Consider the following 69,434-nt stretch of genomic DNA (forward strand, 5'->3'; position numbering starts at 1 on the left):
CCGGTACGTCCGGAAGGCGACCATCCTCATGCACTTTGAAGCAGGCTCTGGTTCGCAAGGAGAACAAAGCTGCGCCTCATGCACTTTGAAGCGGCTAGAGACACCGGGCCAGATCGGTTGTTGCACCTCATGCACTTTGAAGCGAGGCTAGACGCACCGGGCCGTGAATGTTGATGACTCGAGTCGTAATAAATAATAAATTGGGCGATTGCCAGTGTGCCAGTATGGGCCAGTGGGCCGGGAAATACACGTGACATGTCGACGACATTTGCATGCATGAACATGCATGGACTGGCATGTGAGTGTGTGAGCCTCGGTGCATGAGCATGTGATTGGCGTACGTGTGATAAAATGTGCCACGTACGTGCCGTGATTATTATATATTGAACTGCCTAACCTACAGGGTCGGAGGATTAATTGATTATTATTGCACTATGGTTTCATTTATTTATTTTCCGGTCAGGAGATTGCATGCTAGCCTAGCCTAGGTTTAGGGGTTGAACTCACTGAGATTCGTCTCACGGTTGTGTAAACCGAAACTTTTCAGACCCCCAGCCGTAGGATGCCGAGGAGAGCGCCTCTTTTTGGTATACCGCAATTCATCCAGCGGTCATCTAGTGTGCACCCTTGTGGGGATGGACCCGCAGCCATGGTCGAGGAAGCCGAGGAGCCCGAAGTGATATACGCCGACCCCTTTTACCGAGTGGCCGCTGATCGGTGTGTTTTCTTGGTCGTTGTATAAATGAATTTTAGAAAAAGTTTCCTATGGTAACACTAGTATACATATTTTCAGAGGTGCTGTTTACTTAATGTACTACCTTGGTCTCATGTGTTTTATTGTCAGGGTGTATATATATATATTTATATACGTGCTTCTGCATGTGTTTGATCTCTGATTGGGCGCTGGGTCGGCGATGCTTCCTGGGAGCGTCGCACCACAATCGACCGTGACGGGATGTTGCGTTCCAATGGGGTACGGGGCGTGACACAAGGTTTGTTGGGCTTGCTGGAGAACTAACCACGATCGAATGGTATAGTCACAATCGTTCGAATTTACTATTGGAGGGCTCCACCACTCCGCAACCATCAAATTATATAAGATCATTGCCAAAGCAAAAGAGTTCCTAAAAAAAGTAAATTTGATTATAGTCGAGCTTATTAAGAGGAGTCGCCCATAATTTGGGAAAACTTGGACAAAGTACTTTTTTTATGTTATCGGTTCAATCCAACCCTTCACGACATGTGTGGATGACCGCTTATAAACTCGTGGGCTCTCCTCCAAAGTGGGATTGTCGCAAAAGCCCAAAGGTCCTACGAGTATAAAGTTTACTTGTGCAGACCATATGGTGTTTATTCTTTAAAAGGGAAAATGACACGAATGGTCCTTGAATTTTGACTTAATATGCAATGTGGTCTATCGACTTTAACTTGTTCAATGCAGTCCCTTAATTGCGATTTAATATGCAATATGATCCATAAACTTTCAACTTGTTCAATTTAGTTCCTAGGTTTTTGGTGCATGTTCAATTTAATCTCTGAATCATATGAAAATGTTCAATGTTGTCCCTGAACTTAAATTAAAGAAATGATAGTATTGAATATTTTCATATGGTTTAGGGACTTAGTTGAATATGTGCCAATACTTCAGGGACCGCATTAAACAAATTAAAAGTTTAGGGACCACATTGCACATTACGCTAGAGTTTAGGGACCATACTGAACAAATTAAAAATTCAGAGACCACATTGCACATTGAGCTACAGTTCATGGACCATTTGTGTCATTATCCCTTCTTTATACAAGGGTCGAACTTAACGAGGTATTTTTAAGCTCAAAGTTGGATCTCAACAACTTTTTATTAGGACTCTACCTAACTTAGGTTAGCCCTAACCTCTCATTGATCTAAAAAGATTGGGCTTGGCATAATTCATTTGTACTCATATCGTAATTCTATAATCACACGCTTTAATGTTGCAACTCAAAACGCTGTGTTGAACCACCTCGACAATGTTTTATCACATTTTGACGAATCTATAAGAGTGGCGTACGAGTCACACCATAGATTGTCGGCGTTGTTCTTTGGAGAATTTCTTATTTGGATCCAAGCCCATGGATCCAAAATGATCGTGGTTGTTGATCATGTGGGGGCGTTTCAATCATTAGCCACGGTAAACTCGATCCATGTAGATCCGATCCGGGTCCAGACAAGTATTTTTCCCCATCTTTTCCTTCTTTTTTTTGGTCAGAATTTTTCCTATCCTCTGCGGCCACTCTTTTGTAGGCAAAGGGAAGGCTTTCATTTTCCCAAAAGAGGAGGAAGAACGTCAGCATCGTGGCACGAATGTCATTTCGGAGAAAGGAGGAGCGCAATGTGGTCATTTGATGAAACCCTAGGTTTGCAAATTGACGGAGGATAAATTTATCACAAATATATTAATTTGAGGTTTTTTGTGATAAAAAAATTTAGGTTTGGAGTAGATTTGTTACATGTTTATCAGTTTGAGGTTTTTTATGGTCAAAAATTAATTTTTTGTAAATTTATTACGGATATATCAGTTTAAGGTTTTTCGTGGTATTAACCCTTTAATTTATAATTTGATTTTCAAAATAACGTGGAAGATTATTATATAGTTTTCAATGTGACTCACTTATCTAAACACTCAGTAACAGTTCATCTCGTTATTTAGTAAAACCAATTTTTATGAATAAATTTTGATAAATTTAATATTGCTCAACTTTTGAAAGTGGAAATTTTAGGATTGGAGGTTTTCGAGCTCGACTATGATTCATCTGATCACGAGATTTACAAGGTTTGTTGGGCTCGCTCGAGCACTAACCACGATCGAATGGTATAGTCACAACCGTCCGAATTTACTATTGGAGAGCTCCACCACTCCACAACCATCAAATTACATAAGATCATTGCAAAAGCAAAAGAGTTTTTTAAAAAAAAAGTAAATTTGATTATAGCCGAGCTTATTAAGAAGAGTTGCCCATAATTTGGGAAAACTTGGACGAAGTACTTTTTCTTATGTTATCGGTTCAATCCAACCCTTCACGACATGTGTGGATGACGAGAAAATATTGGGTGGTCCGGGACCTCCACGGAGGTGTGGTCCCTGACCACTCAGGAAGCGCCACGTGGAGCTGCCACCTCCGAAACGCCGTGTTGAACCACCTCGATAATGTTTTATCACATTTTGGCGAATCTATAAGAGTGGCGTACGGGGCCACACCATAGGTTGTCGGCTTTGTTCTTTGGAGAATTTCTTATTTGGATCTGAGCCCATGGATCCAAAATGATCGTACTCGCCATAGGTTGTCGGTCTTGTTCTTTGGAGAATTTCTTATTTGGATCCGAGCCCATGGATCCAAAATGATCCTAATCATTGATCATGTGGGGGCGACGCAATCATCGGCTACGGTAAAATCGATCCATGTAGGTCCAATTCGGGTCCAGACAAGTATTTTTCCCTATCTTTTCCTTTTTTTTTGGGTCAGGATTTTTCCTATCCTCTGCGGCCCCTCTTTTGCAGGCAAAGGGAAGGCTTTCATTTTCGCAAAAGAGGAGGAAGAACGTCAGCTTCGTGGCACGAGTGTCATTTCGGAGAAAGGAGGAGGGCAATGTGGTCATTTGATGAAACCCTAGGGTGATCTCCCTCGAATATACATCCGCCATTTTCAACGCTCGGGAGCTCTTCCCTCTACTCAGCTGCAGAGTGTGCAGTTCCGTTCATCGCGCTCCCGGCGACCTTCTCAGGTCAGTCTCTCTCTCGCTGCTTCGTCCCTTTTTGAGCTTCAGCTCTAGCGAAGCGATTCCGTCCCGCGTTTCCGATTGCTCGGCGTGAAGGAAGATCGAGTCGGATGGTGGCGAGATCGCGCGTTCGGCGTCCGGCGTCCGGTGCGTGTCCGGTGGCATTTCCGATTGCGAGTTCGCGCTCGAGGTCGCCTCGAACGAGGGCGAGTCTCGTGTGTATTTTGTTGATATGGATGTCTCGGTGGCGTGATCGTTCCAGGAATTCGGGGCGTAGCTCGACATGTATCGCTTTTTCTCCGGGCCTTTAGGACCGGGTATTGCGGAGCTATCTTCGCGACTCTGGATCGTTTGCGGTTTTTAAGTTGTTGTAGGATTCGTTTTGAAGTTGCGATTTGCTTCTGAGAAGGTTTGTGTTGTGAGGTGATGCGAGTGGGGCTCTTGGAGGCTGTCGTCATTGATATGGAAGCGCGATGCTCGCTTAGTTTTAGATCATTAGGTGGTATGGGTAGTCTGCTTGCTATCTATTTGATCGCATCTGAAATGTTGAAAAGTTCGATGAATGAATAATTTTGTAATGGCGTCAAAAGTCGTTTGTTGTGGGAGATAGTCGAGTGAGTGCAAATTTTTCGCTTCTGGTCAATCTTTTCTGCATTGCCGTTGCATGTCGTCGTTCTGTTCACGGCAAAAAGTACTTCACATTGCAGGATGATTATTTCACGCAGATTTTGGAATCGATAGCTTTTATCGACTTGCTATCAAATTTTAGATGTTGGAGAAATTTGACCAGATATAAACTCCATTGAAACTGCGCTGATGAGTGCTGATGGCATCCTCCTTATCGTTTTCGTGTTCATCATCGTTTGCGGTGGACATTGTCATCATCCGTGTTGAAAGGCATTGCAGAGCATGTTTAATGAAATTCATGGCTATATATGTACATCAATCTCCTCATCTGATGTCATTTTGTACGCAGGTCAGCTTTTGAGTTGCAATCATGGCGGATGGATCGCAGCGTCCATCTATATTTCAGAAAATACATTGGCAGTCTTACCTCATATCGAGGCTTTCTCCAAACGTGTGCCCAAGGAGCTATGGGGCAGAGAATCTGACTGGCAGATATACCTATGGAAGGTCACAAAGTTCTTTGCATCCAGCATTTCAAGGCACTGGTCTGGAACTTGTGTCACCCCTTTCTCCTGTTCTTGTTCAAGCTCCCTCCGAGAAAGGTGTAAAAGGTTTTCTAGCTGACTTTCTCATGGGAGGAGTCTCTGCTGCCGTATCCAAGACAGCTGCTGCTCCAATTGAACGTGTTAAATTGTTGATCCAAAATCAGGATGAGATGATCAAGACTGGAAGGCTATCTGAACCGTATAAGGGAATTACCGATTGCTTTGCCAGAACTATTAAGGATGAAGGTGTGATTGCTCTCTGGAGAGGCAACACAGCCAACGTCATCAGATACTTCCCAACCCAGGTGATTTTCCTTGCGCGATAAACTCGGTAGTCATAAGTAGCTCCCAATTTAGCTAATCCTTCACGCTTTGTTCTAAATCTTGGGTTTCTGGACGTTGATGAGATAATTGATGGCCTTTTGTATTGAAGGGAACTAGATTTACTCTTCAACTGTTGAATTTTGTCAGATTTTTCGGTTGGCACTTTTGATTATTCCTAGAAATTTGTTCCTATTATAGTGTTATTTTACCGTTCATAGTTGTGGGAAATTACTGAGATGTTTGCTTAATGTTTCTACCAGGCCTTGAACTTTGCATTCAAGGATTACTTTAAGAGGTTGTTCAACTTTAAGAAAGACCGTGATGGATACTGGAAATGGTTTGCTGGTAACTTGGCTTCCGGCGGTGCTGCTGGTGCTTCATCTCTTCTGTTTGTCTACTCCCTAGACTACGCCCGAACACGTTTGGCTAATGATGCAAAGGCTGCTAAGAAGGGCGGTGAGAGGCAGTTTAATGGTTTGATTGATGTTTACAAGAAGACCCTTAAATCTGATGGCATTGCTGGCCTTTATCGTGGGTTCAATATCTCGTGTGTTGGCATCATTGTGTATAGAGGGCTGTACTTCGGAATGTACGATTCTCTGAAGCCTGTGGTTCTGGTTGGAGGGTTGCAGGTATATAAACTAACTATGTGCATTGGATCATCTTGGACTCTCCTAAATATAAATGATGAAGAAAATGTTTCCTTGAATATCTTTCTCCTCTCCCCTGTACTTAATTCGTCATTTTCTTTAGTAAAAACATTAAGAGGACAGAAGCTGCTACACATATTCATTACTGTGTGTTTCCGGTTGATCCTGACTTGTTTTTGGCATTGGAATCTTCATTTGCTTTGCTCTGATTTGTAATTGAGCCTGCTTCTGAGTACTGCTCTTTCCCCCTGAAAATTGTTGAGAATGAATTCGGTTACTTGTCCTATTAATCTGATGACCTTGCCATTCGGATTAGTTTTGACCTGTCAGATTGACCCTTCTTTAACAACGGCAAGTATGGGGTGAACTGAGCCATGGAATGATGTTTGCTGCTTTGGATATCGCTTCTTTTAACCTGTGCCTGCTTGAGTTTTTGCAGGATAGTTTCCTAGCTAGTTTCTTGCTTGGATGGGGAATCACAATTGGCGCTGGACTTGCTTCCTACCCGATTGATACTGTACGTAGACGGATGATGATGACCTCTGGAGAGGCTGTGAAGTATAAGAGTTCCTTGGACGCATTCAACCAGATTGTCCAGAAAGAAGGTACCAAATCACTCTTCAAGGGTGCCGGTGCGAATATTCTCCGTGCCGTTGCAGGCGCTGGTGTGCTGGCTGGATATGATAAGCTGCAGCTTATTTTGTTCGGCAAGAAATACGGATCTGGCGGTGGCTAATAGGAGCATGGTAAGGGAGATGATGACGAATATGAAAGCATTAAGTAGGCTATCCTTGGAATCTTGAAATAATTCGGACAAGGAGACTGCTTTCATCAATTTCTTTCTTTTTTGTGGATTGAAATTCGGAAGTGAGTGCCTCAAAGACTTGATGCTGCATGTTTTTCCTTTGCGCCTTTGTGAATCGTCTTGTAAGAGTAAGATTTTGTATCCACTTGAACCTTTTCGGCGCTTGTAGCTCGTAGAAGGGCTTGTCAGGCGGAAATCCTGTTCTCCATGGGAGATTGTGTTCTGTGAATATTTTGGAAGCAATTACAGCGTGGTCTCGAATTTCAGTTGCGGTCTTCCTATTTGTCTGAGCAGTAGAGAAAATTGCCACTGAGAATGATCAGCTTATGTCAAGCCATTTGGATAGGTAAGCATCGCATTTGGCATGCCCGTTTCAAGTTTGAGGCGAGTGTTGTCTTAAATTTTCTCGAAAATGGACTCCTCAATCTTTTCTCACCGATCGATTTGAGGGGAGTCGCCATTTCTATAGAATCCCAACATGATCGAACTACTCTTTCTCTAGTTCTGCACAAAAAGAAAATTTGGAAAGAAACTCTGTTTCCCGGTTAATTCTTGACCGTATCTTCTTCTTATGAACAGTGAGAAAGTTGCTGTTATCATTCCAAAGAAATTACGTCGATACTGTCTCAACTTCTTTGTAGTTCTGAAGTGGCTCCATGTATAACGCTTACTGGAATTCCAAGACCGCCTATTGAGATATTCGTTTCATGGGGCTTTTTTCTTACTCGCTTCATAACCAAGAAAGCTCTCTAGTCAAGAATCTTAAGACAGATCTGTGCTCGGTTTATGTTCAAGAGCGGGTTCGATAACCTTTAAGATCTTTCATCAAATTATTCCCACATCACTTCAATTTCAAGAAACTCCGAGGGAGATGGGGAAACTGTCTCTCTCCTGCTCCACTTCGAACAACAAACGAAAACTACAAGGTTAGGAGCTGTGTCCCAATCGAGCCGTCGTCCTCCTCCGCCGCCGCGAGAAGAATGTCTTTGCTCTCATCCGAAACAGTGGTTTTGCAGGATAAATTTTCCATACGCGTCTCGTGCCACTACCGGGCGGCGCTACAATTTTTCGTCGCGGTGGGCGAAAACGTCCTTTTTCCGCCAGTATCTTCTGTCGTCCCCCCTGTCGTTTTAAAGGGTCGTTGCAACAGTTCCTCCGAGGTCAAGTATGAAAGAATTAGGGTCAATGGGACATGAATTACTTGTTTAAACGGAGGATTGCACATTTTCAACTGAAAAGGGCACGTTTCTCTGTATAAAACAAAACCCACCTGGTTATGCATTGCATATAGCAGCTCGACTACACGAATGGCTTCACATTCATTTTCGTTGATTCTTCTCCATGCTTTTCTCTTGCTGTTGCTTCACCTAGCCTTGCCATACTACAATGCGGCCGCGAAACATGGCCACTACCCCGGCCGACACTATCGGCACCAGTCTCACCATCCCCACGTGTCCAACCCCAGGCTCCACCAAGCCTACATTGCCCTTCAAGCGTGGAAACACGTGATCTACTCAGACCCGCATAACTTCACCACCAACTGGTCTGGTCTGTCTGTCTGCAGCTACACGGGTGTTTATTGTGCGGCAGCACTCGATGATCCCAAAATCCGGGTGGTGGCCGGTATCGATCTAAACCGGGCTGACATAGCTGGGTTACTCCCGGAAGAATTAGGCCTTCTGACCGACCTCGCTCTCCTCCATTTGAACAGCAACCGGTTCTGCGGAATACTGCCGCAAACTCTAGCGAATCTCGCACTTTTGTATGAACTTGATCTCAGCAACAACAGGTTTGTGGGACCTTTTCCTTCGGTCGTTCTCTCCATGCCTTCTCTTCATTATCTCGACATTCGCTACAACGAATTTGAGGGGTCATTGCCTCCAGAACTCTTCAAGAAAAGCCTAGATGCGTTGTTCGTCAATAACAACTGGTTTACAAATTCCTTACCTGCAACTTTGGGCCAGACTTCGTCTTCAGTTCTCGTGCTGGCGAATAACAACTTCAGTGGTTGCTTGCCACCCAGCATAGCTAACTCTGCTGATACTCTGGAGGAGTTGCTTCTGATCAACGTTAGTTTGTCGGGGTGTTTGCCTCCCGAAGTCGGGTTTCTGTATAAACTGCGAGTGTTGGATGTGGGCTTGAATAACATCGAAGGTCCTATACCCTACAGCATCGCGGGACTGGCGCATCTGGAGCAGCTAAACCTAGGACACAACATGATGATGGGCATCGTGCCTTCGGGCGTGTGCATCTTGCCGAGCCTGGCGAACTTCACTTTCTCTTACAACTACTTCTGCGAAGAGGAAGGGATATGCATGAACTTGACGTCGAAGCACATAGCCTACGACGAGAGCCATAACTGCTTGCCTGAGAAGCCGTTCCAGCGGAGCAAGAAGGAATGTCAAGCCGCCCTCGAGCACCCGGTGGACTGTTTCCAGCATCCGTGCACGGGCGGTTCCCGCGGTCTGCCTGCTTTCGCTCCTGCGGGAGTCCCGGCAGCAGCTCCTCTGCCTTCATCACCCTCTCCATCTCCATCTCTTTCTCCTTCTCCTTCTCCTTCTCCTTCAAGTCACTCCTAGTTTACTTTCAGACTTGGGGTTAGACATATATGGCACTGTATATGCTCTGGATGTTATGTATGTATGTATTACATCACTTTCACAAGTTCATGAAAAATCCAATTTGTGTATATGTCGCGCCTGAGAAACTGATTAATAAAAAGAAAAAAAATGATTAATAAAATGTTGTCTCCTGAGATGACTCATATGAGATTAGGCATATGTTTAATTATATTTAAAACCAGTCCAAATACTTTATTCGGTGACATTCTTTAATTAACAATAAATTTCATTTTGCTATTCTCAATTACCGCGGCTAAATTGGAATTTTGCTTTGTGGAATTAGTCGGTGATCATGTTTGAAGTTAGGGTTAATACCGTCAAAAACCCTAAACTAATACACTTGTGACAAATTTACCTCAAACTATTTTTTTTTACCACAAAAAACCCAAAACTGGTACGCCTATGATAATTTTACCCGAACTATTTTTTTGACCACCAAAAACCCCACACTGGTACACCTGTGACAATTTTACCCCCGAACTAATTTTTTGACCACCAAAAACCCCAAACTAGTACACCTGTGACAAATTTACCCTCCGTTAGTTTTTGTTAAATTTTACTTTCAAATTGCTAAGTTTAGTAACACGTGGTAATTGACACGTGTACCGGTTTTGGGTTTTACCCCTCTATTTGTCACAAGTTTATCAATTTGTGATTTTTCGTGATATTAATTCAATTAGCGAATACTAACGGAGAGTAAATTTATCACAAATGTATCAATTTGGGATTTTTAGTAATCAAAAAATTTGTTCAGGGATAAAATTGTCACAAGTGTACCGGTGTGAGATTTTTGGTGATCAAAAAAATAGTTCGGAGTAAATTTATCACAAGTGTATCAGTTTGAAATTTTTTGTGGTCAAAAAACTAGTTCAGGATAAAATTATCATAAATATACCAGTTTTAAGTTTTTCGTGATATTAACCCTTTAAGTTATCTCATGATAAAATATGTAATGTTTTTCATTCCTTTACAAAGTTACTTAGCTTCAACAATCTCGTTCTAGTTAAGATGCATCTGAATCTAAAGGCAAATCAAATCAACCAGGCAAGAGCTGATTTTCAAGTAATTTGCCCAACTAATAATAACTTTTAAATTCTATTTGTTTCGCGAAAAATAAATAATTTAAAAAATACTTTCATTAAAAATGATTGCTTATATCACTTGTAATAATTAGTCAATAAAAAATATTTCATTATCAACAACAATTTATATCTAAGTATTTTCACGAATGATGAAATTTATTCCATTCAATCATACGAATAACATGAGGTTGAATGAAAATCGAGTACGTGATGATGATGCAGACACATGATATGATATTGAGAACTTTCCGCTTTGGTTGTGATTTCTGTACTTATTGAAATATACATTGTAAGGAGAGCAAAAAAAGAAGAAAGAATCGTGTCAGCTATTTGACTCTCTATAGTCTCTCTCTGATTTAGCATCTACTGCAGTTCGGAGCCGATTACATCATTCATATTACCACCTTCTCCAAAGATGGGCTACAAACAAAATGAGTTGCACCCGAAACCTGAAATCACAAAATACAAATATGCGATTTCAGTAAGAGATCATACAATCAAGAATCTTGGAAGATAAAGTTGAATGAAAGTTCCATCATCAAATTCAGAGATTTGTTTTGACGATGAAAGGCATTTCACTGAAAGATGTCTTCCCTAATACAGCACTTTTTAATTGAAAACCAGTGAGTATTTGCAAAATGTTGATTTAATTAACTTGCACAGAAGTGCAGAGAAAAGCGAGAAACCGAGAGAGAGTTTGTGAATTCCAAACTGAGAACTTCATCTAATTTTCGAAAATTCCTACTGCTATCTTTAGAATTTAGATCAGCCGATAATTGTCATTATTTAGATGGCACCAAATTACTGCGACTTACAAGTTGGCGATTGTGTTTGACGTTACATAATGTACAAGCCGAACAGTCCTCAGGCTGGCGGTAGTGGGCGTCGGCAGGTTGGGCATTCCATCTTTATGTCCATCCATCTTTGCAAGCAACCAGAATGAAAGAAATGGTCGCACGGAGTCACCTGCAAGAGAAATTTCAAACTGTCGTTAGCAAGAAGATGACACACAAAAGAAGATAAAACGACCCAAAGTTGCAGAAGTAAACCATGCAATCATTTGATCGCTGAGTTAGATCGATAGAAGTCATGCAAATGACACAGTCTGTACTGTGACTTGAATCCTGATCGAACCGCCTGTAGTAGCTATATTTCTCTGGCAAAATCTGCAAATTTGCACAAGGATGAGATCTCCATAATAGATGTGTAGTAGATGTGGAGCAGTTTCAGATAAAACAAATTCACGCTGATAGAATGAGGAGTTGACAATGACAACCTCCGTGCACCCGCAGTCGCACACAAGCAGGCATTCATAATTGAGGTTCATGAAATACTCTTCAGAAAACAAAATATCCTTGATGAAATCAATTTCTCTCCTTTACGGGTGTCGCTGAAAACTTCTAGAAAGTTCAGAGACAGTGCAAGCTAAATCCAGAAAGCACGTTGTTCCCATGAATCACCATAATAATAAAGTAATCAGACCCAATTGCTGAACAAATGCTTCAAATGCTCAGAGCGCAAATTCCAAATTTGAACAGTTAATTTTCGAGTGAAAGAATTTTAACGCGAGGCAAATAAGTAATCAGTTCTTCAGTTGGAAAAGTACAGCCTCAGTTCAGTGGAAATTTTGTTCATCAGGGCAATGCATGCCACATGGGAAATTCATTTTTCCCTTCAGCAACCCTATAATATTTCCCCAATGAAACATACAAATGCAAGACGAAATGCAGATCCTTCGAGACTCTCAGCAGTTATCAGAAACATCAAACAAGAGATTATGAGAAAATAAACTAGTAGGGTAGCCGCAGATGAAATTCATAAAGACATCCTACCTGACGAGGAATGAACCATCGTGACCCAAAATAATGCTGAAGAAGTAGAATAGATGCTTGGAGTCCAAGAAATACACCCAAGCATATGCACCAGCTTTTGTCAGGCTCAATCCGCATAAAGTTGTATGGGCAGCCAAAAATGTACAATGGGACTGCTAGACGAGTGACAGTCATGCCTAGGATATAATGAGGATGCAATGGTTTTCTTGAATCTCGGAGGACATTTGTAATTATTTGTGGTACCCAGAACGAGTAAATAAGGAGGAGGATGGGACGGATATAATTATGAAACTCGTACATGAGCAGAATGCCTCCCAGAAGGATCCCATCTGGAAAATCCCATAATTCATCAGTATAAAGGACACCACTAATCAAATCTATAAAAAATTGTAACGCACAAAAGTCAGTTGCAAAATTGTCACAGAAGTGAATTCGCTACTCGCTGCAAAATTGTCGGCGAAGTAAATTTGATACTCGCGCTACAAATAGGGTCCTCTTCCTTCATAATGAGATTTGACCTATTGACTCGGAACAGCAAATGGAAGGTGGAATAATAAAAACTGGTGCATCAGAAAGTGAACAATTCTCAGTCATTAATAGCATGTCGCAATGTGGAACAGATGCATTAAAGGTTCTTTAAATGTGGCTACTGTCATATCAGTTAACAAGCATTCCTTTTTGGACACACAGTTGCTCATCCAAACTATTCTTTCTAGTGACGAATAATACTACACCCTGACCTGAAAAAATCCTCAAATCACATTCATACCTTCAAAACCTTGAGTGGTACAAAAAGCATATCAGAAGTTTGTATTGATAGCAGTACTTACAGAAACGACTATACAACACCGAGAGCTCGCGCCTCATAGTTTCCCAACCCTCTCCGTTGTTCATAGGTCGACTTGCTTTCCATATGGCAAGAAGATACCTCATCTCGAAAATTGAGAAAACTACGAATTTGAAAAATGCCGCAGTTGCAAAAGCATTGAACAAGGACTCTGCATTTCCAAAAGAACATTTTAGGCCATGATCAAGCAAGAGTTAGTCATCATCCTATGTGTCCCTGATTTACTAAAACAGAACAAAAAACTGTACAGAGGAAGGTAACAGCTCAACGGAGAACTCATACTTCAATCTAAGTTTTCACAGAGCAGTCAGAAGAAGAGCTGCTTATTGGGGAGCACTGGGGAGTTAAACGTGTACTTGCTCTCATGAATCATGGACGACACCCAACTACTGGTGCAACGTCATTGCCTAAGAAAAAGCAAAACTGAGAAGCTACATGAATTGATGTCTTAACTTACCTACAAGAATCCCTGCCGTAAGATGTAAGAGGCAAAGATAAGCATCCATAATAGCTTGTTGCCCAATCATTATTATTGAGACCTTGGCAGCTCCCTAGTAGATATAGATAAATCAGTGCACTTAGTACAAAAATAAAGTGAAAGATGATGACAAATTTCTCTCAAAAAATGTGACTCCTCACCGATTGAGTATTGCCATGTTCCATTTGTCGAATTAGGAGGAGAACTTGAAGGAAAGACACCTGAGGCAAGTATGTTAAGGGAAGCACACGAAAGCTTCTAACAAATCATGATAAGGGGTACTGATCATACGAAAAGGATACAAATGTGACCATCAAGGTGTAATTCACTGCTTTGTTATAGTAAACCTCAATGTTTACAGAAGTAGCATTCAGTAGTAAGGGTGCAAAACAATCCCCATCATCATCCACTGAAGGACTCTCCATTAGACCTTCCATTTGATAATGATCATGTTCACCATCTACAGAAGGTGTGAAGAAATCAATGAGCACAAGGACGATGAAAATCGTAATACTCCCGATACATAGAAGCCTCAGAACATATCTATATCTCTTCTTCATAAGACTTCACCAGAAAGAAAGCAGAGGCAGACAAGAAATCATAAAATCTTCCAAGCTCACTGACCCTTTGTGAGCATTCATGGAGATATTGCATGGAGTAAGGAGATATGGTAAAATTAAAAATAATAGGACTCTTAAGTGTATCAAAATGGATCTCTCATAATCACTTCACTAGCAAGTGCCATCAACTGCCAACTAGAATCGAACATTGTTTATGTGTGGAATGAGTAGAACCACCACAAAAATTTGCATTTAAGCATTGATCATTTAATATCCCGAATAAAAGTTTGCAAGAGAGATGGTAATGAAATTGCACGTTTATGCTTCTTGATTATGTCTGTTTGTGGATGTTTCATAAAAAGTCTGCAAGAAATGTACTTTGAAATCCATTTTCGTAGATAAAAATATTAAGCTGAGAGAGCTCGCATACCATCTTGTTTGGAAGAAGCATGTGAGATTTGAGCTGCAAATTCGATGTTACAACGTTTCTCCACATCATAGATTGGAGCTGCATGTAATAGTATTCCCTCAAGAAATCGGAAAATCAAATAAAAAGAAATTCCATGAAAAGGTAAAAGGATAATGCTTATTACAATTCTTCCTTCTCCATATCTTTTTTCGTGGAGATTCTTGAAAAACCTGGGATGAGAAGACTCCAAGCTGCATCAGAATCAAAAGTTGCTGCTGTCAAACCCTCTTAAATAAGATGACAAAATGAGTAGAAGAATATAATTTGATAAGCATCATCAAAATATTAAAATTAGAGAAAGAGAGGATATTGGAACAACCAAAAGAATTGCTGCTCATGTTGGAAATGAGAATTTGAAGAGCTTTTGACTCGCATAACTTATCAGTTATCACCAGCGCAGACATACTAACAGTTCCCCATATTTAGAATCTAGTACCAGCAAAGACTCATCCCATTGATTCACATAACTTATCAGTTATCACCAGTGCAGACATACTCAGAGTTCCCAATATTTAGAATCTAGTACAAGCAACGACGCTCATCCCACTTGGTTCTGTTAGCAAGAAACAAAGAGTCAAACCTCAACTCAAGCATTTCCTTAAGACAAAGCAGCAATCAAATGGTCAGTGTATATTGTGAGGAACTATAGGTACTCGGAAATTTAATATGCATCTTGGCTGTTTTCGATCTTGGAGGAGGTAACTTTCTAATTGGGATGAAGATCATATTTATTCATTGCCTGCCAAGCACGGATCATCTCTCTCAAATCTTTCTACAGCCTGTTTGACTTTTACTTTGGAAGATAGAGAAAACGTCTAGCTTCCTCCGAAAGTTATTTGAAGGTTCAGGAAGCCACCAAAAGTTTCTGTTTTTCCGCAGGAAGCAGCATTAGGGTAAAATCTTGATTATTAGATGTTGCTTGCGTCAAGGGGCTAAGGAGACAATGGTTCATCTGTTGTTCCATTGCTCCTCTTGGTCAGGACATTTTTAGAACTTGGCAAGAGCATTTTTGAGCATTGAATGTATTAGACCCGAAGCTTAAGCTATTAGGTAGAGAAGAATAACATGTATACGACGTCTAGAAAAACCCCTTAGCAAAATGACGTGAGATATCTCAACACCTCTCACATGCAAACTGAATGAAGCACGGCACATGGGATTGACATGGGCAATAAGACTGTACAATCTAGCCAACATATATTGTTCCAATGGATTAGCAGACTACAGAACAATATGATGGATTGACAAGATATACAAATCCCTCTGCACATGATGTAACTGAAATCTAATTGAAAATCAGATATCAAATACATATTTTAACTACCCAAGCTAGATCAATGCCCCATAAAAAGAACCAAGCTAGATCTTGCATTTATTTATCTTTTATGTCCAGGAAGAGATAAGGTTCAGTATTCTAAACAATACAAAGCCGCGTCCCAGAAAAACAAAGCTGGAACCCAAACATACAACAAGTAACTTACACGAAAAACTGTCAAATTGTAAAGTCTAATAGAGAAACAGCTCATTTTGATAATTATAAAAATTAGAGGCAACATGAAGGGAAAAATTTACCAAATGATAAGGATTTGATAATATGTAATCATCATCCTGGCCAAACTCGCCCTCTTTTCCACTGCAAGATGGTAATACATAGAAGAAGTCAGAACTTAAAGTGATGAGATTGGATGCATGAGGAAAAAAGAAGAAGTAACTGATGAGCCTACTCTGCAAATGAAGTAACAAGTGCATACAAATGATTAACCAACATTTAACAAACAGGCAGGTAGGAAAAAATAAAAGCAAATTTCAGTTTTACAAAATTTTGATGAAAGAATAGGACAACTCTCAGGATATATATGATGAATGACCTGAATTTAATTTCAAACAAATGAAAAAGACCTCATTGAGGTCTAATCCAACCATGTGATCAGACAAATCATCTGCTACAGAATGAATTCATGACAGAATAATCTGGTTCAAAGATGTTCTTTAGTACAACAGTAAACACAGATGGATGAACATATATTCCAACAAGAAAGTCGACAACTTACAAAAAGCTGTGAGAGAATCTTAAGATGCAACAGTGACATAATGCACAAATTATACCTATTAGCTACCATTCGAAGCTGTCTAAATGGCCATATATATACACCTTCTATCCTGATTCGAGCGCCACCAACAGTCCGTTCCTTGTCAAAAACATCCTGAAAGATGATGACTCCCTAACACCACCAAAAGCAGTTAAAAGTATTATAAGCCAACAATCAAGAGGAAAAACAATCTGTTACTACTACACAGTATCTGCAAAAGTATCGAACAAATGCATACTTCCTGATGTCACAATGTAGCCAGAAAGTTGTGGAATGTCTAATATATACTCATGTTAATGTCTACTCCCCATTACCTGAATATAATGTACACCAGCTATTTTTGTTTGGGTACTAAGTAATTCAACAATAGAGTTGCCACTAGATCTCTTGAAATCTGGAAACCTCGAAGAGCTATTTGTGGAATCTAGAAATCTCCAGGTACCTGCAATAGTCATGTTTCCAGACACATTCATGCGCCCAATTAGATGAAGAGAAAAAACTATGAAACCAAAGGCTCAACACAGATCAATTAAAAGCAGAGGCAACAGGTCAGAGCACCAAACTTTCGTATTTGGAAATTCGGAATTACAAACTCTCCTAAAACTCCGAGTAAGGTAAAAAAAAAATCCATATTTTTTAGAAAATAATACAATGACAACAAGGTTGATCTAGCAAGAAAATAATTACAAACCTTTGTAAGTTCCGCTTATATTCCATTCACCGAGTGGACCCAATTCATTTTCATCTTTCCTAACAAACAAGCCCTGCAGGAAACTAAACAAGTCAGTATAGTCACCTTCCTGTACTTCCTAATTATGTATATGAAAACACAGGAAACATGTCATGCCATCAACTAGTTTTAACAGGATGTGGATTATTACAAAGCATCTGAACAGCATCAAGCAAAAAAAAAATGCTGTCAAGGGAATAGGCTCTATTATCAATTTGTTGTGCAAAGGCAACTTAACAACAAGAGCTACGACAACCAAGCCTTTTGTCTATAGGATGTTCTATGCGCTTTATTCAGGCTCTCCAAGAAGCCACTGGAATTATAGCATGGTCTCTGCTTTAAAATACTTGGAAAAGATTTTCAAGTTCACTGGTGTACAAGAGTGGATCAGGGAAGAGTGATGGGGATTTGGTATCAATGCATCATGTCTAACCTCTTTTTTGTGAGACAACTTCCTCAATTCTGTTTAGCTGCTCAAGGATGAGATGATTTAGCTACTTCGAACAATCTCTAGGGCAAATGAGGGTAGAGATTCCGATGTAAGGGAAGGTCAATGGCTATGAGCTGCACTCAACGCCAAACATTTTTTAGCTTAAAGATCCAGAAGTAGCTACATCTTTATTGAGGGCAATACGTCTTAAGGTGAAAAGTATTATGGAATGGAACTTTCGGGAAGAAATCCTTCAGAATTGACTAGTTTTACCAACCAAAGCAGGGAATTCAGTGTGAAAGTGTAATCTGAAAACATTTTAATGACGGATGACAGTTGATGATGCAGAGGGAGAACAAAGGGGTGCGTCAAAACAGAATCAAATGAATCAAGACTCCTCTGACACTGCAATTGTTCTGCCAAGCACCCTGGTGGACTAAGGGGTTCGATAGATAACATAGCTTCCAAAATTCAAAGCTTACTTTTTACCTTGGTTGCTCAGTTTCTTGATTTGTTCAGAGGGAGAGACTTTATTTTTGGTAACGAGAATTATTTTTGCACTGAAGTGCACCTGACCATCCAATCTAACACGTCACCTTAGCCCACTGATGGTAGAGACCCATGTACATGAACTGTACCTACTACTTACTATCCGTTCCCTCGTTATGGAAATTTGATAGGACAGCAAAACTGAGAACCTAAATGAATATAGTAAGCTCATTCTAGGATAATAGCCCCCAATCCCTGGCATCTCGTTCTCTCTTCAAATGTAAGATCAGATTCAAATTCAGCAGTATGTGAGACTTTACTAATACCTGACTGGACAACCTCCTCTCCACCTACACATTGTAATCCATCTTGAGAAAAGTTTGTTCGCCATGAGCTCACCCACAAAGCCTCATTAAAGAATCTTAAGCGCCCCCGCTATAAAGTCGCTCAACAATCACACTTGCAAACAAAATGCAAGATCAAAAACACTCCTCTCAACACACTGAAAACTCACTAAAATGCCACACGAACTCAATCAACAGTAAAGCCACAAGCACGAACCACCCATCAACCAATCAACCCAAACAATTCTTGATCATGACATCAAAACGCGAAGAGACTCCAACCTCAGTCTCAGCTAAACTGACGGATTCAATCACGCACTGGACATCCAAATCGACAAGGACCCGTCAACTAACCTCGTCGGCCCAAGACCGGCTCATCTCCCTCAACGGCCGCAAAGCCGCCACCGGGCGATAGAAGAGAATCCCCAGCCATAGTCCCAACTTTATCGCCTCGGAGCGCAAGAACCGCAGCTCCCTCCTCGCGGCGACCATGTCAGCAAAAGAACAAGAACAAGAACAACAAGACGACGAATTTTTCAATCGCGGGTCAACTGCGGTCGAACTCGAGCTCCGAATCGCGGCCTCGTTGACTGCTGCGATCACCCACCTCGTCGCGAGAAAACGATGCGAAGGCCATGGACCGAGAGGAGGGAAGAGGAGTTTAGGGAGAGGAGGGGTGGAGGGAGTGTTGCTTCGAGTGGAGTCAAACCACGAAACCCAACAGCCACCCGCACCAACAACAACTCCCCTCTCGACGACAACGCGTCAACACCCAATTCGGATGCCGATGGCGAGAGCTCAACGGCTTAATCCCCCAATGAAAAAGCTCCCGAATTTTAATACTATTCAAGAAACGAACAGCAACAGCGACGAGGGAGAGGGAGACGGAGCCGAAGCGAGGAAGCAACCCGCGACAGCGACCTCCACCAGAAGGGGATGATTCCGACCAGAAACCGAAGGAATCGAAGTGGGCAGGATCGAAATCGCGACACGCGACGAGGAATGGCTACTGGGTCGGATTCAGTCGCGGCTGCTCATCGCGCTGGACTGTTGGTAACGATGGAGGTCGGAGAGATCCGAAAAAGAAAAAAGGTGAAATTTTTTGGAGGTCCGAGGAGAGAGAGAGTAACGAGGCGGGACAAGGTCACGCGACGAAGGGCCCCGTGGGGCACACGCCCCGCTGGATGTCGACACGTGTCGTCACGACACGTGCGTGGAGCTCGCGCGGTTAGAATCTTGCGATTAATCCTAAGATTTCTTAACCCCGGCGATAAATCACGCGTTGAATCATCGTAATTCTCGCGGCCAAGGTGAAAAGTTGGAAATTTTCTTGGAATTTTCATGAACGTACGTCTCGAATTTGGCTCCCGTTTATTTTGCAAAAACTAAGCAATTTAAAAAATATTTTTTTTAAAAATAATAATTTATGAAAATATTTTTCATTCATTTATTTCTGTAAAAAATATAAACGATCAGTTTTTGAAAAATGTTATACAAATCAGTCATTTTTCGTAAAATAAATTGAGCTCTGCTGTGGAAGGAAATTTACGAATGCAAAGGTGATCAAACTTACGTTTAATTAGAACAAGTTATGATGATTGAGGAAAATTATTGACATATGGACTGGAAAGTTCTATACGTTGAAAATGAAATTTATGGTCAGTTAGATTTTTTACTAACAACAACACAAAAGGAATTTCCTATTAATTTATGTAGAATACCATTTTTTGTGGAATACTAAGAATTATAGCACCTAAAGATCTTACCACCACCAAAGAGAAATTACACCCTCTAAATAAAAAGTTAATAAAATGATGTTTTACTGATAAATTATGATTAATGAGGATAATTATTTATGCCGAAGAAATGCCATGAACCATTCGGTAAATTACTAACAATAGGAAAAGAAACCTACTATAAACATAGGTTGATTACTATTTTTTTTTGGAATATTACGAACTATAGAACTAATGGAACTTATGATGACCAAAAGAAAATTACGTCGCGTAAAGAAAAGTTATGAAATGATATGTGACGGATTAACCAGAACAAAAGCTCAAAAATAAAAATACATGACTAAACTACAAAATGCTCCAAAAAAATATTATTTGTTATATTCTCATTGAAATGTTAAGAAAATTCAGGTACGAGACTACTGGCGTAAACTAAATCCAACGTAGCTTTGTCCTTAGGCTTTTCCGTACGTGCATTCTTATCAAATTTGAAGGGTCGGTCTCTTACTTTATTTGCATAATTAGCATAATAATCCAAACATTAGTAAAGTAAATGGCATCTAATCCTAAAGCAGTTAGCACAAATAAATAAATCAATAATTGCGTCGAACCTCCCATATTTAATATATTAACATAAAGAACGTGGAAAGACATGTCCATTGAATTAGGCAATGACTTAAATTATTTATTATTTGTGTATCAAATTTCTTATATGACAGCTCAAATGGCCTAGGCAAATAATTCATACTAAATTAAAATAATACCATTCGACTCTGGCATGAAGTCCTCATCTTTGTTGCATGGATTTTTGCGAGCATCAAAATACAATTTTACTGATGGAAGTATAGAGTTACGTTGAAATAGAAATTAAATTCTGTTTTTGAGCATTTGAGTTTTTTTTTTCAACTTGCCTTATTTAAAATTTAAAAATAATAACATAATTATCGAGATTATTTGGTATTTTCCGTAGGGAAGTGATGGTTCCTCCATATAATCATGGTTTTACAAAGATAATTCCTAGCACTTTATATAATTGGTGAGATTAAACATTGAATTCAGCATTACAGTAAGTTTTTGAGTAAAGTTTTGAAGGAGTTTCAATATTATATCGAATTCAATAAGTCTCGAAGAAATTTTCACAATAAATTATACTTCACGAATAGTTAATAATAAAGTATGAATACAAGAGGGGAAAATTACTAATAAAGTCTTATACCTATTGCACTTGTGCCAATGTAATCCTAAACCTTTTCAATTATGTCAATTCAATCATAAACCTTTTGATAATTTGCCAATATAGTTATTCTGGCCAATTTTGATATGAAAGCCTTGACATGGCGGTTTAATCAGCGTCAGTTGTCTCATGTGGCGTGGCCAAATCGAGCGAGGATCGCCCTCATTGGCCAAAGGCGACTAGGCGGGCCTTTCTTTGGCGAGGGTTGCCGCACTGCAATAAAGGAAAAAAAAAGAAAAAAGAAAAGAAAAAAAGAAAAAAAAAATTAAATTTCAATACTTTTTAAAAAAATTGTAAAAATTGTTAATGTTAGTGTCGGTGCGTAAGACGGCCGGCATCCACATCAGTGATTTCTGGCCAAAATTGATCAGATAAACTATATTGGTAAATTGTCAAAAGATTAAAAACTAAATTGGCATAAGTGCAGTAAATTTAATATTTTTTTGGTAATTTTCCCAATACAAGAGCTATTCGTAATCACAAAGAATCAATGGCACATACTTTAAAAATAATCTTATATTATTAGTGATTTCAAAAAAGTTATATAAAAGATAAATATGTACCTAGGTGTTATTTCGACAAGAAAGATGAGATAAATAAACATTGGATTGTTATCTAATCAGCTTAGCTACATTTGGTAATTCTAACTAAGACTTCGCACCATTAAGGTGTTGCTTTGTCAAGAAATATCAGATAAATGGGTATTTGTTTGGCCTAATTGATAGAAAAATTATAAGCAATTACGATGAACTTTGTAAAGTGATCGAGACAAAATACCGTTCAACATTTAGCATATCCAATAATCAACTTGAGGTGTGTGTGTATATAGTCTTGAACCCGTTTTCCATGCACGGGCATCTTAGTAGTTGATGTACATGAATTTGCCAATTGCACCACCACCGTGGCACGATAATCATGATCAAATGACTACATAAATTGGATTAAACAATAGTGTTTCACCCACATCACTCTTTAACACCACCCTAGGGTATGACTGGAAAGAAGGTGGGAGTGTGTTGGGAAGCTTTCCTTCCAAGCCTTTCAAACACCTCACGCAATTGCCATGAAACACTTAGCTTCGCCTAGTTCATCGAGAAGATGTGACCCCCGGCTTTAGTTACGTTTAGGGAATTTAGTACCACCCTTCGATAATGTTAATGACAACATTAAAATTCCTCGATTTCGATTGTACCGTTGAAGGGTTCCCGAAACGGCTGGTTGGAAAAAATTGAGAATGTGGGTGCAATGAATTTCTTTAATTTATTGAGTCAAAAAAGGTCCGGAGAACAAAGGCTATAATGAAAACCCTAATAATGCGATTTCATTAGTGTTTTTTTTTTCAAAAAAACAATGAACTTTTTGTGGGGTGGCCGTTGAGTCATTGGCGAGCGCCCACGTGTCGAAATAAATAATTTTTTTTGTGGTCAAAGCGTCGAAATAATTAGGGGGGGAGGGGACAAAAAAAAATTAAAGGAGAAGAAGAGATAACGCATGCTATAGTTAATAAGGCGAGTAGAGGCCAAAGGTCTACCAAACGAGGATCCTCCTCCTCTTCTCTCCACGGCATTATCTTCGCATTTTTCTTGCATGCCTTTCGCTCTCAACGGTAACCTCACGAAAGATGGTATGAATCCTCCTCCTCTCTCAGCGCTCTCTCTCTATATATACATGTGTGCATCTCCTTCTCCTGCCATACCCCATCTTCACCAGTCACCAACTTGTTCATACTCTCTCTCTCTCTCTCTCTCTCTCTCTCTCTCTTTCTGTGTGTGTGTGTGAGCTAGCTTTGATCACCAGTCTGTAATGGAGTCTGCAAGATTAGTCGCGTTGTTGTTCGCGGCGGTGATGCTGTGGTTCGCAACTTGTTCTGAAGCCTGGCTGTTCCATGTGGGTGGCAAAGATGGCTGGGTGCAAAACCCTTCCGAGGGATACAATCACTGGGCTGAGAGGAACCGGTTCCAAGTCAACGACACTCTCTGTAATCTCTCACTTTCTCTCTCTATGTTAAGGGCTACATGTAATGTCATACGTTTTCTTGAATTTAGATGATGTTTGTCTGCTTGTTTTTGTAGTTTTCAAGTACGAAAAAGGGAACGACTCCGTCCTGCTGGTGACCAAGGACGCCTACAATTCCTGCGACACCAGCAATCCTCTCGTCTCCCTCACCGACGGCGGCTCCAGGTTCAGGTTCGACCGCTCCGGCCCCTTCTTCTTCATCAGTGGCATCGCCGACAGGTGCAATGCCGGCCAGAGGCTCATCGTGGTCGTCCTGGCCGTCCGGGACAAGACTCACAGCGGCGCCCCAACCCCGTCCCCGGTGCCTCCCGTGGCCCGACCTCCGGCTTCGCCGACTCCTCGGTCAGATGCCCCGGCGGGAACGCCGCCGCATCCGGCCGGTGCGGGCCCGTCGGATGCGGAGGCTCCCGTGCCGGCCCCGTCGCATTCCTCGGCTTCGAAAGTGGGGCTTCCTTGGGCGGGTGGCGTCGGTCTTATGATCGCTCTTGGAGTTAGTTTGCTTATTGGTAGCTAATTGAAGTTAAATTTGGCGTGGTTTGGCTCGGTTTAATTTATTCTTTTGGGCTGTTTAGCTAGAATTAGGGGTCTAAAGTCTTAAGGGTTTTCGTTTATATGAACGTTGTTATTTCATGTTCTTGATTAACAAATGACTTTTTCTTAGAGCCCCCAATAGATTACTCAAAAGAAGAAGAAAAACTCTTCAAGTATGAAGTTAAATTTAGAGCCTAAACTGTGAAACATCACAAAAGAAGCTCTGCGAATTATTTTCGATGCGGAAAATTCAGTCCCTTTGCTAAACAAATATTAGTTTTCGTCCTAATTAAAATTAAAGCACATTCGAAAATTTTAAAAGGGTTAGATTGCAATACAGATCGTCATTATTGGCATAATTCTCAAATTTAATTACTGCCAAATTCGGAATTAACTGACCCGGGAATTTCAGTAATTTTCTCCTACATTAATTTTTTTTCCCTCGCATCGAAGAATTACGAGCACAAAAATACCGGCCTCTTCACGTAATTATGTTGCCAAGAATGACTAATTACGCTGCTCTAATTAAATGTTAATTCAAGGTTAGGTTTCACGTGAAGTTTCGTCGTGGGTATTGGTGAAAGCTAAGGAAAGAACATGCACTAAGGGACACCCTCGACATCCTCGCCAATTGCGCAAGCAAGACCTTAGCACAGAGACAAGTGCTCGTGACTAGGCCACAACAAGCCGCAAATTGAGGCTTTTAACGCTTTTCCTAGGAGGACATTCCCATATCGTTCGAAATAGACAAGTTTCATAGCGTGCAGGTTAGTGTAAGGAATCCCATTCGCCCCCTAGCTTTCGTCTCTCGGTGTCAATGTCGGCCTGGCATGCTTTCGCCGTTGGTATTCTTAATTTCCGATCTCTACTCCTTTCACTACTCCTCCGAAAATTCCCTCTTCCCCGGCCATACTCCAGCTTGGTAGTTTCCACCGCCCGTCCAATGTTGAGCCCTAGCGTTTGACGGCGGACTTAAAAGCCACCAATAGAGTTCCAAACCAAAAATTGTATATGTCGAGTGAGTTTATCATGTGTTTGGTTCATCAGTTCTAACTCCCATTATTGGAATAGAACGAGTTAACAATATCGACATTGGCATTTAATTTATATGCAACTTCATGAAAAATAAAATTTTAGTTGAATTTTTCAAAAAAAAAAAGGTGTAGGATCCCCCTAAAGTTTGTATGTGGAAGCTTTTCATATTAAACTAATTGTTTCATCCTTGCATGCATTGGAACCTTGAACTCACAATCGATAGCGTCCGAGAAAGGGGGAAGCTTTCAGATTACGTGTGATCCTTCTAAGTCAACATAGACATGAGTCACTAAATACACATGAAATAACACATCGCATCTTTAACAGCACTAATGGACAGAAATGTGAAAACGGACTGGATTTGGAATCGATTGCAAGTTGGTGCTTTTTTACGAGATAGAAAAAGGTTTGGGCTGAAATGCTTGTGCTTTTCTACGTGATAAAAAAGAAAAGGTCTGTTCATTTCCAGGCTTACGTGGGCGTCGAATCCGAAGTGCAGGAACTTTGTTAACCACCTCTTGTCTTAAGCCAAGATGAGTTGGATTTGGGGTGATTTTGTGCAGACGATGAGGTTGCCGCAAATTGGGGAGGCAGTTACTTTTCTTCGATAATTGAATGAATAGATGTAGAGACTCCGGTCGAATGATAAATCAGAGCTAACAAGGTCTTCTGTAAGTAAAAATCATGATAAAAATTGGGAGGATTATAAGAAAAAGTCCTAAATCTATTGCAATGGTGCAAATTCAATTATAAACCTTTATTTTTCACTAATTGAGTCATAAATCTTTTGTATTTGTGTTAATTTGATCCATCCGGTCAATTTTGGCCGGCCATTGCTGACGTGGCACGATCGGTGGTGATGTGGTGCGGCCAACGCCGACGTGGACAATTTTAAATAATATTTTAATATTTTTTCAAATTTTTAATTATATTTTCTTTTTTCCTTTCCTTTTGTTTTTTTCTTCCTTCTTCCTTTGGCTAGTTACCAGACCAAGGCAACCAGCCATAGGTGAGGGCCGGTGAGGTCGACCTCATCAGTGGCTAGGTGAGCTTGCCCTCACCCAAAGACGGTGGGGTTGACCTCGCCGACAAGAGGAAGAAGGAAGATAAAAAAAGAAAGAAAAGAAAAAAAATAAAAATATTATTAAAAATTGTCCACGTCGGCGCCTGCCGTGTCACGTTAGCATTGGTCGTGCCACGTTAGCGCCGGTCGTGCCACCTTAGCGCCGATTGACCAAAATTGACTGAATGGACTAAATTGGTATAAATGCAAAATGTTTAGGACTCAGTTAGAAAAAAAAAGTTTAGAACTAAATTAGCATAATTGCAATAGATTTATGACTTTTTTAGTAATTTCCTGCCTTAAATTGTACAAAGAGAACTTTTAGTTAATTAAGCTTATTTTCATGGATCGAAGATATAAAATTGTATTAAGTTGATGTCGGATGTCGCCCAACTGACAATGTCTCTGTTATTTCTAAACCTAATCTCAGTGTTTAATGTAATGAAACTCGAAGATTTAGATAAATAATTAACACTCTTTATCAAGTGATTTGCCATAAGCATAAGATATTAAGTGGATCCATTTATAGGTTGTATCAATCCAACATCTTTAGATTATATCTTGTATTTCTTGTTCCACATCCTTAGAAAGTAGAATTCTTCCTTCCTCAGGCAATTTTCAATTTGTAGAGATTCATCAGTAATTTTAATTGATCGTTTCACCTTGGGGCGCCTTCGGATCCGCATCCAAACATTGTATTGCTAACTTAGTAAGGCTGTGTTTGGTTCAGCTTTTCTAAAAGGCCTCCAAAGCCCCTTAGGTAAAATTTGGGGTAATTTGACAAATTTTTTTGAGACTCCTTTGGCCAAATGTTGGTCTTGGCAAAGCTGAAAGTTCAAGGGAGATTGCCTTGGGCTTTCTGATTCCATCATAATGTCTGAAATAAGGTTCGATCTCAAGTATGCGGTGCACTGGTGAAAACCTGGGCCTTTCAGATCTGCTCTGCTTCCTTGATTTTATACTCACCTCTTAGCCCGTTCACAAATGAAAGGCCCAATGTTTATTCTGTCGTCCTCTGTATACACTCTCTTGGTTATTAATCCAAACAGGATGACATCATAGACAAAAACATGAGATTTTTCTGACCATCTTCCTGATAATAATCAAAAGGAACACAGAACACTACAAGAAAACATCAACAAAGGTCAATCAACAGGAAAAGGAGGGAATTTGACAAGAGAATCACTTGCAGCTTCATCAGTCCACCATCAGACTGTTTTGAAGCCCTGTGCTTCCCGTGAAATATGGACCTTAGAACACGCACAAAAAAACGTGTTGCAAGTCTCTCGAGTTCGAGCATATCATCGAGTTGGCCATGGCCGTCTTATTTGTGGCCCTATCTTGCAAGATGATGAGACGAGCCATTTTGAGATTTTGAAAGAGGTTTGAAGTACTAATCACTTCTATTCAGAGGCTTTGCCTCCGCAGCTATATGGACCCGACTAGTTTTCATGCTTATGGTTCAGGTTGTAAGGTCCTTAGGGTTCTTCTGCAGTGTAAGGTCCGTAGAAACTCAAAACATGCAACTGTCTGCTCTTTACATAAAAATAGCTAGAATCTAGACTCTGAAAGGACCTAAAGTTTCCAAGCGATAACAGCAAGTTTCGATCTTCTTTCTTTGTTATTACAACAATGAATTCCCATCGAGCTGATATTGGAACAAAAGCAGAGTTGAACGCACCAAAATCTTAAAAAAAAAACAATGATTTATTGTTACTTTATTATTGGAATAACTGTGAAATCCTAGATAATTTTTGTTTTCGAACTCCTGAAACCTGAAATAATTACAAAGATAGGTGGAAAAACAAGTTCAAATTATAGTAAAGCATGTTTATTCATTGGTAAAAGTTCACTTTTTAACTGATAAAACAGAGTATGAGGATAACAGATGAGGTTATGTTGTGTTAAGATTTTGTAGAGTGTCGACAGGATCGAGGTTATCAACGCTGCCCCGTGTTTCGTCTCTCTAGCCGAATCCAAGCAATCCATACATCTTCAAATAGAGCATTGCCCTCTGAGCTTGAAGCGCTCGGATCACATCTAGACAAATAGAAGAAGGAGGGCTACGAGCAATGACAAGAAATGTGCGCCATGGTGGAAAAATAAAGATAACATATGTCTCCAGACAAATCAATTACAGTAAAACCTATAGAAACACGTATGGATATCAGGTAACTAATCTCCCAAATATTGGGTGCTCGTCATTAAAACAGGTGGAATATTTCACGAATTGGACCGAGTAGCAGAAAAAATGCTTATCCCTATAGAAACTTAAGTAAAGAGGTCTTTGGGAAATAAAAAAATAACCGCAAGTTTTTCTTTCATACAGTATAGATATTATATATAATAAAGAAAATGCTCCCTGTCAAATGGATAGATTCACATAATCGAATTTGAATATTTTTCAAAAATAATATTTTGAATTGGATTGTCTAATCCCATCTCGTTATTAATTCCTTGTTGGATTTCACCATACCCTTGAAATATGCTCGCCATCCACACGTATCATCATCATGCACAAGAACGCCTCTGCTGACGATCCTTTCACTCCGCCGGCATCCGTTTCCTCGAACAACGTGGATATATTTAGAGGTGAGCATGATTTCAGGATAGACCCTGAAACTTGAGAATCTGACCAATAGAAACTTATAAGTTCTAGGTTCCATAGTATGCGGCCTAGGTTCTAGGTTCTAGGTAAGTGGAACCTGGAATCTGAATAAGTTTTTTGTGTTTTTTCTTGATTTATGTCTTCGTGTAATCCTGCGGTGTTTTATGGCATTAGATGATGAGTATATAATCTAGAACTACTAATTTGAGCTTTCATTTTATGACTTGTTAATGTTTCATATTTTTCGTGCATCTAAATATGAGTTGTGGTCAGTGAATCATAGTAGTAAATGGTGGTCATTAAATGTGATGATTTACTGTAATTGTTCAATTAATAATACATGTGAAATTTGGATAGACCTTGGAACCGATCCTAGAACCTGTGATAGGGTAGGTTCCAGATTCCAAAATATGAGGAATCTATTCTCATGGGTGGAATATGGAATCGCTCATCCTTAATATTGATTAACGCAATACCTTTTCATTTTAATTATATTTATTTAAATCGTAATGCCAGAAAAACTAGTATTTTATATTTTCTTTGATGAATGATAAGCTTGTTCAGTATTTTTGCGTTCATTTTTGTTTTGTTTAACTAAAAATGAAATTTTAAAAAAAAATCTGTTAGATCCTGAAACCTATCCGGATTCCAAGTTCTAGATTTCTATGAGCAGTTACAGGTTCCAAAAATGAGAAATCCTCGGATTCCAGGTTTAAGGTGAAACAACTTGAAACCGCTTACGTCCTAAGTATATCAACCGCCGATGTCGACTGGAGGGTGAGCTGAGGATCCGCAGAATTTGATTCCCATCACCAGTGGCTCTTCCGTTCGCTTTCAGCTGGGCTCGCGTGCGCCTTCTCCTGTGCGAATCCGAACGCAACTGAGGCGTTCGGTTGAAGCAAGAGTGTGAGTCTCGACTCGGACTTCGCTCGTTCCACTGCCTCGTTTTTCTCTTTTGGGTCCTCCTCTTGCCCTGTTCTTTTGCGTGCTTGCGCGAGTGGGGGAAATGGGCATATGATACGTTGCGCTATGATGCTGTTGGTTGCGCGACTGGGCTATCTTTGTTCACTCGGTACGTGCACTTGTGCAGTTGCACGCCACGTGCTTGAAATTATTCCGCTGAGAAAGGTTGTGAATGTGGGTTCTGCCTAAGAAGGGCATTGCAAGCGACTTATGCTATTTCCATGCGTGGGTCTGTTTAATGTATAGCTTTTGATGTGGGTTTGTGCTGTTCTGCGAGATTCAGTTTGCTTTCGATGCGGTAGTCTGGTTTGCACCCTAATATACATATTTCTTGTTTCTAGGAATTTCGGTTGGAGCTTTCCTAACGTCTCAAATTCTGAAGAGGCTATAGTTCGGCAGCGTTGGAATGATAAAGACACTGTACCTACCATGCTATGTAGGCACAACTCCTCCCCTGTAGAACATACTTCGTTCTTTGTATGGTCTTTATGCAAAATACCGTGATTGCTGTTAGGAATGTACTTCAGTGAATACAGAGGATTTATTCTAAGTTGCCAATTCTCTCTTGATGGCATTAATCCCCGTCCTTTTGCTCAAAATTCAAAGTCGTCCTCCTACTTTTTTTTTTCCGAAAATGTCCTTGTACTTTTAAAAATGGTTGACCAATAGTCCTTCCATTTATTTGTTCATAATAGGTACTTTTTTTGTGACCGTCAGCGGAACAGTTCTGGGATGAACGCTGAACCATTTTAAAAAGTAGGACTATTTTGAACAAAGAAAAAGTAGAGGGGTGATTTTGAATACCCTGCCAGTGTACAGGGATCACTGGCGACATTATCCTTGATAATATGCTTAATTTCCATTTCTTGAATCCAGAGTCCAAAGTTTATACTTGCTTGTTGACTTGTTCACATGACGGTTTTCTTCACCTTTACCTCGACGTTAGGTTCAAATGCTATTTAGCTTCGATTTGATACTACAGCTGAGTATTTCATTGAGCTAAATGCAGTTGAATGTGTGTTCTTCCACCCACTATTGCCTGACTACAATTGATGAGCTTGAAATTTCTTTGTTGCTTTCATTCTGAATAGATGGCTTTTTAATTTTGAAGCTACTTGATGATATTTTGTTGGGCGATAGCTACTTAATGATGGAAGTTATACGTGTAAATGGCTACATGTTAGAGTGATCAACTGGATCAGTAAAATGTCATGCGAAGTGTATTGAGTACATGCTTTAGAGGTCATTCATCGGATTTCTGAATTTTATGGTATAAGAATTTTTTCTTTTATTGTAACTTATAAGCATTTCATGGCATTAGAATTGACTTCAAACTTTAATTCTAGTTCATTTTGAACCTCACTGCTAATTCTGCTATTTCAAGCTTCCTTACGGACCTACACATTTATTTCTTTTTAGGTTGTCCTGAATTTATGAAGATATTCACATGCATCATAGGTGCTGAAGTTCAATTCGGCTAAAATTGAAGGGCATTATCTGTCAAAATCAAAAGGAACCAAGATGGAGTTGACTCTAACGCAGCCTGATGATTGGCACCTTCACCTTCGTGATGGGAGTCTTCTTGATGCTGTTCTCCCTCACAGGTCATCTATTTTTAGCTATATTTCTTTGGTGGATTAGCAAAAATCGTATGCATATGTTCTCCAGTCAATAAAAAAGTATTGCACGATGGGAGGTGTCCCCGGATCTTTTGAGCTAGCTGCCTGATGTCACCTTCTTGTGTCTGGAATTTTCTATGTCTCCAGTGCGAGTCATTTTGGAAGGGCTATAGTGATGCCAAATTTGAGGCCTCCTGTCACTACCACATCTGCTGCAGTGGCCTATCGGGAATCCATCACGAGAGCATTGCCAGCCAGCAGCAACTTTACCCCTCTCATGACACTTTACTTGACGGATTCCACAAAACCTGATGAGATCAAACTAGCCCGTAAGTTACACATTGCATCCAGATTCAGAGCAGCTCCTCATTTCTAATTGAAGCTATATATGTACACTATTTGACTTGAAGTTTTCTCTGCTCTACTATCTAAGAGATTTGAAGTTTATTGAGGATGTCATGCTCATGACCATTGTAGTTAACCCTGTTTGGTCTTTGTTATTTGAGTTTCTCATGACACTGGATTATGATTCAAGTTGAGCATGATCAAGTAATCAATTTTTTTTTTTATTAATTTGCTTGTTGAAATTTTTTTTTCCTAATGTAAGTTTGTACAATTTTGATGAAGAAACTATTTGCCTGCTTTTAATTAGTAAGATGATAAAAAGGCAAATTAGTCAGAGGCTGATAGATTTCTATAATGCAATACAGGTAGAGTGCACTCGTGAAAGTTGATTTTTGGTACTTGTTGAGCTTGTCTTGGTTGGCAACTTAATGGAATTGAGTTATTTGGTTTGCCAAGCATAAATAATTTTTTTCTGACGGTTTTGTCCTTTTGATAGCTCCTATCCTTTTCTCTTCCATCTTTTTCACGATTGAGAGGATTCCTTTCTGCAATATCTCTTTGCTAGCAGTTTCATTGACGTTCAGAGTTCAGAATATAATTTTACAGAAGATAAAAGAGTGTCATTTGCTTCTTCTCTCTCTTTTCTTTTTTTTGGAGTTAAATTTGTTATTCTTTAGTGTTATTCCATAGGCAGTGATGATACTAATTGCATAAGCAGGACAGAGTGGTGCTGTGTTTGCAGTAAAGCTGTACCCAGCTGGTGCTACTACAAATTCTCAGGATGGTGTTACCGATCTTCTAGGAAAGTGCCTTCCTGTCCTTGAGGAAATGGTCAAGCAAGACATACCTTTGCTGGTAACTTGTTTATTCAAAATCAATGGTTGTTAGCTCTATTGCCGTGACTTTCTCATCAAGATTTCGGGCTTGTTACACATAATGGATTGTAGTGTGGTATGCCTGCTGCAAATTAAACTGGAGAATGATCAAGTTTTAAGAGAACTAAACATTTTATCATGTCTTTGGAAGAGGAACAGTGAGAGCTAATGTGAGATTAGGTGAAATCTGACATAATATTATACGGTTTGGTAGTTTTATGTATTGGTCATTTGTATCCAAAGGTCCTTTCTTTGTTAAGGTTTATGCTGCTTCTTGGATGAAAATGCTGTAGGGATTGTTAAATTAATGGGCGCCTTTTCTATCCATGTTTTTAGTAAGTCGTTATACAATATGCCTTTTTACACCTTTCATTATGGTGGTACATTGACTAGACAAGTTGCCATTCTCGCTTAGAAATGCTTTGGATGCTACTTGCAGGTCCATGGGGAGGTTACAGATGCTGCTGTGGACATTTTTGATCGGGAAAAGGTCTTTATTGAAACTGTTTTGCAGCCTTTAATCCACAAACTTCCACAGCTGAAGATCGTGATGGAGCACATCACAACATCTGATGCTGTTAGATTTGTTGAGTCTAGCAAAGAAGGTACAATGCCAATTTATGGCAGGTTACATACTAGGCAATCTCTTCACTATCAGTATTAGTATAAATTACAAGTTACGACTATGAAAGAGATTGCTCCAATATATAGTAGGAGTCTAGGGCATACAGAGTTATAATGGAAATTACATGTATGCCGTTAGCAGTGGTATTTTTTTCTTTGCTTTAACGTGAAGATCACATATATGCCATCAGCATTAAAAGGCTCACTGCTTTAATATTACTTTCCTTTATCAGACTTGAATAATCTCCCACTTGGAGGCTGATGTTCAAAACAGCAACCTTTTACTTTACCCCCAGCCCTCTCCTGACAAAAAAATATAAAGAACTGAAGAATAAGAGAGTGAAATCTGAATCTGTATAATTTTTCAGGATTTATAGCGGCTACAGTTACTCCACAGCATCTTCTCTTGAATAGGAACTCTATATTCCAGGGAGGATTGCAGCCACATAATTACTGCCTTCCTGTACTAAAAAGAGAGACGCACAGTAAGTGAATATTTTTATATGCTGCTGCTGCTACCATATAACTTCACCGATCTCTTACCTTTTGGTCTTGCTTAGCAATCTTAAGTAGCCTTGACATTTAATGATGGGCTACACGCTGGTTTGAAATTCAAAGTCTGATAGGCCTATTGAAGTATATTAATTGCTGAGCGATCTTCCCTTCCTGAATTTGCATCAATTACAGATCATGCTCAAAATCCCCAAATCATGTGTAGTTCTTCGTTCTGATCGATACTGGCATGAGCTTTTGCAGAGCAGTGTGCTTAAGCTTATTTGTTTTCCCAAATTTTATATTTAGAAAACTTATTTTCTTGAGATTCACTTGGTTATGTTTGATTCCATCTAGGACAGGCTATCGTGGCAGCTGTGACTAGTGGAAGTAAAAAATTCTTCCTAGGAACTGATAGTGCTCCCCACGAGAAACGAAGGAAGGAGTGTCCTTGTGGATGTGCTGGTATCTACAATGCTCCAGTTGCTTTGTCGCTTTATGCTAAGGTCTTTGAAGAGGTACTTTCCCATCTTTCTAATGTTGATCGGAGTACTCATGTGCTTTGCGTGCCCTTAGAATGATGTTTCGTTTGTGATGTGGATGCTGCTAAGAATATCCTTATTGATATTTGACCTCTCATAATTTTCTTTCAGTCATATTACAGCCTATGACGGAAAAAAGAAGAAGAGGATTTGGTCTTGCTCCTTTTGTATGATGATTTGTAAAGCTAGGATATTGTCTAATGTGAAATTTTTTGCTTCTAGCTGGTATCAGTTTGATACATCTCAGCCTTTTGATTTGTTTGTGAGATTTCATATCATTCTTGAATATAAACTCCTTGAAGGATGTCATAGTAAATTTTGCTGTTGACATGTGAAAGTCTTCAAGCTTGTTTATCAAAAATAATTTGGTTGCTGAAAATTAAAGATCTCTATAATTCCAACTGCTACATTAATCAGATTTAATACTTATATTGTACTTCTATCAGTCGAAGGTCTCAGGTCAGGTTAGATACACTAAAATCAGCAACGCTACATGCACCTATTCTCCAATGCCATATAATTTAAGAGTAGTTATTCGATTGAAGAAAGTAGGAGAAAAAACATAAGCAGTGTAACTGAGAATGTTTGCATTGTGTTCATGTCTGGAACTTTTCTGTAGCACAGCCATATGCACTTCCTAGTTGAAGTCCTGGCTTGTCCTTGTAGCTTGCAGGAATAGTTATTTCTTCTGTAAAAGTATTAGAATCTGAAGATAGAAGAAGAGAGGAAGGACACAATGACTATATATTTACTCAAAGACTTGATGATCTATCGCATAAGAGCTCTATTTATAGAGCATTGAGAGAAAACCCTAATTACCTCATTTTATACTTACCTAACAACTGATTCATAAAATCACTAATTATATGTTAACCTTTTGAATCTCAGTTGGCAAGCTTAGCCTGAGCTAGTGTTTTAATATTATGTTGGTGTGTCATTTCACTGGATCTGGCCATTGAAAGAAAGCCTTCTCTTATCTGGTCCATATGTTAGCAGTATTATATTGAAGCTGTTCTCTACTCGAATCAATTTTCTCCTAGTAGGTATTGAGGATTAAAAGATGCATGTTACCCTTAAATTCGATAGTCTGGTGCTGAAATTCATATGGATTTGGTCAACTTGTGTTTAGGTCCATACATTCTCTGTCTTGTTGATGGACACATCATTAATCTTTGTGATCAAATTATTTGGCATTGGTTTTTGCTACCTAAATGGTAACATATGCGAATAAGTATATGGCTGATAGCAGTTCCGTATTGATAGGCAGGGGCACTTGACAAGCTAGAAGCCTTTACTAGCTTTAACGGACCAGATTTCTATGGGCTTCCGAGGAACAAATCGAAGATTACTTTAAAAAAGAATCCATGGGTTGTCCCAGAATCTTTCTCCTTTGCATTTGGCGAGATCATCCCAATGTTCGCGGGAAAAACACTTGAATGGCAACTACTTCTTTAAATAACAAGATATGTTATAGTGGATAGTCCCAGGTACCTTTCCTGGTTAATTTATCTTACTGTTGCAAGGTGCATCTATTTCTGTTTGTAAGTTAACACTTGTAACAATTAAATAATGTGTATTTGACACGGCTTGGATAATGTGTGTGGGTGTGTTTGCTGTTGTGTGGGTGGGTAGGAGTGGACCTTCATGTGCGGTTGTGTGTGCATGTGTTCATCTGCTCATGTACCGTGTGGATGTGCATGCCGAGGTCCGTATTCATGAATAAGCATTTGTGGATGCACCTTTATTTTTGCACATGGCATCGTCACTGAGTTTCCTTCTTTATTCAATGTGACAATGTTAATCCATGTTAATTCATTCTTAGTTTACCCAATTAGCATGTCCTATCTGATTTCAGCTTTGTTTTTGTTTCAGGCAAGGGCTTTTGCACGTCAGAACACAGGCTTCGTAGACCTAAAGAAGAAACCTTTCGACATTGATGAAATGACCCGGATTGTCCTGGACGAGGTCTCTACCCTTCGTTACTCAATAAATATCAAGCTTCTAAACAGATGTAAAAACCATGCTTGTGTTGTTTTCTTCATTATGTGCTCTGGTTCGGAGAATTTGAATCAGATTTGGTGTATCCACATGTTACTTTGCTAGATGCAAACTTCTGACTTTCAAATTACTAACGCGTGAAATTCAACGCGCCATGGCTTCGGCAGGCGCTCCTGACCGAAAAGACTTGATTGCAATCGGCTTCGATCCTTCCCTCCCCTATAGACCACGGAGAAACTTCCTTCCCCCAACTTTTCTACCCCCTATCCACTAGTGCATGCTGATGTCAACGCACCGGCACCATCGGGGTAAAAGATTTTTTCCGTTAAAGGTGGATAAAGCATGTAGTCCAGCAAATTAGTGGAAGAAAAAACGCTACGTTTGGCCTCCACCTTTTGTCCATTCTTCCCATCTCCAAAAGAAGCTTTCACAAGGATAGGACTAAACCCTCTTTTGAACGTTTTTATCCGATTCGAACCCAAGTTCTGGGCACGCACTGAGAAAATATGAGGAAGATAAGATAATAAGAACATTAGAACAAAAAAGTCAAGAACATATGAGTTCACATGTGAACTTCTCATCGACCTGCAAACAACCCCAGTTTGGGGCTGTGATGGGTAAGGAGAAAGAAAGGAAACTATATAACATGAATGGTCGCACGACGTGCATTTCTGGGAGATCTAATCCTATACCAAATCCAAATTCACTTCTATATTTAGACTAGAACTTGAGTGACTCTATGAAATGTGAAGGAAACTATGCCAAGGTCCCAACACTTAGGGGCGAGTTTTCAAATTGAATCAATAAACTCTATCATTTCAAGACCAAACCCTAAGAAATTCTCGGTCAACCCATGAATCCCGTTTTTCGGTGACAAGAAAGCGCACCTTAAATAGGTAAAGTTTAGACGAGTGAAACATATCACAAAACCGATAAACCAAGATTAGAGCTAAGACTTTTAAGGCGGTGGCTCAAACATGAAATTGTTTGTACTCGGCGGCATGGGGAATCAGACATGGCCCGTGCATTTGCCTAATCTACGCACGACATCATTAGAAACATGGACCCGGTTCCTATGATGGAAAGGAGGCAGAATTATTACACAAACATAGTAAACGTACTAAAATAAAGATTAACCGGTGAAACTCATGTGAGACCCCGCATGAAGTATTACATTATTAATGGTGTACATATACTAGGTTTCAAGTAATAACTGGTTACTAGGAAAAGAGGCTTTGGTTTAACCAATTAGAAGTAGATAATACTATGGGACACAATTCTAGATTCATAGTACAAGTGTTCAATCGGAGAACCAGCTGGCTCGATTAATCCGGTTCAAGGTAGAATGGATATGATTTATCGAGGCTCACTCGATTATAATTCTTCCATCATTTCTACCGTTAGGAGCTACATACTCAATTCAAAACTCGCTTATAATCAATCGGAAAGCCTTGTCCACACAAGAGATTTGCTGATCATAATCAACCGTCTAATCATTCATTCAATCTCTGGAGGCTTATCTGAACAACTTTAGGGTCCAGCTTTTTTTTCCCAATTTATTTCACAAGCCACTCAAATTTTTCTGGTGAAAAAAGAAGAGCAGCCCCTTCAACAGTTTGCCTTTGGACGGTGGACATGGGGGCATCTTCACTTTGCTTGCAGGAGCAACAAAAACCCCCTCCCCTCCTTCCAGGAAGCTCAGTGTCCAAGGAAAAGTCCATGTGACAACAACTTGTCAAGCTTCGATCACCAAGTCACTATTGGTTGACGTGCTTTGGGTCAAGGGTCATTTATACTATTAGGGTCGACAGTCAAATCTGATCCCTTTTTGATTTGCTGTCGTATTTACGCGTGTCTGAATGTGGAAAGCCGCAATATCTACAGTGTCATCTGTTCCCACTGGAACCTTGGAAGACAACGAAAGAAGGCAAACATAGTAACCGCAAGTTCGCGTCGCCCTCCTCTGTCTTGGCCTCAGGTGCCAGCTGAGAAATTTCCAAGCATTTTAAAAAGGGAACGAATCGAATCGGACGGCGCCCGCCGGATTTAGGCGGTCTCTCTCGGTCTATTGGTGGGAAGAGCTTGAGGTTGCATGATAAGTCCTACCAATCCTATTGACGGAGGCAAGTATATGATCAACCGGTCATGGCTCGATATCGACAGATAGTGTCTTAAAGACGACTAGAATCACATCCAAAATTTTCTATCACACTTATAAAGTAACCACTAGCCCATAATCTCAAAATATCCTCATCACACATTAAGCTTAGGTTAGAGTCGCGACAACTTGTAACTCTCCCGTGTGACTATTAGGTCTAGACTTATTGGCAATCTGAGCTATGATATCAGTGTTGAGTGGTCTTGAACCTCTCTTACCTCAAAAACTAGCTTAGCTCAAAGGGTGAAACTTTTCCTTATACTTATAAACTGATCACCAGCCCCTTTCACGACTGATGTGAGACAACCTCAACAACGGATTTGATTTAGGTGGATAATGACTAATTGATATTGATGAGCACAAAGGAGTGGTACATTCTCCACTACGATTATTGCGTATAGTAGAATGACTGTTCAAGGCTTTGCTAATCAAATCAAAACACTCTACACAGAAACAAACAATGACTTAATTTTGCCCACCCGAGCTGGGCTAAACTATGTAGTCGAGCTTCTTGTCTAAGAGCGATAAGAAAGTCAGGATTTGGGTTAAGAGCCAAGACTCTATATCTTATAGGTTAAAGAGTCGACACGGTGGATATTGATTATATGTGCGATTCAGGTTCGATTTCCCATATTAGTAAAGATAAAAGTTTGAACCACCCAGTTGGAGTCTGACCGGAGGTCAGTAGAGATTTAATGGGCTGACACGCATTTCCTTCGACTGAAAAGCCACTGACCAAGGAATTCGACAGCAAATAGAAGCAATCAACAAATTTTATCTGCATGATGAGTGTATAAGCGTGTGTATGCATTGAAAATTCACGAACGGAGGGCTCAGCTTAAGTCATTGTCCGTGGCCAACAGTGTCTAAAAAAAGTTCAAAAATGTTGCCCTGGTCTAGACGGCACTCGGATAGACGCTGTTGATTTTCCTGAATTGGAACGACAAACAAAGTGAAAAAAAGAAGATATGAATCGACAGGGCCACTTGTAAATTAGGGTTCCAACGGGGAAATTTTTTTCCAAGTTGACGGCTTACGAGTGACGTTGACTCCTCTTCAGTTGATGACTTTCCTTTTCCGACGTTGCCCCGCTTGCGTCATCCATCATTATTTTCTTGCTTACGATAAGCTCACCCCTAAACTTAATTTACAATACTTTATATCAATTTCCATCCTATGATCGAATTAAAGAATTTATATTAACAGTAAGCGACATGCTATTATGCTGGTTTTAATGAATAAAGCATGTATTCGTGATTTCATGGATAGAGTAGGGGAAAGAGCGTGTGAATGGGTAGGGGGGAAACTCGCCATTGACAAAGAATAGAATCAAGAGAAGTATAAAATAAATTATCTTGTCAAAAGTGATGGACAATTGGACATAGCACGCGCAAAAAAGCGAGAGAAAAAATGCAATACTTCTTTTCATCTATGATTAACAAAAAACTTATTCGACACGATATTTGGTAATACTGAAACTAATGAATGCGTAGCAAAAGGTTAAGCATACTCTAAAAAAACAATTAACGGTGAATATATTGGAAACTTGATTCCTTTAATTGTGCATCGGGTAGTGTTGAAATATAACTCGACTTGATGGATATTCGAAAATGACCCGTTTATAAATCGCCTCCACAAATCCGTTAAGTCCCCTATCCATGCTCGTGCATTATAACATGAATTATTGTGTTAATTTGGATTGATAATTATCCGCACATGGACTTAATCCGTCCCATCAAGTCAAACACCAGTGGACGATAGCAATGGCCATATCACTTTCTTTGAAATACTGACCACGTGACTGTGCACTTTTTCTTTCTCTTTTAGCCTCTTTCCCACCAACAGAGGGCATGAGCTATATATAAATGCAGGTTTCAGCCGGAGGAATCCATTTCACACAAAGACGACCATCATCGTCATCGGTGATGATATAGTCTAATTGTTCTCATGGCTTTGTCTCTCGCGAACGTGATAGGGAAGGAGATGGAGAGAGGTCTTCAGCCTTCGACTTCAAGGAGAACGGAGAGGAAGATCATCGAGAAGAACCGGAGGAATCGGATGAAGCATCTCTTCTCCGTGCTCAACTCCCTCCTCCCCACTCAGCCGTCTGATCAGGTCTCTCTCTCTCTCTCTCTCTCTAGTTCATGTTCACCTATTATACTGGGGTTGCAAATTCGTGTCACTACAAAAGACTTATGTATTATCGGTTCATATCGATTAGTGTCGTTCTTTTGCTTCTAGAAATGTGTGAATTCATGTTGGAAATTGTCACCTCTGCGTTATACATCTCTTGATATCCTCATCGATCATTGAACTTATGAAGTTTTAAAACTTAGGTACACGTTTGATCAAGGTGATTATGTTATGGGGACACGTAATATACATACGACGTTGATACCTGAAATACGTTGTCCTCCACATCCATTTGCATGTACATGCACATGTTTGAGTCGTTTTCATTACGAGAGGACCTTTGACATGATGAATAATACAGGAAGCAAAATCACTGCCAGACCAGATAGATGAAGCCATAGGATACATAAAGGGCCTAGAGACAGCAGTGAAGGAAGCCAAGGTTAAGAAAGAAAACCTAATGGGCAAGAAGAGACCAAGCTCAAGCACAAGCAGCAACGAGTCAGCGGCCATAATATCACCTCAAATTGAGATCAGCGTGAGAGATTCTTCTTTGGAGGTGATATTAATTAGCGGGCTACATGATCAGTTCATCTTCTCGGAGATTCTCCGGATGCTCCACGAGGAAAAGGTCGAGGTACTCAATGCCAACTTCTCCGTCGTCAGGAACTCGGTTTACCACTTGGTGCATGCAAAGGTACGTACTTAATCTCCATTTATTGAATTGGAACTCGCCTTCTAATAGTACACATCAATCATTTTCAAAAGAAGTGGGGAAATTCATTGCTCTCGTGGTAGGATTAGTTGATAAAATTTCTTTTTCCGGGTAAAACCTAATTCTTAGAGTAGCTTCATATTTATTGGGAATTTCTTGATGTTTTTACAGATCGGTGAGTCCGGTTTAGGCGCTACAACGATATCCGAACGGTTGAAAACATTCGTGAATGGACCCACGACCGATGGAGGTTATGAAGAGTTTCATCCAAAGTTATGGGACTGTGGACTAAGTCCTAACTTGTGGAATTTCTAAAACCCACAAATGCAAATTAAACTACGAAGGCATCTCGGAGGCAAATTTCCAGAGCTTCAGCTTCTGTATTTTGTAAACATTTGTTGGAAGCTTCGATGTAAAAGCTAATGTTTAATTATGCTGTAAAAGAGTACTTGAAATGAAGTGCAATAATCTATATTTGGAGATATAATGGGGAAGATAATCTTTGATCTCCCCTCTTACCTCAGGCAAAGCTCCATTAGTTAGACTGTATGGTTAAGTTCTATTGGTAATTAAGATCATCCAGGTATTAACCCTTCCGCTGAACGTACATTAGAGCTTCACGTCATAACCATCTCTTTTTATTTTTATAGGTTCTATGGACCGATGCCTTCTGGACTCCCCCTTTAATTTCATCGAATGCAAGAATCATATTACTTATATTTGCCAAAAATGTTCAGAAAAACGAGTGTTCAGGTTGGTTTGAATCGAAGTTTACTATTGGGTGAATCAAACTTAGTGATTATTGTATGGATTATGATACAATACTACAATATATGTCCTTCATATACTTAATTGAGAAGGATATTTTGGTGCTTATGATCCGAAGCAATACCTTAGAATGTTTAAATATTAAACCACGTTTTCATCCTATAGCTTAAGTTTTTAAAACAAAAGTCCAGCATACATGTGATGGGAGCATTAAAATATTTAAATATTAAACCACACTATTATCTAATAGCTTAAGAGTTTTTAGCAGTTGACTCCTAGATTCAAATTTTTCCATGTCCCTTATTTGCTCCTTTATTATATATGTGCACACTTAGACTTAGGCAAAAGTTAGGGGATAATTACAAAAAAAGTCTTAAATCTATTGTACAAATGCCAATTTAGTCCTAAATTGTTCAGTTTAGCCAATTTAGTGTTAAACCTGTTGATGATTTGCCAATGTAGTTTTCCAGCCAATTTTGGCCAACAATCACTAATGTGGATGTCTGTCGTCCTATTGACATAGTCGGTAGTGACATGAATAATATTTGCAATTTTCTAAAATTTTTAGAGTTTTTTATATTTTTTATATTTTTTTTTGGTTAATACCACGAAAAACCCTGAACTGGTACACTTGTGACAGATTTACCCCAAACTATTTTTTTGATCATAAAAAACCCCAAACTGGTACATCTGTGACAATTTTACCTTGAACTATTTTTTTGACCACTAAAAGCCCCAAACTGGTACACCTGTGACAATTTTACCCCGAACTATTTTTTTGACCACCAAAAACCCCAAACTGGTACACCTGTGACAATTTTACCCCGAACTAATTTTTTAATATTATTTTTTTTATTTTTCGAATTTTTTTAGTTTTTCTTTTCTTTTCTTTTTCCTTTCCTTTCCTTTTTTTCTTTCCTTCATCTTCATTGGACCAACAATGGATTGTTATATTGCAATTGATACCACAATAACGTGACACGTAACATAAATGCTACATTTTGACCCAAAAAAAAAAACATAAACGCTAAATGAAAGACTTTCTTTTATATGCATGAATTTTCATGCCAACCACTTTTTTCTACATTTAAATGTCTCGCGAAAAAGACATTATATTGTTGTCGTGTCTTTCTTATTTTTGGGTGCAAGTGGATAGGCAAACTGATGGGGTCCAACGTAGGCTTGTTACCTAAGCTTGGAGTACAGCTAATCAACAATTTCTATACGTCTTGCTTGCCAATTTAATTTAACAGATTAATTTACAAAATTAGTATATTTTATATATAAGATGAGAGATATTATATGTGCATGGCATTCATAAATCAATATGATCACTTGAAATATATAATAAATAAAACGTGAGACATTTAAATGTAGAAAAAAGTGGTTGTCATGAAAATTCATGTATATAAAAGAAAGTCTTTCATTTAGCGTTTATGTTTTTTTTTGGGTCAAAATGTAGCATTTATGTTACGTGTCATGTTATTGTGGTATCAATTATAATATAACAATCCATTGTTGGTCCAATGAAGATGAAGGAAAAAAAAGAGAAAAGGAAAGGAAAAAGAAAAGAAAAGAAAAACTAAAAACATTCGAAAAATAAAAAAAATAATATTAAAAAATTAGTTCGGGGTAAAATTGTCACAGGTGTACCAGTTTGGGGTTTTTGGTGGTCAAAAAAATAGTTCGGGGTAAAATTGTCACAGGTGTACCAGTTTGGGGTTTTTGGTGGTCAAAAAAATAGTTCGGGGTAAAATTGTCACAGATGTACCAGTTTGGGGTTTTTTATGGTAAAAAAAATAGTTTGGGGTAAATCTGTCACAAGTGTACCAGTTTAGGGTTTTTCGTGGTATTAACCCTTTTTTTTTTACTACTTAGTAGGAAAACAAAGGAAAGGGCCGTGAAGCCCTGCTCGGACTTAGTAGAAAAAAAAATGAAAATAAAGAAAGAAAAAAAATTATAAAGCTAAAAAAATTATTCATGTCAACGCCGACTGTGTCACAATGACAGCCGACATCCATGTTAACGATTGGCGGCTGACATTGATTAGAAAGATTACAATGACAAATCGTTAAAAGGTTTAGGATTAAAATGACCAAATTGAAAAGTTTATGAATTAATTGATATTGTACAATATGTTTAGGACTAATTTAGTAATTTTTCTGAAAAGTTAGTGGTCCCATAAAATTTTACAAATAGGTCGTTAGTATGTCAAACTAATTGAAAAAAGTACACCCGTCTTATGTTAAAAAATTTAAAATATATAAATAGTAAAAGAATTGTAGAGTGGAGTTTTGTGATGCCTATTTCCCTTCATTTTAATAAAAAATATAAACCAATTGAAAGGAGTAAAAAAAATTAAAGGTGCCTAATTGGAAACCATTAATGTACAGAGAGGTTACTAGTAATGAGTTATAGATGTTTGACAGCTATGTAATAACTTAATTTTATATGTTGACTAATAAAAAAAAACCCAAATTGATTAAAAAAGATTTAAAATAATGCTAAAATAATCAAACATGTGAAATGTGCCTACTCATAACCTTACTTCTAACACTAATATTATGAGAAAAGGACATTAGAAGTATCAAAAGTTATGTATGATGCTCACTTTAATGTAAAAAGTTATTGCCGGCTTATTTAAATGTTGAATTGGAAAAAAAAAAACGGTCATTTAAGTGCCTTCGATGAGAATTTCCGATCAAAAAATTATGTGGCTTTTATAATTAAAGTTTTATTTGATGTGACATTATTTTTTTTAAAAACCAGTCCACGTGGACGACATCACAATTCAACATGGCCATGTTTGTGTGAAACGACGTCGTTCTGAAGTTCTTTTTAAATTTTCTTCGTCTCCTCCTCCTTCACCATCCTCTCCACCATCGCCCATGGAACCATCACCCACCACGCCAAGCACCGCCACCTCCTCCACTGCCTCGACGAGTGCAGCCACCGCAACAAGAGCGTCGCCATCTACCCATCCATCTCCTTCGAGAATCCCCGCCTCCGTGACGCATACGTCGTCTTCCAAGCCCTCTCGCCGACCGCGCCTCTGTTCTGCTTTGTTTTTCTTATCAGAGCGACCGAGGCTCTTTGCGTTTGCTCAATCCTTCTTCGCATGCGCCGATCACCATCGCCAACGCCTCTAAGACATCAACTCTCTAGTTTGTTCGCTGTCTGTGCCCAACAACCCCACCTTCAAGGCCATCTCCACCACCACACGCAAGTCCTATGTTCTGCACTGCTTCTCGGCCAAGGACTGTGAAGTGCCTCGAGCTCATTCATTACTCCCTCGCTAGCTTCGATCTTCGTCATCCACAATTCCAGGAGCTTCTTTTTCCAACTTGATTACCAACCACGACTAGGATATGCTTCATTGACAAGGTAATTCTTCGCCCTCAATTCTGATAAGGAAGAGACCGAGACGACATCGGGGGGCAAATCGAAGAGGTTTGAAAAGGTAATACTTCGTCTTGAAGTTCGTTCATTACCAACCATAACATCAGTCCATCTGCATTGGGGGCAAATTGAAAAGGTTCCCATTTGGAAATTTCCTTGTAAATTGTGATTTAGAGTTTATATTTTGGGGCAAAACACAGAAACGACGTGGTTTTGGGCTATACATGCTTACTGGGCATGCCGGTGAGCCAAGTCGGATGGAAAAATTAATAAAAAATGGCTAAGTCGGATTTCAGGCGAACTAAACCGGAGTTGATACTTAAGTGATCGTTTTTTTAAAAAAAGTTACACTCAAGTTATCCAAAAAAAATTTTTGGTACTAAAGTGAGTACCGTACACAACTTTTTGTACTTTTAGGGTGCGCATGAAATCCATTCTAGAGCAGAATTTCTGTTCCAGAATGCATTCTGGAACAAAAATGCGTTTGTTAAAAAATTTCTGGAATGCATTCTAGAGCGATTTTTACATTCTGGAAAAAAAATGCGTTTGTTAAAAATACTTGATTCCAGAATGCATTCTTGATTCCAGAATGAGTTTTTGGCAAGAAAAAGAGAAGCTACTTTTTGTAGCTTCTCTCTTCCGGAATGCATTCTCCCTCTTTTCTCACAAATTTTTTTTTTCAGAAAATGCATAAAATTAAAAAATTCTAGAAAAATTCATAAAAATTTCCAGAAAATAAAAAAAATTAGATTTCAGGAAAATATGAAATTTGGTGAATTTTTTTTAAAAAAATAAAAAAATAAAAAATTTCAAAACTTCACAGAATGACTTAGAATACTCGTGGCCACCCACTTTGAGTGAAATTTAAATTTTTTGAGGTGTCCAAAAAAAATCAAAAATTTCAAAATTTCATAGAATGACTTAGAATACTCGTGGTCACCCACTTTGAGTGAAATTTAAATTTTTTGAGGTGCCCAAAAAATTTTAAAAAAAATAAAAAAATTTCAAACTTTCACAAAATGACTTAGAATACCTGTGGCCACCCACTTTGAGTGAAATTTAAATTTTTTGAGGTGCTAAAAAAAAATAAAAAAAACTAAAATTTTCAAAACTTCACAGAATGACTTATAATACCTGTGGCCACCCACTTTGAGTAAAATTTAAATTTTTTTAGGTGCTCAAAAAATAAATAAAATAAAAAAATAAAAAATTTTAAAACTTCACAAAATGGCTTAGAATACATGTGACCACCTACTTTGAGTGAAATTTAAATTTTTTGAGGTGCCCAAAAAAAATAAAAAAAATCAAAAATTTCAAAACTTCACATAATGGCTTATAATACCTATGGCCACCCACTTTGAGTAAAATTTAAATTTTTTAGGTGAAAAAAAATCAACAAATCAAAACAAATTTCTGTTCTAGAAATCAATTTTTGGAGCAGAATTAGTCATGTTTTACCAAACAGATTTCTCCTCCAGAAATCAATTTCTGGTAAGAATTCCAGAAATCAATTTCTGGCAAGAATTTGATTTCTGAAGCAGAATGGTTACCATTCGCACCCTTAGTGTTCTTCTCTCTTGATATTCCTATAAAAACAGTAAAATGGATTCATGAAAAAGGAACACAATTATACCACTTATCTAACATTTACATTGTTCCTTAAAGTGGATTCATGCCGTATCTATAGAGGTTATTAGTAATTAAATATATTCCTTTAAATTAATTGTATAAAAAAGTTTAATTATTCGGCTTATCTAACATTGACGTTCCTGAAAAAATTAGAATGGATTTGACTATATCTACAATCATCTATCTATAAATTACAATCTTATCATATATCTGCACTTAAAAAAATTGAGGTGGGATTGTTACGCAGAGTTTTTGTACAATAAAAATGAGTTTTATAAACTAATACAAATCATTAAATGGCTGATTAATTATAAAATGAATTAAGTCTATCATGTACCATTTGACAACTAGCATGGTCCTACGTATCTTCGGCCTAATATCTCAAAAAACTTCCAACTTTAGCTTAAGTCCTCATTCTATTATAAAATTTTTTTGTCTCATAAAAAATCATCAACTTTAGGTCCAGTCTCAATTTTACCATAAATATTTTTTGTCTCATAAAAAAACCCAGCTTTAGGTCTAGTTCCACTTTACACTAATTTTTTTTTAATCATATAAAATCGCCAACTTTTACTTGAATCTCAAATCTGTCACCATTGACCCTCCATCCAAAATTATCCTGAATGATGTTACGTGGCATTTCCACGCCATTACTCTATTTTGCCCACATTTTAGATCCAAGAAGACGTCTTTTGGAGATGAATTTTCATACCATTCCAAATAATGTCTTATTCGATACGAAATCTGGGTAAAAGTTAAAGCAATTAGAGTTGGCTTTCTTCAATTGCACTTACTCTTAAGAGAGTATTCCTTTCATCTCACTCGGAATCTTCGATTTTGTGTTCAGTTTTCAATCTCCCGTGCTCAAGAGTGTTCCATCTCTAGCGGTCGGAGAGCTTGCTCTCGGGACACTCGACTTGAGATGCTCCAACAACTTGTGCTTAGGAGTTTTCCATTTCTCGGTGTTTTATCTTGGAAGTCATCAAGAAATTTTGGACGGAGTGTTAATAGGGGCAGTTTTATAACTCAAGTAAAAGTTGGTGGCTTTTTATGAGATTGAGAAAAAGTTTAGGGTAAAGTTGGGACTAGATGGTAGAATTGGGACATGAACTAAAATTGAGAGTTGTTCATGGAAAAAAAGTTTATGGTAGAATTGAAACTGGACCTAAAGTCCGAGATTTTTTTATGGGACAGAAAAAGTTTTGGGTAAACTTGGAACTAAACTTAAAGTTGGGGTTTTTTTACGGTATTAGGCCATGTATCTTTCTCCTCACCATTTGTCTTCCAATGGAGCACTCGGTTGACATGAGCTATGAATTAGAGCTAATTTAGGAATATGTAATATTTACTTCCTATTTTGTCTCCAGATTATTTTATCTCCTAATAAGGAAGAGTCCTAGAGTTTGAGTCCTCTGTTGTGTATAGATAGACAAAGCTTTGTAAATTGAAGAGTGTGATAGGAATACAGAAATTTTTCCCCTAAAATCATGTGCGTTTCTTCATGGTATCAGAGCCTATTCGAACCAGGGACTCTGAAATCGACTAGATCCGCCGCCGCCGCTCTGTTACCGACAAGACCCATTCTGCGTCGCGAGACCCTCCATAGCTCGCTTCCTCCCTCTCACACTCAGATCGCTGCGCGAGAGCGAGAGAGAGGTGAGAGCGCCAATTGCCTGCAGGTGAAATCGAAGCCCGTACAACTGGAGAACTCAAATCTAACAAAAGAAGGCTGTTGAAGATTCCAGGGGATATTGAAATTAGGGTTCGAATTTTTTGGTGGTTTGACCATCGCACCAGACATCGCGTCAAATCTGATCGATGCAGTTCCGACCCAGACTTGACCCGCTGTAGCTTGTATCGCTGCTGCACAGACACGCCGCAACTAGAATCGTCACTACATCGACCTGTTGCGGAAGCCAAGCGATCGAACAATAAAATTGACAGAATAAGAAAATAAATCGGACACCAGATTTACGTGGTTCGGTCGTAGTGACCTACGTCCACGGGGAGAGCAGCACGGAATTCCACTATAGATCAAGCGATACAACGGAGATTACAAGTATACTCGAGTCACTCAAACACTATAAGTGTTTCCCAAGCTCCAATTACACCCAATAACTCACACAGTGTTTAGCCCAACAATTCCCCACGAAATAATCTCTCAATCTCACGAAGGAATTATACACAAATCTTATCACAAGATTTACTTAGCTTGAACACTAAATTATTGATGTAATTGCACGAACGAAACCAATGCCAAGCGCTCGCGTGAAGAACGGCGCTTCAAGACTCTTCACGTCTTCAACTGCGCACACCAACAATGACACTCTTCAAGCACTCACGGAAGCGGCGCTTCTATTTGTCCCTGTGCCTCTCTTAAGCCACCCCACAGTTCCACAATCAATATTATATACCCCAAGAAAAGAATATGCAGCGGCCGACTCCAGCTTTGAAAAAGGAAACCATGCAATCCGAATGGGCGGTCAACAAAGTCAACTTTCCTCTTCTTCTTTTCTTTGACCGACTTGAGCATAAATCAGGAAAGTAGATTATTTTCCTTTGACCCAATTTTGCTTCAATCGTGGGAATATTTCCTTTTCCACAAGATACGTAAATTGAGGTCCGAAACTTGCTCGATTCAAGACATCCACAAATAATAATTCATCTCATATCGGGTTTTGTTCGCGGACTCAAACTCGAGACATATTTTAACACCACCCATCCGCGACAAATGAGATTCGTCCACGACATTAACCGTTGCGCTGACCAGATCTCTTTGCCGTGTCGATCAGCTCTACGTGGAACTACTACTGATGTCCTTGATTCTTGCATAAACACAGACCGATGGTAGATCAAACTTCTATAGGAGTAGTGGTTCCCCAGAATCAGACAAAAGCACTTCTTGAGAAGCTGACATCGAAATTGACTCAAATCCTCACCCAAAATCAGACCCAAAATCCGACATCGCACAATGATTCATCCGCCTCGCAAATTGCAATCAAACTAGATGGAACCAATTATGGTTTATGGTCCCAAGTGGTGGAGATGTATATCTCTGGCAAAGACAAGTTGGGATACATCAACGGAGACCTTCCGGAGCCTTTACCTACAGACCCTTAGTTTCGAAAGTGGAAAACCAAAGACTTGACAATGAAAGGATGGTTAATCAATTCCACGGATCCGGCGTTGATTGGCAATTTTATCCAATTCCCAACCGCAAAAACAGTTTGGGATTCGGTGGCTACCACGTTTTTTGGCAGCACCGATACTTCCTAGGTGTATGATTTGAAGCGCCGAGTTGCTCGGTTGAAACAGGCAGGGGGCCCTATCGAAAAGTACTACAATGACCTTCAAGGACTCTGGCGGGAGATTGATTTTCGCCGCCCTAATCCCATGTCGTGTCCTACTGACATTGAGCACTACAACACAACTCTTCAAGAAGATCGTGTCTACACCTTTCTTGACGCTATTGATGATTGCCTTGACAATGTTAGGGCTGATGTGTTACAGATGCAACCGTTTCCTATGGTGGAACAAGCTTATGCACGAGTCCGGCGAGAGGACGTACGTCAAGCTGTGATGTTGACCAACGCAGATGCCCCCTCTTCCGCTGCTGCAATGATATCTTGAGGGAGGAGGATGGGGCCACGGTCTCTGACGGCAATCCGAAACCAAGAACTTTATAGCTGACATCTCTGGGTGGTAGGTCCAATGCAGGTTCCAAGCACAAGCCACAACCAACTGGGGGATGTACCCATTATGGGAATCCAAAACATACCAAGGAGACTTGCTTTAAGTTACATGGGTACCCTGATTGGTGGAAAGATTTGCAGGCCAAGAAAAAGACTGAGACTGCAGCTAGTGGGGGTAAAGGACAAGCGTCATTGGCCACTGGGGACTCGCCTCTCTCATTGGTTCTACAGGTAGACTCCACTAGTACCTCTGCCTCGGCTCCTAAAGGTAACTACGGATATATTTTTGTCAACACTCATCAGGGGGGGGGGGGGGGTAGTGGGTGAATTGTTGATTTAGGCACTACCGATCATATGATGCCTAATCCCGATGACTTCATTTGCCACACCACACCGCGACGACAAAGTATCTATAATGCTAATGGCCGTAGTTATCTAGTGACAGGGGCTGGGAGTGTTGCTTTCACGCCTTCCCTCTCTTTATCTCGCACTTTGCTTGTGCCATCATTATCTAATCGATTATTATCTGTTGGGCAAGTTACTGAGGAGTTGGATTGCTGTGTTCTCATGCACCCCAATTTTTGTTTATTTCAGGATATCCTCACGAAGGAAATTATTGGACGTGGTACTAAGAGGGAGGGGCAATACTATGTGGATGATCTCACCATTGGCAGAGTTCATCTTACTCGGGGTCAGACTACTAGTAGGGAGAAATAAATATGGTTGTGGCACCATTGATTAGACATCTGTCTTTTGGGTATTTGAAGTACTTGTTTCCTGAGTTGTTTAAGGGTTTATCAAATTCTGTATTCCATTGTGAAACATGCATCTTGGCAAAGAGTCATCGTGTTCCTTTTCCATTGAGTTTTAATAAAAGCACAACACCTTTCGTGTTAATTCATTCTGATGTGTGGGGTGTTTCACCGATTACCACTCTTTTGGGAATTTGATGGTTTGTGATGTTTGTGGATGATTGCACACAAATGACATGGTTGTATTTGATGAAGCATAAGAATGAAGTCTCTATCATATTTTGGGTGTTTCATCGCATGGTTGAAACACAATTTGGAGCACAAATTCGCATCCTTCGTATAGACAATGGGGACGAATATGTAAATCAATATCTCACTGGATATTTCTAGGAACATGGTCTTATTCATGAGACGTCGTGCACTCAGACCCCCCAGCAAAATGGGGTTGTAGAAAGAAAGAACCGCCATATTCTAAAGACAGTGCGGGCTTTCTTGGGGGGTGGGCATGTTCTCACTCGTTTTTGGGATGCTGCTATTGTTATTGCAATCCACTTGATGAATCGAATGCCCTCTCACATGCTAAACTTCAAGACCTCGTTGCAAGTCCTTTCGACACATGTTTTTCTTCCCTCGTTCTTGACACTTCCCCCTAAAGTGTTCGAGTGTGTAGCTTATGTTCATCTTCACAAGAACCAACGGACCAAAATTGGATCCTTGTGCTATTCGGTGTGTTTTTCTTGGCTATAGAACCCATCAGAAGGGCTATCGCTGCTACAACTCGGCCACTAAGAAGACCCATGTCACCATGGATGTCACATTTGTTGAGTCTGAATTCTTCTTCCCCAACACCAATTGTCCCTTTCAGGGGGAGATACATCGAGAAAGGAAACATTGGTGGGAGAGTGGTGGAATTTTGGCAAGGGCTGGGGTTGAGTCTAACTCATGGCACACCCCGGTAGTACCGTCGGAAGAGAGAGTAGCATCTCAAGCAGTGACAGGGCCGACAACAGAAGTTGCAAAGGACGAACATCAAGCCTTGGTAGGAGGTGACCGGCAACTGGTATTGATGCAGGATGCTTCTGAACAGTCTAAAGAACAGCTCTCTCTCACTCGTGATGTCCCCTCTTTAGTACTCCTGAGGTAAGTTCTCCTACTACGGCTGATTCCTTTGATGATTCTGATGTGGTTGTTAGATATAAATTACCTGACAGGCACAATCGTGGCCGGCCCCCTAGTCAGTATTCATCAGACATGGAAGTGCGGAGATCAAGGTATCCTATTGCAAATTACGTCTCAACAAAAAGATTATCTGAACCTTTGAAGGCATTTGTATCAAATGTCTTTGCAATCCGAGTTCCTAGTGGGGTGCAAGAAGCTCTAAGGGATCCCAAGTGGGTTCAGGCAATGAAAGAAGAGATGGAAGTGTTGTAGAAAAATAAGATTTGGAGTCTTGTAGAGTTGCCGAAGGGAAAGAAAGCAGTGGGGGTGTAAGTGGGTATTTATTATTAAATACAAAGCGAATGGTTCCATCAAGAGGTACAAGGCGCGGCTGGTAGCGAAGGGGTATACACAAACTTATGGTGTGGACTACCAAGAAACATTTTCTCCCGTTGCGAAGTTTAATACTGTGAGAGTATTGTTGTCTCTCGCAACAAACCTGGATTGGCCGTTGCATCAATTTGATGTGAAGAATGCATTTCTACATGGACGTTCCACCTAGGTATAGTTGTGTCACTCAACCCAATATGGTGTGCAAATTGGAACGATTATTGTATGGGTTAAAGCAATCACCCCATCCTTGGTTTGGTCACTTTGGTTCAGCAATGAGAAAGTATGGATATTCTCAAAGTAACTCGGACCACACTTTGTTTCTAGAGCGACGTGAAGGTAAGGTAATGGCATTGATTATATATGTAGATGATATGATTATCACAGGAGATGACCTATAAGAGATTTCGAGACTCTAAGAGAAGCTAGCGGAAGAGTTTGGGATGAAGAATCTGGGAGGGTTGAAGTATTTTTTAGGCATTGAAGTGGCCAGATCGAAGGGAGGTATTTTCTTGTCTTAGAGAAAGTATGTGCTGGACTTGTTGGCCGAAGTTGGAATGTTGGAGTACAAGCCCGCTAACACCCCTATAGTTCAGAATCATAAACTTGGGGAGTATTCAGACCAGGTTCCGACCAATAAAGACAGATATCAAAGGTTAGCTGGCAAACTGATTTATTTGTCACACACTTGTCCTGATATTGCTTATGCTGAAAGTGTTGTGAGTCAATTTATGCATGCTCCGAGTGAGGATTATATGAATGCTATGACTCGAATTTTGCGACTCAAATTCTGCGTTACTTGAAGTTAGCTCCTGGAAAAGGTTTGTTCTTTGCAAAGAATGGTCATCTTGAGGTGGAGGGGTTTACGGATGCGGAATGGGTAGGTACTATCTCGGATAGGAGGTTTACGTCTGGATATTTCGCGTTTGTGGGGGGAAACTTGGTTACATGGAGGAGTAAGAAGCAAAAGGTGGTAGCCTTATCCAGTGATGAGGCAGAATTTAGAGGGGTGGCCAAAGGGTTGTGTAAACTACTATGGCTCAAGAGGTTGATGACGGAACTTGGCTTCCCATCGAAATCTGAGATGAGATTGTTCTGCGATAATAGAGCAGTGAATGACATTTCTCACAATTCGGTACAACATTATCGAACTAGGCACATTGAAGTTGACAGACATTTTGTAAAGCAGAATTTGGATGCTAAGGTGGTTCGGTTTCCCTTTGTCAGGTTTGAAGATCAGTTGGCAGATATTCTTACTAAGACAGTGTCGAGTAGAGCCTTTCACAGCTATCTTGTCAAGTTAGGTATCAAAGACATCTTTTCACCCACTTGTGGGGGAGTGTTGACATGAGCTGTGAATTAAAGCTAATTTATGATTATGTAATATTTACTTCCTATTTTGTCTCCTGATAAGGAAGAGTCCTAGGGTTTGAGTCATCTGTTATGTATATATAGACAAAGCTTTGTAAATTGAAGAGTGTGATAGAAATATAGAAATTTTTCTCCTAAAACCGCGTGTGTTTCTTCACACTATTCATAGAACTCATATAATTTAGGAGAAAAATAACATTAAAAGTGCCAAAAGTTTCATACAATGCTCATTTTAATGCCAAATTTTTCACGGGCTCACTTTAGTGCGAAATCGGAGAAAAAAATGATCACTTAAGTGCCTCCGGCGAGAAATTCCGGCCAAAATGATTACGTGGCTTTTATAATTAGAATTTTAATATAAGTTGGCATATTTTTTAAAATATCTAGTCCACGTGGATGTGCAAAACAATGTCGCATGAGCCGATGTGGTTGGCTTGCCTAAAATGACGTTGCACGACTCCTGGGAGCAAAAACGACGTCAATCCACCATCGATTTCCTTCTCAGTCATTCTCGGTCCACCAGTAGCAACCGTCGATCCACCATCGCTGGCCACAATAGCTATCGTATGTTGAGAGCAGAAATCAGAGTATCGGAAGAGGACTCAGACATTTCTGAACGGCCAAAAAAATCTCTCTCGGATAATCAATTTCCAGAGGCTTCTCCATCTCCATCTTCTCTCAGTCGCACCATCTCCGACCATCGGTGGCCGCCGCTCATCCTTCTTCACCGACTGCCACAGGTTATAGCACAAAACAGAGCACATTTACATGCACAGAGAGCTCATTCCTCTTGTTCGCGCTTTGCAGCTGTTTCTTGGTCACCATCGCTGAAGTGCTCTAACCTCGGTCAACATTGCCTCCTTCGACGATTCCAGTCCACAATGTTGCTCCTAGGATCTCCTTACTCAGATCTAGTTCCCATCTCCTCGCCGGAATTTGGAAATTTGGTTGAATTGGCGATATAGGATTTTGAATTGGGGAATTTCTTTCAATTTGTGATTTAGAATTTATATTGTGGAGCATACGATGTAGACGAAGTTGTTTAGGGCTCTATATGATGACTAGGCACGTCGGCGAATCACGTTGGCCGAAGAAATTAATAAAATATAGTCACGTCGAATCTCCGTCGACCCTAATTGGAATTAACACTTAATTGATCGTTTTTTTTAAAGAAAAAATGGCACTAAAGTGAGCGTCGTAGGAAACTTTTGGCTTTTCTAGTGTCCTTCTGCCATAATTTATTTTATGAAGCTAAAATATTAGTGTTTTTTTATACTTTAATATTGTCTGCCTCTTTATTTTAAATTAAATTAGTATAACAGGAAAGATGAATCTTTTTTTACGTGCTAGGATTTTTCATATGAACTTAAATGTTATAATACTGTAATTATCACATAAAAATAATCATGAATTTAGTTTTTAGAATGAACGCAAGTAAATCACGAGTTAACTAATTTTCTCACTAATTAGGACTGCATTGGTAGGTTCCAAATCTGCAGAGTGTTACGCGGTAAATGTGAAGGACTCGACGCGGTGGTGAAGATACAGGAAGAGGCAGTCAATTGCAGAGTCTTGCCCGGTGACGACGTACGCAGAATGAAGGTATGCTGCCGAACTGCTTTTCTATTTTATTTCGCTTCTTCTGATCCTTGAAGTTCTAGATTTTGGCTAGCTGTATCAATGTTGATGAATGTTCTGTTTCATTTTTCAGTATTAATATTATACATGCTTAAGTATTTCGCCGATGACACATTCTAGTAAGGTCAGATTGATCGGATACCGATGGAAAGGTGAAACGGTGGGCATGGGTTATATGATCAACGCCGTCGAAAAAAGACAGTCGCTGCCTTGCTTTGCCATGTTCATAGAACTTACATTTCACATGACTGAGAGGAGACCGCCATAACTGTTGCTGAGTCATTTATGAAATCTAGCTGCATTCATTGTACAGTCTGTTGAAAAGCTAATTCTTGCATGCGTCTTTGGTAGTTCCGAATACACAAACCAGTCTGAAGGACCTGGTTGATGTTCCAGCGCTAGTTGGCAAATTTACCATTTCTTATTTCTCATACATGTGTTATATAAGTTTAAATGGTGTGCATACCCGAAGTCAAAACAAGCTGCTGACATGGTTGGGAGCTCAGAATCAAAGCCGCGCTTCGGCTTTCAAATCTCCTTGAATATATGCATTTTCTGGAAACAAACCCACCATATCCGCCATTCCATGAATTGGAATTTGGGTGCAGAACATGTTACCATTGATGATGTAAGCCTTTCTGACTGCCCATTGCAAATGTTTCCGCAACAATCGATCGATTGCCTTCTTTTGTGTGATGAGGTTTCCGGGACTTGTAGGATCGCAACGCAATCTTATTTGATAATAGCACAATTTCTGTCGGAACTTTTACGGATAAAAGGATGCTGTTAAATCAGTGTGTGAAAGGCTGTCACGGCTATGTTGATTCAACTCAGAGTAACCGCAGTAGTTCTGATTCAGTTTGATATTTGCAATGATTACATTTCCACCTATAAGAAGTCTTGATTCACTTGTTGCCCGTTAAGGTTCTTTGACGTCTCTGGTGACATATCGCCAAAATATTTTTCTTCCCTTCAAGAAGCTACGCACAGCATGAACCCACAAACTAGCATTAGACCCATGTAGAACAGCTTGTATGGGCTGGGCGACCTCGGATTTGTCCACTCTTGCAGATTAATAAACCTACAAAAGCCCATGCGACAGCAACACGTCAAGCTTCGATCCCCAAGTCGCTATTGGTTGACTTGGTTTGGGTCGAGGTTCTTTGATAAGGGTGGACGGTCAAATCGGACCCCTTGGATTATCTGTCGTATCTGCGCTTGTCTGAATGTGCGACGGCCGCAATATCTACAGTGTCATCTATTCGGACTGGAACCTCGGAAGACAACGAAAGAAGACATCGTAATACTGCAAGTCGCGTCAGCCTCCTTTGTCCTGGCCTCAGGTCCTAGCCGAGAAACTTCCAAGCATATCAAAAAGCCAACAAGACGAATCGGATGGTGCCGACCCTGCCGAATATACGTGATCTCTTTTGACCTATATGTGAAAAGAGCCTGAGCCGCGAGGCTTGCCCATTGTATCGATGGAGGCAAGTATGTGATTGATTTGTCACGGTTCGATACCGATAGTTTTGATATAGTGTCTTGAGGGCGACCCAAATTGCATCCGATTTATGTAGATTCTCTGTTAGATCGCATGATGGATTAATTTGGGTGTAAAATGGGTATAGTTGATGAGCACATAGGAGTGATACATTCTCCATCACGATGCATATCGTGCATAGCAGAATGACTGATGAAGGCTTTGCTAATCAAATTGAAACACTGTGTAAGGAAGCAAAAAACGACTTGATTTTCTCCATTCAAGCTGGGCTAACTTTGTAGTCGAGCTTCTTGTCTAAGAGCAATAAGAAAGTCAAGATTTGGGTTATAAAATTCATTGTAGGAAAGATAATTAGCCAAGAAACTATATCTTATAGGTCAAAGAGCCGACACGGTGAACGCTAATTAGATACGCGATACGGATTCGATTTCTTATACTTGTAAGGATAAAAGTTTGAGCCACCCAATTGGACTTTGACCGGAGGTTAGTAGAGATATAATGGGCTGACGCGCATTTTCTTCGACCGAAAAGCGATTGATTGAGGAATTTGACAGCAAATGGAAGTAATCAACAGATTCATCTGCATGATGAGTTTATAAGCGTGTGTATGCATTGAAAATTCATGAACGGAGAAGGGCTTAGTTTGAGTCGTTATCCGTGGTCAACAGTGTCTAAAAAAGTTAAAAAGGTTCCCCTGGTCTAGACAACACTCGGATAGACAATGAAGGTTGATTGAGGAATTCGACAGCAAATGGAAGTAATCAACAGATTCATCTGCATGATGAGTTTATAAGCGTGTGTATGCATTGAAAATTCATGAACGGAGGAGGGCTTAGTTTGAGTCGTTATCCGTGGTCAACAGTGTCTAAAAAAGTTAAAAAGGTTGCCCTGGTCTAGACAACACTCGGATAGACAATGAAGGTTGATTTTCCTGAATTGGAACGACAAAAAAAAGTAAAAAAGAAGAAGATAAGAATCGACAGGGCCACGTGCAAATTAAGGTTCCAACGAGGGAAAATTTTCAAAGATGACGGCTCACGAGTGACGTTGACTGCTCTTGAGTTGATGACTCCCCTTTTCCGACGTTGCCTCGCTTCCGTCATCCATCATTATTTTCTTGCTTACGACAAGCTTACCACTAAACTTAATTTACAATACTTTGTATCAATTTTCGTTCCCATGAATTAAAAAATATATACATTTACAGTAACGACATGCTATTATGCTGTTTTTAATGAATAAAGCATGTATTCGGATAGAGTTGGGGAAAGAGCATATGAAGAAGTGTGGGGCTAAACTCGCCATCGAAGAAGAACAGTATGGAGAGAAATATACAATAATTTATCTAGTCAAAAGTGATGGATATAGGACGCGCAAAAGAACGAGAGAAAAAGATAAAATTCTCCGTTCCGTTTATGATTAACAAAAAGCTTATTTCTCATGCATGATATTTCAACAAGATACTTGGTAATACTGAAACTACCGAACGCGCAATAAAAGATTAGGCATCCTCTGAAAATAAAATGGATTGTGAATTTGAGTGGAAACTTGGTTTGATTAATCGTGCATCGAGTAGTGTTGAAATATAACTCGAATCGATCAGTATTCAAAGATGACCCGTTTATAAATCGCTTCTGTTAATCGTCAAGTTCCCTATTCATTAGGGGTGTACAAAGGAATCGAGAATCGCTCGGAACCAGACCGGACCAGCCCATAATCAACGGTTCCCATGGAGACCGGACTGGTTCCCGGTTCTAATTTACTAGAACTAGTGAGTATCTATCTAGTTCACGGTTCCAAATGTTAAACAGTTCACCCGCCCACTCGGACCGGACTAGTATATATATATATATATAAAATGGGAGCATTCATCCTAAAATCACAATATCATTTCGTATTTGATAAGCAAAACCCTCATGCAGATTCTTTATTATTCTTACATTTTTTCTTGTAAAGAAGTATCCACATAGAAACTAGGTTCACTATGATATTAATTGATGAATGCAATTTTGTAGGAATTGAGGACCGGTTCCATGGACCCACTCGGTAACCGAACCGGGCCCAATTCCAATTTTTCAGAGCCGATCTTTAATGGGCGATTCCCAATTCCATAGTGAGAATGGCCCACCCGGACCATGCTCGCCGCAACTAACCATACACGTGCATCATAACATGAATTATTGTGTGAATTTAGATTGATAATCAACCGTACACGGACTTAATCCGTCCCATCAAGTCAAGCACCAATGACCACGTAACTGTGCGCTTTTTCTGGCTCTTTTTAACCCTAGTGGGCATGAGCTTATATAAACAAAGGTGTCAGCCCGAGCAATCCATTTCACACAAAGGCGACCACCATTGTCATCGGAGATAATATAGTAATGGCTTTGTCTCTCGTGAACGTGAGAGGGAAGGAAATGGAGAGAGGTCTTCAGCATTCGACATCAAGGAGAACGGAGAGGAAGATCATTGAGAAGAACCGGAGGAATCGGACGAAGCATCTCTTCTCCGTGCTCAACTCCCTCCTCCCCTCTCTGCCGTCTGATCAGGTCTCTCTCTCCCGATCTTTCGATCTCGATAGTTCATATCCATCTATTAAACTAGGATTGCGAATTCGTGTCATTGCAAAAGACTGATGTATTATCAGTTCATGTTGATTGGTGCCGTTCTTTTCTTCTAGAGATGTGTGACAGAAATTGCCACCCCCACAGTATACATCTCTTCATATCCTTTTCGATCATCAAACTTTTGAAGTATTGAAACTTAGTTACACGTTTGATCAGGGTGATTACGTTATGATGACATGCGGTATACGTACCACGTCGATACCTGGAATACTTTGTCCTCTACGTCCATTTGCATGTTAATGCACATGTTTGAGTCGTTTTCATTACGAGAGGACCTTTGACATGATGAATAATGCAGGAGGCGAAATCATTGCCAGACCAGATAGATGAAGCCATAAGATACATAAAGGGCCTAGAGACAGCAGTGAAGGAAGCCAAAGATAAGAAAGAAAACCTAACGAGCAAGAAGAGACCGAGCTCAAGCACAAGCAGCAATGAGTCGGCGGCCATAATATCACCTCAAATTGAGATCAGAGCGAGAGATTCTTCTCTGGTGGTGATATTAACTAGCGGGCTACATGATCAGTTCATCTTCTCGGAGATTCTCCGGATGCTCCACGAGGAAAAGGTCGAGGTATTGAACGCCAACTTCTCTGTCATCGGGAACTCGGTTTACCACTTGGTGCATGCAAAGGTACGTACTTAATCTCCATTTATTGAATTGGAACTCGCCTTCTAATAGTACACATCAATCATTTTCAAGAGAAGCGGGGAAGTTCATTGCGTTCGTGGTAGGATTAGCCGATAAAATTTCTTTTTCCGGGTAAAACCTAATTCTTAGAGTAGCTTCATATTTATCGGAAATTTCTTGATGTTTTTGCAGATCGGTGAGTCCAGTTTAGGCGCTACAACGATATCCGAACGGCTGAAAACATTCGTGAATGGACCCACGACCGATGGAGGTTATGAAGAATTTCATCCAAAGTTATGGGACTGTGGACTAAGTCCTAACTTGTGGAATTTCTAAAACCCACAAATGCAAATTAAACTACGAAGGCATCTCGGAGGCAAATTTCCAGAGCTTCAGCTTCTGAATTTTGTAAACATTTATTAGAAGCTTCGATGTAAATGCCAATGTTTAATTATGCTGTAAAAGAGTACTTGAAATGAAGTGCAATATTCTATATTTGGAGATATAATGGGAAAGATAATCTTTGATCTCTCCTCTTACCTCAGGCAAAGCTCCATTAGTTAGACTGTATGGTTAAGTTCTATTGGTAATTAAGATCATCCAGGTATTAACCCTTCCGGTGAACGTACAGAAGAGCTTCACGTCACAACCATCTCTTTTTATTTTTATAGGTTCTATGGACCGATGCCTTCTGGACTCCCCCTTTAATTTCATCGAATGCAAGAATCATATTACTTATATTTGCCAAAAATGTTCAGAAAAAACGTGCTAGGTTGGGTTGAATCGAAGTTTACTGTTGGGTGTATCAAAATTAGTGATTATTGTATGGATTATGATACAATACGACAATATATTTCCTTCATATACTTAATTGAGAAGGATATTTTGGTGCTTATGATCCATAGCAATACCTTCGAATGTTTAAATATTAAACCACGTTTTCATCCAGTGGCTTAAGTTTTTAAAACAAAGTCCAGCACTCGCGTGAGAGCAGTATTAGGATATTTAAATATGGAACACCGCCATTTTCTAACATTGACGTTTCTTAAAAAAAAAAAATGGATTCAACTATATCTACAATTTTCTGTTTGTAATTTACAATCTTATTGTATATCTACACTTAAAAATTGAGATGGGATTGTTTCGTAGAGAGTTTTTGTACAATAAAAGTGAGTTTTATAAATTAATACAAATCATTTAATACAATAAAAGCCTATCATGTGCTATTTGACAACTAGCATGGTTCTATGTATCTTCGGCCTAATACCCTAAAAACTCCCAACTTTAACTCCAGTCTCAATTCTATTCTAAATTAATATTTAAATATTAATAACCTAAAAAATCCCCACTTTAGTCTTCGGTCTAATACTCTAAAAAAATTAATATTTAAATATTAAAAAAGTTTAGTTATTCAACTTATCTAACATTGACGTTCCTAAAAAAAAATTAAAAAGGATTCGACTATTATTATCAAAGTATGAAAGACTTAGTCGATAAGAGTCGAGTTTGGTCATTTATTATCGACAATGTGAAGAATCGTCAACTTGAAGGAATCGACAAAAGGTGGAGTTGACAATATAAGATGCAATCGTCAAAGAAGTAACAACCAACGTAGTGGAATAAAGCAATAGTCGACGTAGTGGAATCGAAGAAACCATTGAGAAAGTGGAGACAACATAATCGTGAATAATCGTTTGTAACCTCTATTGGTAACTTCCCTTTGTAACTTCTATTTGTAATCTCCCTTGTAACTTACTTTTGTACCTTCATTTGTAACCTTAGTTTGTAATCGCTATTTGTAACCTCCACTGATAACCGTCGATCGTTGACTTTAAATAGCCACATCATACTCTTAGGAGACCCCCAACAAATTGATCAAAATATTATCTTTCAATTATCTTTACTTTCCTATACTGTACTCTCACAACAACACACGTACAATGTGGCTATTTAAAGATAATTGAAAAATAACATTTTGATTAATTTGTCCGAAGGGTCTCCGAAAAGTACGATGTGGCTATTTAAAGCCTACGATCGACAATTATCAACAGAGGTTACAAATAGCGGTTATAAAACAGAGATTATAAAAGAAGGTAACAAGAAGAAGTTACAAGGGAGTTTACAAACATAAGTTACAAAATGAAGTTACCAATAAAGGTTACAAACGGTTATTAACAATTATGTTGTCTCCACTTTTTTGACGGTTTTTTCGACTCCACTACATTGACGGTTACTTTATTCTACTACATTGGCGGTTACTTCTTTGACAGTTGCATTCGATATTGTCGACTCCACTTTTTATCGATTCCTTCAAGTTGGCAATTCTTCACATTGTTTATAATAAATGACCAAACTCGGCTCATATCAACTAAGTCTTTCGTTCGTCGATAATAACACAAAATTGGTCATTTTTTAGTATAAACAACTAGATCTACATTTATCTATCTGTAATTTGCAATCTTATCATATATCCGCACTTAAAAATTGAGGTAAGATTGTTACGCAGAGAGTTTTTGTACAATAAAAATGAGTTTTATAAATTAATACAAATCATTAAATGGCCGATTAATTATAAAATGAATCAAGCCTATCATGTACCATTTGACAACTAGCATGGTTCTAGGTATCTTCGGCATAATACCCTAAAAAATCCCAACTTTAGCTCCAGTCTCAATTCTATTATAATTTTTTTTTCTCATAAAATAACATCAACTTTAGGTTTAAATCCAATTCTACCCTAAAATTTTTGTCTTGTAAAAAAAACCCAGCTTTAAGTCTAGTTCCAATTTACCGTAATATTTTTTTGTCTCATATAAAATCACCAACGTTTACTTGAGTTTCAAATATGCTCCCATTGACCCTCTGTCGAAAATCTCCCTTAATGATCTTATGTGGCATTTCCATGTCATTGCTTTACTTTTTCCCCAAATTTCAGATTTAGGAAGACGTCTTTTGGAGATGAATTTCCATATCATTCAAAACGACATCTTATTGGATCTAAAATTTGGGTAAAGCTAAAGCAATTAGGGTTGGCTTTCTTCAATTGCTCTTACACTTAAGAGAGTCTTCCCTCCATTTTGCTTGAAATCTTCGATTTTGTGTTCGGTTTTCAATCTCTCATGCTCCAGAGTGTTCCATCTTTCGCACTCGGAGAGCTCGCTCTCGGGACACTCGACTTGGGATCTCCAACAACTTGTGCTAAGGAGTTTTCCATCTCTCAGTTGTCAACGAGAATTTTTTGACAGAGAGTTAACAATGGTAGATTTGTAACTCAAGTAAAAGTTGGTGGTTTTTTTTAGATTAAAAATATTTTAGGGTAAAATTGGGATTGAACGGTAGAATTGTGACATGACCTGAAGTTGGGGGTTTTTCATAAGACAAAAAAAATATTTAGGGTAAAATTGAGACTAGACCTAAAGTCGGGGATTTTTTATGGGACAAAAAAAGTGTTGGTTAGAATTGGGACTAGACCTAAAGTTGGGGGGTTTTTTAGGGTATTAGGCGATGTATCTTCCTCCTGACCATTTGTCTTCCAATGGAGCACTGTTCGTAGAATTCATATAATATATGGGCAAAAGGGCATCAAAAATGCCAAAAGCTTCGTACGACGCACGCTTTAATGCTAAATTTTTTCACCGGCTCACTTAAGTGCTGAATCAGGGAAAAAACAATCACCTAAGTGCCTCTGGCAAGAAATTTTGGCTAAAAAGATTACGTGACTCATATAATTAAAATTTTAATATGAGTTGGCATATTTTATTAAAAATCCAGTCCATGTAGATGTGCAAAACGACGTTGCACGAGCCGATGTGGCTGGCTTGCGTAAAAAGACGTTGCACAACTCCTAAGAGCAAAAACGACGTCAATCTACCATCGATTTACTTCTCAGTCACTCTCGGTTCGCCAGTAGCCACCCTCGATCCACCATCGCTGGCCACAACAGCTCTCGTATGTTCTAAGCAGAAATCAGAGCGTCGGAAGAGAAGGACTCAGACATTTCTGAACAGCCAAAAAAATCTCTCTCGGATAATCAATTTCCATAGGCTTCTCCATCTTCATCCCCTCTCAGTCGCACCATCTCCGACCATCGGTAGCCGCCGCTCATCCTCCGTCGCCGACCACCACAAGTTACAGCACAGAACATAGCACATTTACACGCACAGAGAGCTCAGCACGAATTTTTTCTCCCGGAGCGATTCCTTTTGTTCACTCTCCGCCCCTGTTTCCTGGTCACCATCGTTGTAGTGCTCGAACCTTGGTCAACATTGCCTCCTTCGACGATTCCAGTCCACAACGTTGCTCCTGTGATCTCCTTACTCAGATCTAGTCCCCATCTCCACGCCGGAATTTCGTTGAATTGGCGATTTAGGGTTTCAAATTGGGGAATTTCTTTCAATATGTGATTTAGAATTTATATTGTGGAGCAAACGTTGTAGACGAAGTTGTTTAGGGCACTATAGGATGACTGGTCACACCGGCGAGTCATGTTGGCTAAAGAAATTAATAAAATATGGTCACGTCGAATCTCTATCGACTCTAATTGGAATTAGCACTCAAGTGATCGTTTTTTTTAAAGAAAAAGTGGCACTAAAGTGAGCATTGTACGAAACTTTTGGCATTTTTAGTCTTCTTCTGCCATAATTAATTTTATGGAGCTAAAATATTAGTTTTTTTTTATACTTTAATACTGTCTGCCTCTTTATTATATATTAAAACAGTATAACTGGAAAGATGAATCTTTTTTTACGTGCTAGGATTTTTCATATGAACTCAAATGTTATAATACTGTAATGATCACATAAAAATAATCATGAATTTAGTTTTTAGAATGAACGCAAGTAAATCACCAGTTGACTAATTTTCTCACTAATTAGGATTGCATTGGTAGGTTCCAAATCTGCAAAGTGTTACGCGGTAAATGTGAAGGACTCGACGCGGTGGTGAAGATACAGGAAGAGGCAGTCAATTGCAGAGTCTTGCCCGGTGACGACGTACGCAGAATGAAGGTATGCTGCCTAACTGCTTTTCTATTTTATTTCGCTTCTTCTGATCCTTGTAGTTCTAGATTTTGGCTGGCTGTATCAATGTTGATGAATGTTCTGTTTCATTTTTCAGTATTAATATTATACATGCTTAAGTATTTCGCCGATGACACATTCTATTATGGTCGGATTGATCGGATACCAATGGAAAGGTGAAACGGTGGGCATGGGTTATATGATCAACTCCGTCGAAAAAAGACAGTCGCTGCCTTGCTTGCCATGTTCATAGAACTTACATTTCACATGACTGAGAGGAGACTGCCATAACTGTTTGCGTGTCATTTATGAAATCAAGCTGCATTCGTTGTACAGTCTGTCGAGGAGCTAATTCTTGCATGCGTCTTTGGTAATTCCAAATACACAAACCAGTCTGAGGGACCTGGTTGATGTTCCAGCACTAGTTGGTTACCATTTCTTATTTCTCACGCGTGTTTATATAAGTTTAAATGTTGTGCATACCAGAAGTGAAAACAAGCTGCTGATCTGGTTGGAAGCTCATAATCAAACCCCTCGCTTTGGCTTTAAAGTCTCCTTGAATTTATGCATTTTCCGGAAACAAACACACCATATCCTTCCATGAATTGCAACTTGGGTGCAAAAGGAACATGTTACAATCAACCATGTAAACCTTTCCGACTGCCCATTGTCTGTGTTTCCGCAACAATCGATTGATTGTCTTTTTTTTTTTTTTTTGATGACCCAGGGAACCCTCGCACGGCCGACAGCCGGGAGGTAAACCCTGGGGGCGACACGTGCTAGCCACCACACACGTGCACCGGTTAAGTCACCCTGCGGCACCCGGGATTCGAACACTCAACCTTTTGCGAGAGGAAGAGTGCGCGCTCCAGCGGCGCCACCCAGGCGGGTGGTTGATTGTCTTTTTTTGTGTTCTTTTGTGTGATGAGGTTTCCAAGAATTGTAGGATGGCAACACAATCTTATATGATAATAGCACGATTTCTGTTGGAATTTTTACGAATAAAAGGATAATGTTAAATCAGTGTATGAAAGGCTGTTACGGCTATGTCGATCCAACTCAGAGCGACTGCAGTAGTTCTGATTCAGTTTGATATTTGCAATGACTGCATTTTCACCTATAAGTAGTCTTGATTCATTTGTTACCCGTTTGCTCTTTGACGTCTCTGGTGACATATCGTCATAATTTTCTTCCCTTCAAGAAGCTACGCATAGCATGAACACATAAATTAGAATTAGACGCATGTAGAGCAGCTTGTATGGGCTGGGAGACCTCGGATTTGTCCATTTTTGGCACCTTAATAAACCCACAAAAGCCCATGCGACAACACGTCAAGCTTCGATCACCAAGTCACTATTGGTTGACTTGCTTTGCGTCAAGGTTCTTTGGTAAGGGTGGCGGTGAAATCTGACCCCTTCGAGTATCTGTCGCATCTGCACGTGTCTGAATGTGCGGCGGCCGCAATATCAATAGTGTCACCTGTTCGCACTGGAACCTCGGAAGACAACGTAATACCGCAAGTCGCGGCAACCTCCTTTGTCCTGACCTCTTGTCCTAGTCGAGAAACTTTCAAGCATATAAAAAAGCCAACAAGACGAATCGGATGGTCCCTAGCCCACCGAATTTACATGATCTCTTTTGACCTATATCTGCAAAGAGCCTGAGGCGAGAGGCCTGCCCATCGTATCGATGGAGGCAAGTATGGGATTCATCTGTCATGGTTCGATACCGATAGTTTTGGAATAGTGTCTTGAGGGCAACCCGAATTGCATCCGATTTATGTAGATTCTCTGTTATATTGCATGATGGATTCATTTGGGCGTAAAATGAGTATAGTTTTTTTTTTTGCTAAAAGTAAATTGAGTATAGTTGATGAGCACATAGGAGTGATACATTCTCCATCACGATGCATATTGCGCATAGCAGAATGACTGATGAAGGCTTGGCTAATCAAATCAAAACACTGTGTAAGGAAGCAAACAACGACTTGATTTTCTCCACCCGAGCTGGGCTAACTATGTAGTCAAGCTTCTTGTCTAGGAGCAATAAGAAAGTCAGGATTGGGTTATGAAATTCATCGTAGGAAAGATAATTAACCAATAAACTATATCTTATAGGTCAAAGAGCCGACACACTGCACACGGATTACACACGCGATACGGATTCGATTTCCTATACTTGTAAGGATAAAAGTTCGAGCCACCCAGTTGGATTTTGACTGGAGGTTAGTAGAGATATAGCGAGCCGATGCGCATTTCCTTTGATCGAAAAGCGATTGACCGAGGAATTCGACAGCAAATAGAAGCAATCAACAGATTCATCTGCATGATGAGTTTTTTTTTTTGTCAAAACAAATTTCCATTCATTACCAAAATAATACATGATAGGAAATCTCAAAAGTCACCATAACGAAGCAAGCCAATAAAGCTCAAAAACAAACGAAAAATCAGAAATCAAGGCATATCATCAGAGTCTGGGTGGCAGAGATAATCACACGCTCGTCCTTCAAGAATAGATTTGTGACTTCATCCAAACGAAAGAATCGGCGGCAAGCACACACCGAGATCTCCATCTATAGTTATGGTTTTGCCTTTCGGTGGTGTGCACCTAGGTTCGGCGTCCCCAACACTATCACCGTATGGAGATAACATAAATATGTTGAAAAAACTTAGATCTGATACCTGTGAAAGCGAGCTCCGTAACCAATGCGATGTGCCAAAGCTTGTAACTAAAACACGTTGAACGAGCACTTATTTGACACCGAGTTGTGAACACCACCGAAATTAGAGATGGAATACTTATTCATTAAAACTCCAAAATCTAGAATTAGATCGGAGAGAAAGGCTCCCAAATATAATAAGATTGGGAGAGCAAAGCTCTTAGATCTAAAACTAGATCGAGGGAGTAAGAAAAGGAATATAAGAAAATAAAAGGAAAAATAGCTAGGAGGGGAGGGAGAGATCTAGGTCAAATCCCTCCGCTCCAGAAGTGGAAGAGACAAACAAAGGTTCGGAGAGGGAGAGAGAGAGAGAGGGAGGAAGAGAGATGCATTGAAAATTCATGAACGGAGGAGGGCTTAGCTTGAGTCGTTATCCGTGGTCAGCAATGTCTAAAAAAAAGTTGAAAAGGTTGCCCTGGTCTGGATGACACTCGGATAGATTTTGCTGAATTGGAACGACAAAAAGTTAAAAAAGAAGATATGAATCGACAGGGCCACCTGTAAATTAGGGTTCCAACGAGGGAAAATTTTTCCGAGATGACAACTCACGAGTGACGTTGACTGCTCTTGAGTTGATGACTCCGCTCTTCCGACTTTGCCTCGCTTCCGTCATCCATCAGTAATTTCTTGCTTACGATAAGCTCATCTCTAAACTTAATTTACAATACTTTATATCAATTTCCGTCCTATGATCGAATTAAAAATATGCATGTTTACAGTAAAGACATGTTATTATTATGCTGTTTTTAATGAATAAAGCATGTATTCGTGATTTCATGG

At 39.5% G+C, this 69,434-nt stretch overlaps 7 protein-coding genes and 1 long non-coding RNA gene across 14 annotated transcripts; 7 read left to right on the forward strand and 1 right to left on the reverse strand.

The window, feature by feature from the left end:
* The first annotated feature begins 3,603 nt into the window (after positions 1-3,603).
* On the forward strand, positions 3,604-6,974 carry LOC115685529 (ADP,ATP carrier protein 3, mitochondrial). Its single transcript, XM_030610604.2, has 4 exons — positions 3,604-3,760; positions 4,731-5,231; positions 5,511-5,882; positions 6,340-6,974. The coding sequence occupies exons 2-4, from the start codon at positions 4,752-4,754 to the stop codon at positions 6,634-6,636; spliced, it is 1,149 nt and encodes a 382-aa protein (XP_030466464.1). The 5' UTR covers positions 3,604-3,760; positions 4,731-4,751; the 3' UTR covers positions 6,637-6,974.
* Positions 6,975-7,406: 432 nt separating this feature from the next.
* LOC115685527 (leucine-rich repeat extensin-like protein 4) lies at positions 7,407-9,392 on the forward strand. Its single transcript, XM_030610603.2, has one exon. The coding sequence runs from the start codon at positions 8,013-8,015 to the stop codon at positions 9,282-9,284; it is 1,272 nt and encodes a 423-aa protein (XP_030466463.1). The 5' UTR covers positions 7,407-8,012; the 3' UTR covers positions 9,285-9,392.
* A 1,248-nt stretch (positions 9,393-10,640) lies between these two features.
* On the reverse strand, positions 10,641-19,772 carry LOC115685547 (transmembrane E3 ubiquitin-protein ligase FLY1-like). The gene is made up of 15 exons (XM_030610622.2): positions 19,032-19,772; positions 17,376-17,448; positions 16,999-17,126; positions 16,701-16,816; positions 16,167-16,227; positions 14,719-14,785; positions 14,556-14,633; positions 13,868-14,025; positions 13,727-13,786; positions 13,545-13,638; positions 13,071-13,238; positions 12,241-12,569; positions 11,458-11,574; positions 11,224-11,374; positions 10,641-10,857 (listed from the first exon to the last, which is right to left on the reverse strand). The coding sequence occupies exons 1-14, from the start codon at positions 19,167-19,169 to the stop codon at positions 11,273-11,275; spliced, it is 1,689 nt and encodes a 562-aa protein (XP_030466482.1). The 5' UTR covers positions 19,170-19,772; the 3' UTR covers positions 10,641-10,857; positions 11,224-11,272.
* Positions 19,773-23,360: 3,588 nt separating this feature from the next.
* Positions 23,361-24,320, forward strand: LOC115685549 (early nodulin-like protein 3). Its single transcript, XM_030610623.2, has 2 exons — positions 23,361-23,622; positions 23,717-24,320. The coding sequence occupies exons 1-2, from the start codon at positions 23,448-23,450 to the stop codon at positions 24,172-24,174; spliced, it is 633 nt and encodes a 210-aa protein (XP_030466483.1). The 5' UTR covers positions 23,361-23,447; the 3' UTR covers positions 24,175-24,320.
* A 5,288-nt stretch (positions 24,321-29,608) lies between these two features.
* On the forward strand, positions 29,609-36,483 carry LOC115685493 (dihydroorotase, mitochondrial). 7 transcript variants are annotated; one of them, XM_030610565.2, is made up of 10 exons: positions 29,611-29,969; positions 30,202-30,296; positions 31,319-31,464; positions 31,627-31,808; positions 32,543-32,679; positions 33,139-33,304; positions 33,692-33,808; positions 34,173-34,333; positions 35,621-35,844; positions 36,230-36,483. In XM_030610565.2, the coding sequence occupies exons 2-9, from the start codon at positions 30,267-30,269 to the stop codon at positions 35,810-35,812; spliced, it is 1,131 nt and encodes a 376-aa protein (XP_030466425.1). In that variant the 5' UTR covers positions 29,611-29,969; positions 30,202-30,266; the 3' UTR covers positions 35,813-35,844; positions 36,230-36,483. The 7 variants fall into 7 exon arrangements, with proteins under 7 accessions (XP_056171615.1, XP_030466425.1, XP_030466424.1 ...); XM_030610564.2 differs by having other exon boundaries at positions 29,611-29,803; XM_030610566.2 differs by having other exon boundaries at positions 29,612-29,969; positions 31,280-31,464.
* Positions 36,484-40,385: 3,902 nt separating this feature from the next.
* On the forward strand, positions 40,386-42,091 carry LOC115685521 (transcription factor bHLH167-like). The gene is made up of 3 exons (XM_030610598.2): positions 40,386-40,628; positions 41,008-41,343; positions 41,533-42,091. Exons 1-3 carry the CDS (start codon positions 40,461-40,463, stop codon positions 41,674-41,676), a joined length of 648 nt encoding a protein of 215 aa, XP_030466458.1. The 5' UTR covers positions 40,386-40,460; the 3' UTR covers positions 41,677-42,091.
* Positions 42,092-55,002: 12,911 nt separating this feature from the next.
* Positions 55,003-56,468, forward strand: LOC115685523 (uncharacterized). The gene is made up of 3 exons (XR_008817375.1): positions 55,003-55,260; positions 56,005-56,122; positions 56,232-56,468. It is a non-coding gene; the product is annotated as an uncharacterized LOC115685523 (long non-coding RNA).
* Positions 56,469-60,040: 3,572 nt separating this feature from the next.
* On the forward strand, positions 60,041-61,420 carry LOC115685522 (transcription factor bHLH162-like). Its single transcript, XM_030610599.2, has 3 exons — positions 60,041-60,208; positions 60,585-60,920; positions 61,110-61,420. The coding sequence occupies exons 1-3, from the start codon at positions 60,041-60,043 to the stop codon at positions 61,251-61,253; spliced, it is 648 nt and encodes a 215-aa protein (XP_030466459.1). The 3' UTR covers positions 61,254-61,420.
* The last annotated feature ends 8,014 nt before the right edge of the window (positions 61,421-69,434 follow it).

Source organism: Syzygium oleosum, unplaced genomic scaffold, assembly GCF_021117445.2.
Source record: "Syzygium oleosum isolate NSW1041296 unplaced genomic scaffold, Sole_v2.1 Sole_v2.10, whole genome shotgun sequence".
Classification (NCBI taxonomy): Eukaryota; Viridiplantae; Streptophyta; class Magnoliopsida; order Myrtales; family Myrtaceae; genus Syzygium; species Syzygium oleosum.

What these genes read in the sequence shown, in the direction of transcription:
- LOC115685522 (XM_030610599.2), top strand. Translation starts at nt 60,041, where the DNA reads ATGGCTTTGTCTCTCGTGAACGTGAGAGGGAAGGAAATGGAGAGAGGT. An exon ending in CCTCTCTGCCGTCTGATCAG is followed by an intron (nt 60,209 to 60,584) that starts GTCTCTCTCTCC and finishes TGAATAATGCAG; the next exon opens with GAGGCGAAATCATTGCCAGA. An exon ending in ACCACTTGGTGCATGCAAAG is followed by an intron (nt 60,921 to 61,109) that starts GTACGTACTTAA and finishes ATGTTTTTGCAG; the next exon opens with ATCGGTGAGTCCAGTTTAGG.
- LOC115685527 (XM_030610603.2), top strand. Translation starts at nt 8,013, where the DNA reads ATGGCTTCACATTCATTTTCGTTGATTCTTCTCCATGCTTTTCTCTTG.
- LOC115685529 (XM_030610604.2), top strand. Translation starts at nt 4,752, where the DNA reads ATGGCGGATGGATCGCAGCGTCCATCTATATTTCAGAAAATACATTGG. An exon ending in TCAGATACTTCCCAACCCAG is followed by an intron (nt 5,232 to 5,510) that starts GTGATTTTCCTT and finishes TGTTTCTACCAG; the next exon opens with GCCTTGAACTTTGCATTCAA. An exon ending in TTCTGGTTGGAGGGTTGCAG is followed by an intron (nt 5,883 to 6,339) that starts GTATATAAACTA and finishes GAGTTTTTGCAG; the next exon opens with GATAGTTTCCTAGCTAGTTT.
- LOC115685549 (XM_030610623.2), top strand. Translation starts at nt 23,448, where the DNA reads ATGGAGTCTGCAAGATTAGTCGCGTTGTTGTTCGCGGCGGTGATGCTG. An exon ending in CCAAGTCAACGACACTCTCT is followed by an intron (nt 23,623 to 23,716) that starts GTAATCTCTCAC and finishes TTGTTTTTGTAG; the next exon opens with TTTTCAAGTACGAAAAAGGG.
- LOC115685521 (XM_030610598.2), top strand. Translation starts at nt 40,461, where the DNA reads ATGGCTTTGTCTCTCGCGAACGTGATAGGGAAGGAGATGGAGAGAGGT. An exon ending in CCACTCAGCCGTCTGATCAG is followed by an intron (nt 40,629 to 41,007) that starts GTCTCTCTCTCT and finishes TGAATAATACAG; the next exon opens with GAAGCAAAATCACTGCCAGA. An exon ending in ACCACTTGGTGCATGCAAAG is followed by an intron (nt 41,344 to 41,532) that starts GTACGTACTTAA and finishes ATGTTTTTACAG; the next exon opens with ATCGGTGAGTCCGGTTTAGG.
- LOC115685547 (XM_030610622.2), bottom strand. Translation starts at nt 19,169, where the DNA reads ATGGTCGCCGCGAGGAGGGAGCTGCGGTTCTTGCGCTCCGAGGCGATA. An exon ending in TATAAGCGGAACTTACAAAG is followed by an intron (nt 17,127 to 17,375) that starts GTTTGTAATTAT and finishes TGACTATTGCAG; the next exon opens with GTACCTGGAGATTTCTAGAT. An exon ending in CTGGTGTACATTATATTCAG is followed by an intron (nt 16,817 to 16,998) that starts GTAATGGGGAGT and finishes TGGTGGTGTTAG; the next exon opens with GGAGTCATCATCTTTCAGGA.
- LOC115685493 (XM_030610565.2), top strand. Translation starts at nt 30,267, where the DNA reads ATGATAAAGACACTGTACCTACCATGCTAT. An exon ending in TGTTGAGTCTAGCAAAGAAG is followed by an intron (nt 33,305 to 33,691) that starts GTACAATGCCAA and finishes ATAATTTTTCAG; the next exon opens with GATTTATAGCGGCTACAGTT. An exon ending in ATGCTAAGGTCTTTGAAGAG is followed by an intron (nt 34,334 to 35,620) that starts GTACTTTCCCAT and finishes CCGTATTGATAG; the next exon opens with GCAGGGGCACTTGACAAGCT.